Source organism: Equus caballus, chromosome 26 (assembly GCF_041296265.1).
Source record: "Equus caballus isolate H_3958 breed thoroughbred chromosome 26, TB-T2T, whole genome shotgun sequence".
NCBI classification, from domain to species: domain Eukaryota; kingdom Metazoa; phylum Chordata; class Mammalia; order Perissodactyla; family Equidae; genus Equus; species Equus caballus.
In genome coordinates, this window is record NC_091709.1 from 46521683 (window position 1) to 46589094 (window position 67412).

Consider the following 67412-nt stretch of genomic DNA (forward strand, 5'->3'; position numbering starts at 1 on the left):
AGTTTCAAAGGCAGGACAGTGGGGGATCAGAATTGACCACCCCAAAATATGTCTCTTTGGCATGAGGATTATTTTGGGCTGGTTACTTTTAAAAACTGCAGACATGGGAGAAGCTCTGAAAAGTAGAATTTACTTACCCTTTGTTAAGAGACATTTACATTTGTAAGGGAAAACTCCATCTGTAAAGTGTCTCCCTCTCCGTACCAGGAAGAAGGAGGGATGACCTTATCTCTAGAAACTCTTAATGTGGAAGGCAAGGACTTACATCTGCATAATAACCTTCCTCTTGTTTACTGTGCTCTTCTGGAAATCTCCCATAACTGACTCCCCCACCCCAACATCCTCCTTTGTCTTTAGCTGAAGATGGTATTTAAGATGAGAGCCTCCACCATTTTGGCAAGTTGCTCAGTTTTCCTGAGTCTCTCCCATGTATACATGTTATAAAGCTTTGTTTGATTTTCTCCTGTTATTCTGTCTCATGTGAATTTAATTCGTAGCCCAGCCCGAAGGACCCAGAGGGTAGAGGAGATGTCTTCCTCCCCTACAGTCCCTACTCCTGATGCACCTCGCTCAGGGGAGGGGCTCCATCAATCCCTCTGACTGATCCATTGACCATCCAAGGTGGAGGCCACTGTCCTGACCCAGGTCCCTACCCCTACACGCTACTGGGGGTGCAAGACTTTTCCAAGTGTCCAGCAAGTATTTACTGAAGTAACGAATAAATGAATGCTGCTTAGTTTTCCTCTTAATTCCACTGGGCTCTCAATCAACCAGCAGTCCCCTCTCAGTGAAACTGAGACAGGAAACAGCCTACTGAGACAAGGCCATCTGCGAGGCCCCTGACCTGACAAGATAAGGTGCCTAACCAATGGGCAAGCTAGGACAATCAGATAGAAGCCACCAAGATCCACACTCAGCAGCCTTCGGACTTTCCTGGGCTCACGCATCTGCCCTGGCACCCAAGAATCCACTGAAGGTGACCCTAGCCCTATTAGCAGTAAAAATCACACCCGGGGAGGTGGAGAGCTGGCATGCTAATGATACATGCCACACATGCAGTGGCGTGTGGAACAGCAGCGCAGGCGGCACCACAACCCCGCCTCTACAGCCATGACAGGCCCTCCTCCCAGCCTTTGCCTAATAAAAGCCCCATAGCCCTGCTCCCTAGGGAGCCGGTCACCTGCCCCTTTCCTTTCCCCACGGCTCCCTTGTGCCTCTCCTGGGCACAAGCTAATAAACGTTTACTTTTCTACTCCCGTTTGTGGTCTCTCTTGATTTCCATCCTGGGGGACAATAAGAACCCAGTGTGCCGGTAAGAGACCCTCGGCTGAAGCCTGAAGGCTGTCACCGTCACTGCGTGTCCTGAATGGTGGGAGCGCTCCCGCAACGAACTTCTTGAAAAACAAAGTTAAAACAGACGCGGGTCTAGAATTACAAATTCTGCCCAAGTGCGTGCTGGGTAAGCAGCGATCCGCCCAGGGATGTGTTTGTTTGTGCGCCCATCCCCGCCTCAGCCCTCCCTCGGGTCCGGTTACAACACGGTCTAGACATTGTCAATGTTTTTGAGAAGCTTTGCTACAGGTTGTATTCAACAGCACGTGGACGATTACGAAATGGACTCTCCACAAACGTGACGCCCTTGTTGCCCTGAACCGGTTCAGAAACTTAAACGGAAAAGCTGGGCCAAGGTCGCAGCTCCCCGCTGGGGGGCGAGGGGGACCCCGGGACAGCCGCGCAGGCACTTCCAGAGCGGGGCGCGCTGGGGCTGTCGCGCGGCCGCCCCCAACCTGCGGCCGGGGCAGCGGTGACCTCACACGTGGCGCCGGGGGCGGGGCGCGCGGCGCGGGGCGGGGACGGCGACAGCGGCGCGGAGCGGCGCGGCTCGGGCAGGGAGCGAGAGAGCGGCCCGTCTCGGCGGCGCCATGGCCACCGTGGACCTGGAGAAGCTGCGGATGTCGGGGGCCGGCAAGGCCATCGGCGTGCTCACCAGCGGCGGCGACGCGCAAGGTGGGCGGGTGCGCGGGGCCTGTCGCCGGGCGGGCGGGGGGCTGCTCCCTGTCCCGGTCGGGCCCCTCCGGGGGCGCCGGCCACCCCGCTGGTGGACCTGGGGGCGCGCGGCCGGCGGAGAGCCCTGGGCGCTGCGCCTTCCGTCCCCATCTCAGTCCGCGTCCTCGGACCCGCCCCGCGCGCTCCGGCCCCGGGCGTACGTGCCGCCCGCCACGGCCTCCGCTCCCCGCCCTCGCGCGCCCGCCGCCGGGGGTGTGTCTGCGCGGGGCGGTGGCCCGGCGACAGGCGCGCGGGCAGTGCTGGAGGGGGCACATGTCTGGAGGCGTGTTTCCTGGAGGCCACGCCGAGCGTAGGCTCCCCATGGTTGGGCAGGTCTCCGCAGGTCCCCAGAGCGAGGCTCTTCCTGGTTCCGACTTGGAGACACGGTGTTTCCTCCAATCCAGGGCCCTCTGAAGTTCGCGCCCCATCCCTTCCGCTGCATCCAGCTCCATCCGGCTGGCAGGGGTGGGGCGGCCGTGGCAGACCTACCCAGGACAGCCCCTCCTCTTTCCTCTAGTTTTGGAGCCCGGGTGGGGACAAGGGTGGGATGGAAGGTGCGCTGTCTGGGCGCTTGGGGAGTGTTCTTTAGCTCAGACCTGTTCCCACCCTCCTTGTACAGGGGCTGCCCAGGGTCCTGTAGCTGAGGTCCTGGCAGAGGGGGGAGAGTGCTCCACCTGGGGTCTATCCTGGCAGTTCCTCTCCTGACAGCCTGGTCCTGTCCTGCCTGCCTTTCCCGGCACCTCTGGCCCAGCATGACCAGCGTGGCACCTGTCATGCTCAGCCACACGGACACACCACACACCCTGAACCCCAGGAGAGACCTTAAGTAGACCAGGAAGCAGGGCTGGGAGAGGCAGCACCAGCACGCTCAGCTGCGCCGCTGGGCCTGGTCTGTCTCCTTCGAGATCAGAAAGTGCAGACACAGCTTCCTCCGCCTTAGGCCCCTGACCCCTCCCTGCTCAGAGCAGGGCAGAGGTAGGAGGAGGCTCTCACAGCCCGGGAGGACAGAAAGAGTCAGCTGCTGTCTGCATCCCACCATCCGCATCCCCACTGCACAGGTCCCTCCTGCAGATTCTGGCTGAGCGGTCTGGGCCTGGCCCGGCCAGCGGGCAGTGTGCCCTGATGCATGTCCTCGGCCCCGCCGTGGCTAGAGGACTTGCTGCCTGTTGCTGGGCAGTGGCAGCTCCCTAGAGCAGACCCAGTGGGCTAGGGCTGGGGCCAGCAGGCTTAGAGGGTGGTCTTGGCAAAGCATCATCCCGTGAGATTAGCCCATGGGAAAGGCCCGGTGCATGAGGACAGACACATCCTCAGAGGGCTGGACCCACCTTGCCAGAGAGGCACAGAGAGGCGTGTGGGGCCCCGACTCCCATGGCTCTTGCGGGCACAGGGGTTTCTACCCTAGTCTCCTGTGTGTGCCATGGAGACAACAGCACTGGGGGACAGGGAGCCGGGGGCAGGGAGGATAAATGGCATGCATTTAGGCATGGGTACAAAGCCCTGTGAGTGGCATGTTCCTTCCCTCCCCTGGCACAGACAGAGGACACGGGGTGAGTGGGGTTGGCTGAAAGGCCAGGGAGGAAGGGGCCCCAGTAGTGAGGGTGCTGCCAGCCTGGGGAGGCCAGCCGGCTGAGGGCAGAGCCTGTCTTAGCTGTGCTTCTCCACTTGGTGCCTCCCACCGAACAGGCAGCGTTTCCTGGACGCGGCTGGAGCGTGGCCACCAGTGCGCCTGCTGGCTGACTATTGGTCCCTCACCTCATGCCTTTCTCTGCAGGTGGCTTTGTGTCCCAGAACCCCTGGCAGCTCTGGCCTCACTCTGTGTGCTCTCTCCAACGTGTAGACGTCCTAACCGCGTAGATGTGGTAGCTGGTGGTTTTCTGGTTGGGGCTGTGAGAGAGGACTCCTCCACAAACTTGCCCAGTTTAGGGCTTGGGCCCGATGCCAGGAGGAAGATGCAGGGGCCAGCTGGTGCTCTGGGGAGAAGGGAGCCTTTCTGTTTTGCAAGTGTTGAAACCAGTCAGTGGGTGTGCGCCCTGGGCTGGCTCACCCTCTTGCCAGCATTTCTCCTGGGATCTGGCTCCAGGCGGCGGGTGCTCAGGTTGCCATGAGGGCCCTCTATGTCCTTCCAAATAAAGACTGACCTTGTAGGGACCTGACGGGGCCATGTGGGCCCTCCCATGTGGGCCCTCCTGAGTGGGCACTGGGCTGACAGCAGCCAGGAGAATGGGCACCCTCATGTGCACTTTCCTTCCAGATGCTCAAGTCTGCATTTGTTGGAAGGTGTGAAAACCAGGCAGCCTCACGGAGTGGAGGGCCAGCCCCAGGTCCTGGTTGGCCTTGACCAGCCGTGTGACTGACCCCAAGCACTTCCCTCAGGCCTCAGTTTCCCCTTCTGTAAATGGGGGGAAGGGACAAGACAGGCCACCTGGCAGGTTCCTTCCAGCCAGCCTGGAGTCCGTGTCCTCTGCGGGCTCGGGGCCTCCCTTCCTGTTGGCCGGGAGGGTCAGAGTTGAGGGAAGACAGTTGTCCAAGGGCATCAGAGCAGAGTACTTGGTGCAAAAGTAGCTAGACATTCATAACACAGCCCAGCTCGCCCACCATTTCCACCTCGGCTCCACCTGGGGCAGCCCCTCCCAGCCTTTTAAGTCGTGCCCACGGGTCTGCCTTCTCCCAGTGGATGGCCTGTATCTGCAGGTGAGGGTTTTGCTCCCAGCACCCCCCCCAACCCCCATCTTGTTGTGTCCCAGCCAGGCGCCGCGTCTACAGTCCACTGACAACGAAGTCTTGGTCTGCAGAGCTCAGTGTCACCGCATGGTCACCACTTTCTTGTCCAGTTTGTTTTTCCAAGGACTAGTTGTGAAGAAAAGCCATGTTAGGGACAAATGCATCGACCTCAGACATCCTTTTGGTCGCTTTGTCGGTTTCCTCCAACAGGGAGTCAGGGTCTGCAGTCTCCCTGGCCCAATGTGGGGGGGGGGCGGGTCTAGAGGTCGAGGGGTCGCGAGGTCGAGGGGTGCCTCCTCAGCTGGGAGACAAGCTGCTCTGCTGCCCGCCGCTCTCCTGGCTGGGTGGGGCTCTGGCTGCCGCCCGGGTTTGTTTTCAGAAAGACAAGCAGATTGAAGAGCAATTAAAAAGAGCCTCACGGCTTACGGTGAGGTTTGGGGAAATGCACACCCTCAGGCCACATTTCCATGGCAGCCAAACAGTCTTATTCCACAACTCTGGACTAACACGGTCCTCCCAGTACCCAAACCCTGACCCTGGGGTCTCTTTGCTCATCGGGGGCTCCGGACAAGCCCACCAGGCTGGCTAGTGAGACGGCTGTGACCCCAGGGCTGGACTGCCCGGCAGCACACGCAGCCAGGGCTGACCAGAGAGACCTCCGGGTTGGACAGTGGGCCTGGGTCCCTGGCCACTGCCCCCTCTACTCTCTCTCCTCGCCCGTCGGGAGCCGGTAGCCTCCCTCCTGCCTGCCAGAGGTGAGGCTGGGACCTTGAGCCTCCAGTGGGCCCAAAGTGGCCTTACCTAGCAAGGGCGGCCAGGGAGGAGGCCGGACGCCTCTGCCAGGACCTGGGGCTTGATGGGTGTGGGTGGGGGGAGAAAGCTCTGCTGCTGTCTGACCTCCCTCACCACCCCACCCTGGCGAGGGCAGGGAGGGCAGGGAACCTGCGGCCCACGGGCCCCTGACCTTGGGCAGCGGGACTTGCGACCTTCACGGCAGGCCCTTGGGGGGCAGCTCAGTTGTCTGGGGGTAGGGGGCTCTTTGGGCTCCTGTCCACTGACTTCAGCCTCCATAACCCCACCTTCACCCCTCGGGGCCGTGAGACATTTATGGTTTCTTTAGAAATGAGGTTCTGCTGGAGTCGAGTGTGTAAGCCGCGAGGGTTGCCAGCTCAGGTCTCTGCCGCCCTGATGTCTAGACACCCCTGGCCCTGGACACCAGGCAGCAGGAGCCTCAGCTGCCGGGTGGGGATGGGGCCTCTCACTGTGCCTGAGGAGGGGCTCCGGCAGGTCCCCTGTCCTCCCTCTGGGACCTCGGTTTCTCGTCTGGAGATTGGGGATAGGGGCGCACGCCCCGTCTGCATCTGCAGGAGCCCTGTGCCCTGCGCTGGGCTCTTCCGAGGTGCTCTGCAGCCCTTGGGGCATCTCTCAGACCTGCTCACACCCCTGGGCCCTGCCTGCCAGGCTGGAGACCCCGTGAGACTTGTGTAACCAGGGTAAAGGTCGAGAGTCCGCACGTTGGGGTTGCCTTGTGGAGCACATGCTGTGAGGGACCCCAGAAGCGATGGCACTCCTGTGGGATTGCCTGAGCAGAGGGCACTGCCCACCTCTCGCTCGGGGGACCGGAGCACAGCCCTCCTGGGGGCACGGCCACGCCTGGCGTTTACAGCGGCCTCCTCCAGGGACAGGCTTTCACAAGCTCGGGGACAGACCACAGGGAGCGTGTGTGTCCTCTGGGCTGGGACTGCTGGGAGGAAGGCGGGGGAGTAGGGGGTGGTCCTCTCTTGTGGTTCAGCCCCCAGCCCCCCGCATCCGGGGACGGGCCCCAGGCCAGGTGACCGTGGCCGTCTTTCTTCCTCTCTGGGGACTTGGGGACAGTCCCGCCTGCTCCTTTTGTTCTGAACCACTCATCTCTCTTGTGACCTGGGCTCTCAGGAAAGAGGGTTTGAGGCAGAACGCCGACAGCCATGGAGTTCCAGGCTCGGCAGGGGCCTCGCCCATCCCTGGCCGCTACCAGTATGGGGCTGGGCCACCCGGGGGGCCCGCCCTGGGGCTGCTGACCAGGGTGTTTGCCTGGGCCTGGAGGCCTGCTGCCTGGGTGAGGCCCTGTTCCACCCTCGGACAGCCACAGAGGCTGCTGCCCACACACTCATGGGGCCGCCCCCTCCCCTGCCCCCTGAATGTTCCAGGAAGCTACACTGCAGCAGCGTAGCTGCTAGGGACAGGGGCCGGGGCTGGGGGACAGGGAAGAGAGGTGACCCTCCTCCCCTGAGCCTGGTGGCTCCCATGTGCAGGCTGAAGGGCAGGAGTGTGAGTCCACTCAGTCGCCCTGCCTGAGGCCGCTGGACCTCCCAGCGCCCCAGGACCCTGGCCCTAGGGGCAGGCAGGGCTGTCCCCTGCTGGTTGGGGATGGAGAGGACACTGCCCTCCTCTCCTGTCTCATGGAGCCTGCCCTCGGGAGCGCCTGGGGTCCATAGCAGAGCATGACGGGTGGGCTTGGGGGTGCTGCCCTCAGTGTCCCCTCTGCCTTCTGTTTTCGTCTTGGGGCCAAGAGCCCACCTTGCTCAGATTCCCCTGGTCGGGATCTGCCCTGGGGGCCGGGGGGCGTGGGGCTCCACCGAGCAGCAGAGGCTGGTGGGGGGGACCACGGGAGTGCATGAGGCAGGAGATGATCTGGAACATTTGCACACTCTGGTCTCCAGGCTCAGGCTGATGAGGCCCAGGTGGGGATTTTCCTGGTGTAACTCTCGGGGGAGCTTGATTCCAAATACTTGGAAGCTGAAACGGCCTCCTGGGGTTCACCCTGTGCCTGACCTGGTGACCCAGGTGACCCAGCCTGGACCTCGCACTCCTGGCTCAGTCTCTGCTGAGATGCCGGGCAGGGTGGCCCGGGGTCCCGACATCTCTGCATCCCAACTGACAGTGTTGCCCTGACTCCTTGCAGGTATGAATGCCGCCGTCAGAGCTGTGACGCGCATGGGCATTTACGTGGGAGCCAAAGTCTTCCTCATCTATGAGGTAAGGCTCGGGGCAGATCCGTGGCCCCCACGCTGGCTGAACGGACTGTGTGCTCGGGTCAAGAGTGATGGGGAGGAGAGAAGTGAGGCTTGGGGGAGACAGAAAGGAGACCTGGTCCTGCCCCACAGTCTCGCTAGTCCTCATTCAATCCCGGAGGCCCAGGCTAGGGGTGGGGTGGCACGGAGGCTGCTCAGGACGAGGTGGGCGGGAGGGGGCCCGCCCTCCAGCCTGGGTACTCGTGGGTGCGCTGTGTCCCTTGAGAGTGGGGTGCTGCAGTGCTCCCCTGAGACCCGGGAACCCCAACCCCCGTCTTTCCAGCCTCGTCCTCCTCTGACCCCCAGCCCTCCTGCCCCATCTCCCAATCGTGTTTGAATCACCCACCAGCCTCCTGGGGCCAAAACACCAGAGGATTGTTCTATGTCGTTCTGGCGGGAGTTGATGCCCCCTTAGCCTCATACCTGCCCTCCCCCCACTCCCCTTTAAGATTTGGGGCTGACCCTCCAGGCTGGGTATTTCTCTCTCTCTCTCTCTCTCTCTCTCTCTCTCACACACACACACACACACACACACACACACACACACACACACGCCCACGCACACACTCTCTCTGGTGGGTACAGCATCCTGTGGTTTTCCGGCAGCATTGTGTTACGCACTGTGTTACTTTGTTTTTACTTTTTACATAGAATGTTTCGAAGCCTGGCCTGCTCTGCTCTCCCTGGGGCTTCCCTCCTCCACTGGTCCTGGCCCTTCGCCCTGGCTGTCCCTTCACCCAGGCCCCGGGGTAGGCCGGTCCACACCACCCCTGGCTGCACAGGGGAGGGGATCTGAATGAAAGGACTCCTCCTACCCGCAGGGCTCTGGACCCTCAGACCAGGCCTGGATGGCTGGGACCCTGCAAAGCCCTAGGTCATGTTTGGGAAGCAGATCTCCTCAAAGTCTCAGGAGCCAGGCAGGTGGGGCCTACACCCTGATAAGGGTCTAGAACCTTCTGGAGGACAGAGTGAGATTCTCCAGGGAGTGGCCTCGTTTCCTGGACAAGCAGTGTCCAGACGGGGAGGAGTGGGTCTAAGTCCCAGCCCCCTGAGATTGTGCATATGTGGCAGGTGTGTCCTTTCACCTCTGTAGGGGAGGAAGACATTTCCTCTACCCTCTCTGGGTTCTTCTGGCTGGAGAATGAATTAAATTCACATGAGACAGAATAACAGGAGAAAATTAATCAAAGCTTTAGAACATGTATACATGGGAGAGGCTCAGGCAAGCTGAGCAATTCACCAAAATGGCTGAAGCCCCCACCTTAAATATCATCTTCAGCTAACGACAAAGGAGGACGTTGGGGCTGGGGGAGTCAGTTACAGGAGGTTACCAGACAAGCACAGTAAACAGGAATAAAATTATGCAGATTTAAGTCCTTGCCTTCAGCATTGATAAGAGTTTCTAGAGATAAGGTCATCCCCCCTTCTTCCTGGTACAGAGAGGGAGACACCTTTGCAGATGGAGATTTCCTTTACAATGTAGATGTTTCTTAACAAAGCGTAAGTAAACTCTGCTTCTCAGAGCCTCCTTCCCACCTGCAGTTTTTAAAAGTAACCAGCCTAAAATAATCCTCATGCCAAAGAGACATATCTTGGGGTGGCCAACTCCCGTCCCCCACACCTCCTTGACCTTCGATTTCTTCTTCTGTTAAGTGGGGATACCTGTTCCTTCCTCCTGGGGATGTAAGGGCATGAGAGCTATGCAATGTTGTGAGTTGAAGCACTTTTCACAGCTGACACCGAGAGGGGCTCAGTGAATGGGACTGTTTTTATTCACCCAAGAGCCCAAACTGGATCTTTGGGCTCAGAGTGGACACAGGGAGAGTGGGCAGAAGTGTGCTGGGCCTGCGGCGAGTCCTGAGCCTGCCTGGGGGCCTGGCCCAGGGCGGGGAGAGGGGACGGGTGCCCAGGACCCTGCAGACCCCATGATGGGACAATAAGCATTGTTCCTCCTGAGGGGAGGAGGCAGAGCTGGGCTGGGCTCCAGCCCCAGGCAGGAGCAGTGGCTCATCTGCTGCCGCTTCACTGGAGGGGCTGGGAGGGCTGCACGGAGGAGGTGGCCTGGCTCGTCTGGGCATGATGGTGCCGTATCTTTCTACTACTTATAAATGCATGTGTCCTACACACAGACTATGTAAGAACTCCTGCTAATAAGGGGCAGGCCCCACGAGAGAAGAGATGGCAAGACACCAGGACAGGCACCTCTCGCAGAGGCTGTCCAGATGGCCCAGGGCTTATGCTGTAGGAAGACAGCACGTGGTCCACATGGAAGTTCAAGTTAGGGCCACCTGAGGGCTGACATTCCGCCCTCGGGCTCAGAGTAGCTCTGCCCAGTGCCGCGGGCTGTGCGCCTGGAAGCCCTGGCCACGTTGCCGGTGGGCAAGGAGGCAGCACAGGCACATCCAGGTGCCATGTGGTGATGCGGTGACAGCTGCTCAGTCCCCCAGCGACTCAGGGGTCCTCCCCCAGGAGACGTGTGCCTTCTCAGCAGCCTCACTTTAACATTTCCAAACATGAGCCCTCGCAGTGTCCACCAGCAGTGCACAGATCATGACTGTGGGGTGGCACAGTGGACGTGGGCGTAGCCATGACAGCACACAGTTCCGTGGGGCCTCGGGGATGCCAGGTTGAGGGAAAGGGGCCAGACACAGAGGGGACAGTGTGCTGTCATTTCTGCATCTAGTCGACGCCCTTAGGAGACAGGACAGTGGGTTCCTCAGGGAGGGGAGGGTCCTGGAAGGGCAGGGGACAGCTGGGCAGTGGGCTCGTTCTGATCTGGGAACAGTGACCTAGGTGTGGCCAGGAACCCTCGTCAGTCGGGCCCCTGCGAGGGGGACCCTGTGCTGAGGGAGTGACGCGCTATAGTTGATAGTCTGCATGCCCTGAAGAGGGTGTTCTGGAGGCCCAGCTGGGTGCCCCGGGCCCCTCCCCCGATAGCCCATGACCGCTGGCTGACCCCGCCTTCGTCGCCCATGGCGCTGGGTGGTCAGGGCCCTTGGGCCTGCTTCCTGCTGGTGGGGTTTGGGCTGAGGTTTGAAGTGCCCTGCCCCCCACGGCAGTGCTGTCCTGCTGCTGGGGCCCCCATCTCATGCCTGTCCCTTCTGGTTTCAGGGCTACGAGGGCCTCGTGGAAGGAGGAGAGAACATCAAGAAGGCCAACTGGCTTAGCGTTTCCAACATCATCCAGCTGGTAAGGCTTGTGGTGGGGAGGCCTCTTCCTGCCTGTGAGTGCACATGCACAGACACACACGGACACATAGATGTACACGCAGACACGCACAGAGAGACACACGCAGAGAGACACACAGAGAGACACAGAGACACACAGATGCACATGCAGACACACAGACACACATGGACACATAGATGCGCATGCAGACACACACGCAGAGAAACAGAGACACACACACACAGACACACACACATGCACATACCAGCCCACTGGGGCTCAGCTCCAGGCTGACCGTGTCGTCCTCCTGCCTTGGGGTCTTGGGGATGTGGTGGCCCCGGGACATCTTTGATACGATTGTTCATTCTCACTTTCTATATAGGGGTGTGTGGGCAGGAGAGGACACTTTGGAGAAGGCGTGCCACAGGCTCTGAGTGGCCTCTCCACACCTCCCCCGGCCGTCCCATTCTTCATCATCGCTCTGAGCCTCTAGTGCCCGAGGCCACGGGCGAGCCGGTGTCTCCCTCCAACTTGGGGTGGGTGGTGGGGGAGCACCTGCGGGGCCAAGGATCCCTGGAAGAGGTGGTCTGGGCCTGATCTCCAGGGGGAGACCTTTGTCCCCGACAGAGCTGGGGCCATCCTGCAGGTACTTGTCACCTGTTTATCCCCGGCCACCAGCTGATGCTGCTTATGCAAGCGGCCAGTTGTCCCCATGAGCCACACATGAGTCAGCGGGAGTAGTGGGTGGACTGGCCTGGACCCCAGTGCCCAGAGGCCTGCCCCAGGTCTCGTCCAGGTGGGGCCAACCCGTGTGTGCCGCCTGCCCCTCTTCCAGATCAGATGTCACCAACGGGCCTCGCTCTCCCAGGCGCCCGTGGGACAGAGCTAGTTTGTTGTCCCAGCCCTGGTCGGTCCAGTGGGGCTCAGACGAGCCTTGTTCTTGGGCTTCGTCAGCCCCCACCCCTGTGTCCTCCTGCTGGGGAGCAGAGCCCTCAAGCCCCCTGTCATGGAGTGGAGCTACGACCTGGACACCACTGTCCTCCACCCCAGATGTCCAGGGAGGGTGGCCTGTACGCCCCTGGCTAGATCTGGCCATTACTCTCTGACTCTGTGTTGAGGACGGCTGTGGCCTCTCTGTCCTGAGTGACCAGCCTAGGAAAGTGGCTTTGGGCCGAGTACTAAGCTGGGATGTGACACTGCATGAAAGGTGGGCAGGTGAAAGATGTGGGGAAGAGCTGGTGCTCGGGGAGGAATGAGGAGTGAGGAGCAGCAGGGGCAGAGGGCAGGAGGGGGCAGAGGGTGCGGCAGACGGGGCAGGAGGGGGCAGAAGGGGTGGCGGGGCAGAGGAGATGGAGGGGGCAGGGGTGCAGAGGGGGTGGGGGGGCCGGAGGGGGCAGAGGGGCAGAGCGGGCAGGATGGGGCAGAGAGGGCAGAGGGGGCAGTGGGGGCAGGAGAGGGCAGGAGGGGACAGAGGGTGTGGCAGACAGGGCAGGAGGGGGCAGAAGGGGTGGCGGGGCAGAGGAGACAGAGGGGGCAGGGGTGCAGAGGGGGTGGGGGGGCCAGAGGGGGCAGAGAGGGCAGAGGGGGCAGTGGGGGCAGGAGAGGGCAGGAGGGGACAGAGGGGCAGGATGGGCTCTGGGAGGAAAGGCCAGCTGGGTTGGGCATCTCTGGTTGCGTTTCCAGGAGGAGCCCTGGAGGCCCTCAGGCGGTTTGCAGGCGCAGAGGGAGGTGTGGGCTCTGCTTTGAGGGCAGTGCCGCCAGGCTGGTCCCTTTGAGCCTGGGGCCCATGCCCGTCCAGGCGGGTCTCAGGAGCAGCATGGTGGGGCCCGGGCACTTTGTTCTCAGGTCTGGCCGAGCACAGTGGGCCTGTGGGTGGGCTGTGGGCAGGGCCCTCGAGGGAGCCCAGGGCTGAAGCTGACCAGGGAGAGGCCACATGAACCCTGGTCTGAGCTGCCTGAGGTGTGACCCTCAGGGCTCAGGAGCTCCTGCATTGGTGCCTGCGTGTGTGTGTGTGTGTGTGTGTGTGTGTGTGTGTGTATGTTGCACTCTACAGATTTCAGGGCCTGCCCACTGCATTACCTTGTTTGAACTTTCTGAGCCTGACGGGTGGACGTCCTTCTCGTTGTACCTGGGAGGAGAACGGCCCAGGGAGGTGGGGACGCTGCCCAGGCTTCCAGAGAACTTGGGTCCACCGGTCCCCTCCTGCCCAGTGCCAGGGTCCCTCCAGTGCCTCCAAGGGGCCCTTCTGCCGCTCCGTTGGTCAAGTGTCCTGTGTCCTCCACGCAGGGTGGCACCATCATTGGCAGCGCCCGCTGCAAGGCCTTCACCACTCGGGAGGGACGCCTGGCGGCTGCCTACAACCTGGTCCAGCGTGGCATCACTAACCTGTGTGTCATCGGCGGGGACGGGAGCCTCACGGGCGCCAACGTCTTCCGCAGCGAGTGGGGCAGCCTGCTGGAGGAGCTGGTGAGGGAAGGTGGGTCAGCGGCCCGAGCCCAGCACCGAGCAGCTTGGGGCGGGGGCTGGCCCAGGGTGGGGATGCAGGGGCCCCTGCACCCACTTTGCCACTGCAGGGCAGTGGGAACATGCAGGGCGAGGGGAGCAGGTGAGACGCTGTGTGTTTGCTGGGCGGGAGGAGTGGGCCTGGCCCCCAGGACGACCCTGGACAGCTCAGGAGCCGTTGGTCCTGGTTTGGCCGGTAGTGAGGTCAGTGTTGGAGCTCGAGGCCTCTGGGGACCCAGCATCAGGGACCCCCAGGCAGTGCCTGGCCTCCGGGTGGCGGACAGCAGTTGCTGGTCTGACTCACCTCCATGGTGAAGACAAGTCTCTGTAACTGATTCCCAGACGTGGGTTGCAGACTCTGCCACAGTTTGCTGAAGCGTAAGAGTTAAAATTCGGTAACAAATCAGACGCGAAGTCCCGAGGCTGCTGGTGGGAAAGTGACGTCTTAGCTTCGTTAGTTCTGTGCCACTTGTGGGGTCCCAGAGATTAGGGGGTGTCCTCTCCAGGGCTCTCTCCTGGTCCGGGTGACCCGTCTACACTTGGCATCGATGGGGGACGGGGCCCTCTCTTCCCGTGTCATGGCCCCAAGGGAGCTGGGTTGGGCGGTGGGGCCTCAGCTGGGCGTCCTGCTCCTCGCCCAGGCAAGATCTCGGAGAGCACAGCTCAGACCTACTCGCACCTCAACATCGCTGGGCTGGTGGGCTCCATCGATAACGACTTCTGCGGCACCGACATGACCATCGGCACAGACTCAGCCCTGCACCGCATCATGGAGGTCATTGACGCCATCACCACCACCGCCCAGAGGTGAGTGAGGCCCGCAGCCTCTCAGGGCCTCCCGGGCCGCCAGGCGGGTGAGCTTGGGATCCTGTCTCCTGGCGAGGGGGTGAGGCCACTGCTCTGCAGGGGTCCTAGCTGTGCAGACCTCCTCTGTCAGGCCGCCCTCCGGCCCTGGGGTGATGGGTTCCCTGGTCCTCGGGCTACTGGCTACTGACAGCCAGGCCCAGGCGAGGTGAATGGCCTTCAGCCTTAGCAGCAGCAGATCCATGAAAACCAGCCTGAAGGCACAGAGGTGGCTTTCAGGGCAGAGACATGGCCGCCCTGGGTGAGAAAGGCTGCCTGTCCTTTGGCTGCTCCCGTGTCTGCCGTGTTGCCCAGGCACTCCCCTGGCAGAGGGGGGCTGTGGGCAGCGTGGCACGGCCCCTGTGGCTCCCGGGAGGCCGGGCCACAGAGCTCAACTCAGGGAGGCTGGGCACTGACACTTCCTCCCTGCTCTGTGTCACAGCCACCAGAGGACGTTCGTGCTGGAGGTGATGGGGCGGCACTGCGGGTAAGGGGGCTGCCCTGGTCGGCCCGGGGGCCCGGGGCTCCTGGGGAGCAGGAGTGGGGTGTGGTGCCCTGTTGTGCCTGGCCCATGGCGGGTGCTCATTTAATGCTGTCGGTGTGAGAGTGGGGTGTGGGGAGTCCTGACTCTGGGGCTGGATGCAGCTCAGAGCGGCACCTCCCTGTGACCCGGGGTCTGGGCCGTGGTGCTAGGTCGGGGTCCCACCTGCTGCAGCCCCTAACGCTCCCCTCCTCCAGGTACCTGGCCCTGGTGTCCGCCCTGGCCTCGGGGGCCGACTGGCTGTTCATCCCCGAGGCCCCCCCTGAGGACGGCTGGGAGAACTTCATGTGCGAGAGGCTTGGCGAGGTAGGTGGCTGAGGGTCCCCCCCAGAGTCCCTGCTGTGAGCCGCTTGGCCGGCACAGAGAGGCAGGCGAGGTAGGTGGCTGAGGGTCCCCCCCAGAGTCCCTGCTGTGAGCCGCTTGGCCGGCACAGAGAGGCAGGCGAGGTAGGCGGCTGAGGGTCCCCCCAGAGTCCCTGCTGTGAGCCGCTTGGCCGGCACAGAGAGGCAGGCGAGGTAGGCGGCTGAGGGTCTCCCCAGAGTCCCTGCTGTGAGCCGCTTGGCCGGCACAGAGAGGCAGGCGAGGTAGGCGGCTGAGGGTCTCCCCAGAGTCCCTGCTGTGAGCTGCTTGGCCGGCACAGAGAGGCAGGTGTCCCCCGGTTAGCCTCCCTGGGGTTGTGTGACCAGCTTTGGCTGATTCGTGATCACTCTGGTTCCACAAGCATCTGCAAGCGTCCCCCTGGGGGCGGCACCCAGCCAGGTGTGGGAGGGCTGGCTGCCATGGATACACCTGGGGGCCTGCCCCCTGGAGGGCAGAGGGGGACACTCAGGATGCTGCCGTGGGCTCAGCTCTCTGTGGTCAGTGCTGACACGGGACAAGGGGCAGGAGTGGGGACACAGTCAGGCTGGCCTCTTGGGGGCCATGACTGCTGAGGCTGAGCCGGGGGGAGGTGGCCTCGTGAAGATGGGTGGGTGAGGACATGGAGCAGTGGCCCCAGTAGAATAGCCCACAGTGGGTCAGGGAGGCCAGAGCCCATGGGGAGGAGCAGGGTGCCGAGATGGGGGTGACCGTCCCCTAGAATGCAGCTCTCTGTCCCTCAGGTCAGAGTCAGAGGGCTCTGGCACAAGACAGGCAGCCACTGCCCCAGGGGCCCCCAAGAGCTCCCAGCTAGGGCAGGTTTGCCCTCAGCCGGGCTGGGGCTCAGTGTGGACGGGAGGGCCGTGAAGCGGGGAGTGGGGTGCTGTGCTGGGAGAGAGGGGTGCCTTCCAGTCAGGGGGCTCGAGGGCTGAGGCAGGGGGGCCCAAGTTCACTTCAGGCCAGGTCGGGACCCTAACGGGCTGTGCCCACCCCGGCTGTCCTCCGTGCCCTGGCCCCAGTGGCAGGGTGAGTACAGAGGCCGCCCGGGGCTGGGCCTTTTGTTCTGGAGTCCGGGGAGGTCAGCGCCCAGGCCCTCTGTCTTCTGAGGGAGAGCCAGGCGGGCCTTCGGCTGGCTCTTGAGCATCCCTGTCCCCATGTGACTCAGTGGTGGCCTCACTCCCATCACAGCAGCTTTGCATCCCTGCCCAGGGCAGTGGAAGGGACTGAGGGTCATGACTGGCTTCTGGAACCTTCCCCAGTGGAGCCGAGGGCAGGGCCTAACAGAGTCCAGCGGGTGAGGCTGGCCAGAGGCCCACGTTCTCTCCTCGGATGGAGTCCTTGCCCCCTGGGGGGCTGGGGCTCCTGACTGGCGCTGGGCTCTGGTAGTGATGGTCCCACGCTGACCTCGGCCTTGGCTTACTCGCTGAGAACTTGGGGCTGGGCCTTCCTGGAAGTGGCCTGGACTCAGGGTCGCTGCACTCTGCTTCTTTCCTGCTCTGCGTGAGGCCCTCAGGTCCTTCCTGGGCTCCCCTCAGCCTCAGTTTCCCCACCTTTGAGGTGCAGGTGTCACCCTCTGCTCTGCCCACCTCCCAGGCTGTGGTGAGGGGGGTCCAGGCTCTTCTCCTCCGCCTGCAGACCCAATCTGGCTGTCTCACCTCACCTGCACCAGTGCCACCTCCTCCAGGCAGCCCTTCTCCCCTGGGTTCCCCTCCCACTGCACCCGGGCCTCGCAGGAGCTGCTCTGGCTGTGTCCCTCTCTGAGGCTTTTTGGGTGCTGCGGGGCAAACACAGTGCTTGTGGGTCGGAGTGAATCCCACAAATGTTTGTTGAAGAAATAGATGCATGAAAAGTACTTTCCTCAGAGAGCTCTGCGTTTGCAGTGATGGGTCCCGTCAAGGGCTGGTGTGGGGTGTCATGGGTCCCTGGGTGCCACCTCTGCTCCTCCCACAGCCTGGGGAGGGGAGGGGGAGTCCTCCGGAGGCGAAGCGTGTCCGGGAAGTCCTGGCTGGTGGCCAGCACTGTGAGGTCATCCCACTTTAAGGATGAGAAAACAGGCTCAGAGGGGACCTCAGCGTCCCAGGTTAGACCCTGGCAGGATTGACTCTGTGACTGCAGGACCTGCTGGGGGGCGTCCCTCTGCCTCTCCATCCCAGCTCCCGGCCCCTGAGTCCTGGGGAGGCTGCAGAACTACCGTCTTCCCGCCTTGACTGCTTCTCCCGGGAGCATCCTCACTCGCTTCCCGCCTGTAGCATCTGCCTGGTCCCTGGCCCTGAGGCCCCTTCCTCCCCGCTGCCCCCACTTCCCAGGCTGCAGGCAAAGAACCCTCCCCCAGGCCCCCTCTCCGCTCCCCCTCCCCAGGAAGGGCAGCCGGGTCCTGGTCAACCCACCTCAGTCTACTCCCTGCCCCTCCTCCTGTGGATTGTGCGTCCCATGGTGTGGACCCCGGGTCCGGGGCAGGTGTCTCCAGGCTGGCGGCTGAGCTCCGGGGTGTCTCTGATCTAGACTCGGAGCCGAGGGTCCCGACTAAACATCATCATCATCGCGGAGGGTGCCATCGACCGCCACGGGAAGCCCATCTCCTCCCGCTACGTGAAGGATGTGAGTGTGGGTGGGCAGGGCTGCAGGGGGCGGGTACCCCTTTATCTCCAGTTCTCTCTGGGGTCCCCATTTCCCTGGGTAGGAGGCTCCTGCAGGATACTTCCTTATCTCCAGTGACAGCCAGATGTGGGGTGGGCATGCCTAGGGGCTCCCCAGAAGCCCCGGCCCCAGAAGCTAAAGTGTGCCCCCCACTGGTTGGGAGCCTCCCACCCTCGGGGGTCCAGTCTTAATTCAGAACATGTCCCTTGCAGAGCCAGGCCTGCTCCCCATCCAGTGCCCCAATACCATCCCAATGTCAGGGCCCAGCCCCTGCCCGCCCCTCAGTGACAGGTGCCCAGCACCCACCCAGTGCTGGACCCACAGCCGAGCCACTGGCACTGTGGCGAGTCCTCCCTGTGACCTGCACCACTGACTGCGTTCTGCCCCAGGGCCCTGGCCCCGTCCTCCAGCGGGGCACAGCCCCGAACGCTTCGTGCCCCTCACTTTGGCTGCCCACCCTGTCATCGTGTCCCCAGACCAGCGCTGCCAGGAGCTGGCCCACCTGCTGATTCTCTGTGCTCGGTGGGCTCAGACCCGAGGGGGCTGGAGACCACAAGGAGCTCCTGCACCCAGGGCCATGGGCCTGGAGACGGCCGCTCACTCACACACACACAGGAACACACATCCACATGCTGACATAGGAGCACACACCCACACACGTGGAAACGCACATTCACACACTCATCTGGAAATAGATCCACACTCGAATGCAAACACTCCCCCCACAGAAACACATCCATACACACACATGCACAGACACGCCCCCCCACACTCACAGCTGTGGGCGTGAACCCTGGGCGGGCTCTGTGGGACTCTGAGGGGCTGGCATCCCTGAGGCAGGGCGGGGGCGGGGTGAGGACCAGGGTTGCGGGGCCGTGGGGTGGCGGGGCCATGGGGGTGGGCATCGAACCCAAGGAGCCCCCTGACTCTGTCCCTGTGAGCAGCTGGTGGTCCAGAGGCTGGGCTTCGACACGCGTGTGACGGTGCTGGGCCATGTGCAGAGGGGAGGGACCCCCTCGGCGTTCGACCGCATCCTGGTAGGTGGGGCGTTGCTCTGGCCCTGGGCGTGCGTGCGTGGTGTGCATGCGTGCGTGGGTGGGGGATCGTGGTGTGCGTGCCTGGGTGAGTGTGAGCATTTTCTCACTTCTGCCAGTGCTTGCAGATAAGCCCGAGGCGTGGGCCCTCATTTTTGTGGGGGTGGGAAACTTGGGCCTGGGGGCAAACGGAGGGCCCAGCCGTGCCCCTGCCTCCTGGCCAGCCCCGTCCCTGCCCCACGTGTTGTCAGCACAGGCTCCTGACCCTCCTCAGTGACGGCTTTTGGCAGGTGCCTGGGAAAGGATGGCGGAGTGAGCAGAGGGCAGGGCCTGGGCTCGGCCCCCTGGGGTGTGATGTCCGAGGCTGGCCCATGGCCCAGCACCACAGCTCTTACGTTGGGGGAAGGCCCGGCGCTGGCGGGGGAAGTGCTGGATTCTGGCCTGAGTGTGCCATCTTCGTCCTGATGACTACTGGGTCCCACCTTGTCCTCTGCAAAGTGGGAATCATGTTGCAGCCAAGTGGAGGCAGGGTCTGGGGGATAGGGAAGGCCCCACGGTGGGTAAAATGCCTGCACACGGGTTAGTCACCCTGGGGGGGGGGCGGCTAGAGACAGCAGGGCAGGTGGGACCTGTGCTCGGGCTACTGTGCTGGTGTGAGGCCAGGTGACCAGCTCGGGCCGTGGGGAGCTGCAGCTGCTGTGCTGCAATACTCCTTTCCTAGGATGCCTCAGTGCGTGATCTCCCCAGTCCTGTCACAGAGCAGGGGGACAGTGACCTCAGAGAGGGACCCTGCCGAGCTGGCCAGGTACCCCTACCTTACATGAGGCCTCAGGGGTGCACTCAGGGGAACCTCCTGAAGGGCTGGGAAATTGGGGCCAAGCATGAGCCCTCCACCAAGCCTGGGAGGCAGAGATGGGCTGTCAAGCGCCGGGATGGGTCTGGAGTCTCCCCGACTTGCAGAATAGGCTGGCCTGGAAGATTCGTGGATGCTGGTAGAAGAGACAAGATGCCTGGGTCAGAGACGCAGGACAGTTTATTACTCATGGCAGCATTTTGTGCTGGTTCCCATGCTCAGTTCCCACAGGGTGACACCTGCACACACAGCAGGTTGTGTTACAGGAGAGGAGCCTGAGCTCAGGCAACTCGAATCTTCCCTAATGAGCCCTCAGCACCGAGCCCATCTTCCAAGGCTGTTCCCAACACAAACCTGAGCGATTGGTGCCTCAGTCAGCGTGAGCATGTGCAGAAAGCCTCGGAGACCCGGGGAGCATGGTCTGTGGGCACAGCAGGAGGCATGGGACCTGCCCGCCATAGCTCATAGAGCAGAGCACCGTGACCATGGGCCTGGCTTTCTTGTGTACCTGTCTGTCCCTATTGGCTGTGCCAGGACCCCATTTGTGATTTGTCTCCCAGAAGGGCAATCCCTAAATGTTTTAGCTGGCCCAGCCCACTAGCCCACATTCATCATTTGCACACATACCAAGAAAACTGTGAATTAAGGAGCCCCAAGCGAGAAACCTTGGCATAGTGGAAAGAACCCTAGAAACCCAGTTCCAGCTCTCACCCTGCCCATCAGGCTGAGTGACCATGGGCACGTCGTGTCACTGCCACCTGCATCCTGTAGGGACCATGCCTTCTTGGCAGGGCTGTCTGAGACCCTGTGAAATGGTGCCTGGAAGGGCTGTTGTGAATGGTGGTCATATGATGGTCACCGTTCCTGGTGCCACTTATTCTAGAAGCTTCTGTTAGTGTGTGTGTGGGAGGTTCTGAAAGCTGACAGTTTGTGCATCTGTGAAGGAACGTTGGGTGCATAGTGTAGAGGCTGGCTCAGTGCAACCCCCAGAGCAGAAAAGGGCAGAGCAAGTGTGTGTGTGTTTGGGGGGGGGGCATGGGGTTAAGGGGTGGGCTGTACCTGCCTGAGCCCCACCCTGCCCCTCTCCCCTTTCAGAGCAGCAAGATGGGCATGGAGGCGGTGATGGCACTGCTGGAGGCCACGCCCGACACACCGGCCTGTGTGGTCAGCCTCTCGGGGAACCAGTCGGTGCGGCTGCCCCTCATGGAGTGTGTGCAGGTGGTGAGTACTGGGCCCGCCCTCCGAGGGAGGGGTCCCCTTCCTGCCAGAACTGTTCATCCTCCCAGGCCCCCTCAGGGCCCCAGCAGGCCCCTCTCCCCACCCCGTCTCCCCCGGGGTCCTCTGCTCCCCACGGTTGTTACATGGAGAAGGCAGCACGCATGTCTCCCCCTCCTGGCCTGGCTGTCTGGGTGTGTTGCTGCCCCCCAGCAGGCCCCAGCGGGTGTCCGGGACCTCTAGGCCTCCAGGGAGGCGGGGGAGTTGTGAGCATGTCCCCAAGGTGAGACCAGCCCCAAGAGAGGGTGGGAGCTGCAGGGAGCTGGGGGAGGTGAAGTCACCTAGCTGCCTGGAGCCAATGGCCTTAGACCGACCTTGCAAACTGGGCCAGGTGGGGCGTTTGGGGCTGGCAGAGTAGAAGAGGAGCAGGTGGCCAGAGCCACTGGGTAAAGTCAGGCAGACTGTGGGGGGAGATTTGGTGTGGCTGGAACAGGGACCATGGGGAGGGGGAGTGGAGGTGAAGGCAGAGAGGCTGGGTGTGGGGACGCTGGCCCCGCCCCTGCAGGTTTGGGGGCCCTGCAGCTGGGGGCAGAGCAGGGTCTGCTGGGGGAGGGCAGGTAGTTCGGGGCAGACTTAGCGTTGGCCATGGGTCTGAGGGCCAAGTCAGCTTCACCCTCTGTCGCCGAGGCCCTGGCTGGGCCCCCAGGGGCTGAGGAGGAGCGAGGCCCGGGGTGCCCCTGCTGGGGAGGGCCCGGTGGCTGGGTCAGGTGGGGCTCCGAGTCGGCGGCTAAGTGTGCGCCAGGCCGCCTCCTCCAGCCCGTGCTCTCCGTTTTCTTTAAGACAAAGGAGGTGCAGAAGGCCATGGATGAGAAGCGCTTCGACGAGGCCATCCAGCTCCGCGGCAGGTGAGGGCCTCTTGGGGCTGAGGTCGGGGCGCCGTCTGCTCAGTGCAGCCCGGGGCAGACTCCCACGTGGCTCACACACGGCTGTACCCCTGACACGCGGGGTGTGCACACCTGCAGATGGCGCCCACATGCTCTCCTGAGACCCTCCTTCCGAGTGTGCCCGGCTGAGCCCTGTGAAGTAGGGCAGGAAGGACAGGGTCTTAATGGTCCTGGGGCCAGGAAGCAGGAAGGCTGGGGGTGGACGTGGAGCCGCCATGCAGGGTGGGGGTGGGGGTGGGGGCACAGCACAGGTAGGGTTGGGGTGGGCACTGTGGGGCAGGGGGCGTCCACAGGAGTAGCAGTGAGGCAAGCCTGGGGACCCGGTGGGCTGGATCTGCCGATCTGGTTTCCACGGTTCCATGGCCGTGCTCCCCACCCACGCAGGCTGGACACGGGGCGCTCGCTTTGCTGAGAGGGGGTTGGGATCGCATGTTCCACGGGGGTCTTCCACGGCCCAGCGATGGCGCCCAGCTAGGGCTTGTGGCAACAGGAGGGGAGGTGGGCTGTGCCGGGCTGGGCTGCGGGCCGCGTGCTGTGCCGAGCTGTGTGGCGTGGGCTGTGGCCGCTGGGCTGTGTGATGCATGACCGGCTTCCGTTCCAGGAGCTTTGAGAACAACTGGAACATTTACAAGCTGCTTGCACACCAGAAGGTCTCCAAAGAGAAGGTGAGCTGGTGCGAGCGGCAGACCCACGGCTGTTGTCTCTGCAGCCGCCTCGCTCGGCCCCTGCCGCAGGGTTGCCTGTGGGGTCGGCCTGCCGCCCCTGCCCAGGAGGCGGGGAGCTCTGAGCGGCCCAGCTGGGCCGGGGACCCTGCCTCCTGTCTGGGGTCTGAGCTGTGAGCTGAGAGGGTCAGCTCGGCCTCTGCTTGAGCAGCAGGTCCTAGGCAGCCTGTGTCCGGGCCTGGACATTCCGCTGGCAGCTGCTTGTCAAACAGTCGAAGGAGGTTAAGTCAGGCCTGTCGATTTAACTCGGGAGGGGAGTGAGCCAACGTTCATGAAATGTTCCAACATAGCTAAAAACCTCAGGAAATGGGCTCTCTTCAGAAAAGGATGATAGCAGAACTCGTTTCTGAAATCCTGGAGGACAAGGAAAGGGTCCCATCAAGACAGTCGTGGACAGTGGGGTCCTGGCCCCCCACTGATCCCAGAAGGTAGTCAGGGATGGGCAACTCCCCTCATCCCCACCCCGGTGCAGCAGAGTGGTCTCCATGTGCCCCCTCTGAACCAGCTGGGGTTACCAGGACCCAGCAGAGCCACGCTGCCTGGCAGAGCCACTGGCCACATGTGGCCATGTTGTGCTTGGAACGTGGCTGCCCATGGTGAGTGCTGTACATGCCAAACACAGGCAGGGTTCCACGGACACTGAAGGGAAAACAGATGTGGACTAGCCTGCTAGGAATTTCTTACATTGATTCCAGGTTGAGGGCATAATATTTTGGTTAAGTCAATCCTAGTATTAAAAGGAGTGTCACCTGCTTCTTAGCCACTGGGAAATGTGGCTGCTGGAAAACTTACAATGACGGCAGTGGCCCCTTCTCTCTCTGTGCATCCGTGCTGATCGCCAGTGACTTTGCGGCACCAGCTGCCCTGACCCCAAGTGTGGGGTGACTGCTGAAGGCCTCCAGGCAGGCACTGACTGTGGCCCAAGCCGTGCTCGGCCGACAGTGTGTGAACTCTTGCTGCTGCCTTTGGCCGAGGACTTGGCAGTTTACGAGCCGAGCTTGCACCACAGCTCGTCGGGTCTTTGCCAGAAGCTGGTGGGGGCAGTAGGACAGATAGCTTCATTCCCAGGGAGCCCCTTGCTGGACAGTGTCCAGGCTGGCACGAGAACCTGGGCCCCTCTCTGGAAGCTGCTCTGGCTGAGCTGTCTGGGTCAGCTGGGCCTCCCCGCCCGGTGCTGACTCCTCTCTCCTCCCTTCCCTGTAGACCAACTTCTCCTTGGCCATCCTGAACGTGGGGGCCCCGGCGGCCGGCATGAACGCGGCCGTGCGCTCGGCCGTGCGCTGCGGCATTTCCCAAGGCCACACCGTGTACGTCGTGCATGACGGCTTTGAGGGCCTGGCCAAGGGTCAGGTAGGTGCGGCTGTGACAGAGGCCGGGCCGGGGACGGTGCTGCAGTGGCTGGGGCGTGCTCCTCTTCTGTTGGTTTATGACCCAGCCCTCGTCTGCTCACAAGCAGGGGCCACTGGACACAGGGAATGGCCTGTGAAAGCAGATCAGGGGCCCTGGGAGAGGGGAGCAGCTGTGGCCACGTTAGCTGCGCCAGCCAGGCCCCCAAACCCGACTCTGACCTGCAACGTGACGGTTAGCACCTGGCACGGCCTCTGTCCCCCTTGAGGAAGGGCTCTCCCTGACCACAGCTCTGTCACCTGAGGAGGAATGTGCCACTGCCTCTGGCCTGCCCCCTGAAGCTGCGTGTCTCTCCTGCAGGTGCAAGAAGTGGGCTGGCACGACGTGGCTGGCTGGCTGGGGCGTGGTGGCTCCATGCTGGGGACCAAGAGGTGAGTGGCTGGCCACCGTCCCAGGCCCCTTGGCCACTGTGGGCTGCTGGGGGTGGGAGAGCCAGAATGCATGCCACAGGAGAGACCAGCCCCTTGGCCTTGGCGACATCCCCCTTCTGGCTGGTGACCTGCCCAGAGCAGGCTTCTGACTCTCCTGCCTGGGGCTTCCTGGTTGAGAGCCCACCTGTGGCCACTGGTATCAAGGAGGCTGCTCAGTGGCCCCTCGCCTGCGGAGAGCATCCCCTTGGGCAGGAAGTGGAGCTCACAGCCAGGCTGGCAGGAGGCGAGTGGCCAGCGCCCTCCTTCCACCTCTAGACAGGAATTGCATCGCCACAGCCCAGGGCCTTCTCCCCCACGGCCAGCTGCAGTGTGGACGTGTGTCCTTCCAGCCTGGCGTTCTGTGTGGACGTGACATGTTCATCTGATTTATCTCCACCGCAGGACGCTGCCCAAGAGCTACATGGAGAAAATCGCAGACAGTGTCCGCGCCTACAACATCCACGCCCTGCTGGTCATCGGCGGCTTCGAGGTGAGGGGGCCGCCCAGGGAACCAACGGGCTGGGGGGCATGTGGAGGAGACCCGAGAGCATCTCCGCCTCGTCTGGGGCCCTTCTGGAAACCCCACGTGCCGGGAAGTGACTACAGGCCAGTGAAGACTGGCGGGTCCCCGAGGGGAAGTGTGGTGTCGGCTTTGGGAGGATTTTCACCTTCTCCTGAGGGTGGCACAGAGTTCAAATGAATGCTGGCAACCTGGTGCTGTTGGTGCTGGTCGGGGGGGTTGGGGGATGGGGGGGGAGGAGGAGGGGCAGCTCTGAGCCTCACCACTGGACAGGCGCATGTCCCAGGTGGGGTGGGGCGGGATAGCCTGGGGCAGGAGGCCCAGGTGGCCTCAGTCCCTCACTGTAGGGTGGCCGTCCACGGTGCAGCTCAGCAGAGTTCTGGCACTGCTGGCATGGCGCTTGTTCCTGGCCAGCCATCTTAAGTGACTAATGTCCCCTCTCGCCCTTTCCTGGGGAGCCTGAGCCCCCTGCAGACTGCATGGAGTGGAGTGGGGTCCAGGCAGGGAGGGTGGGCCTCCTTCCAGTCTTCCTTGGAGTCCAGTGTCCCTGGCCGACTGGGACGACATAGCTCCTGGGTCGTGGCCCTGGGAGTGGGAGTGGGTGGTCCCAACGCCCAGTCCTAGGCACACAGCCAGCCGCTGGGGAGTGGGCCAAGTGTTCCCAGCCCTGGAGCCCGCCTTCGCCTCCCCCGCCTCTCCCCGCAGCCCAGCCTCTCCTGCACGGCCCTGAGCCCCCTGCCCACCTGCCTGCCCACAGGCCTACGAGGGGGTGCTGCAGCTGGTGGAGGCCCGCGGGCGCTACGAGGAGCTGTGCATCGTCCTGTGCGTCATCCCGGCCACCATCAGCAACAACGTGCCGGGCACCGACTTCAGCCTGGGCTGTGACACTGCTGTCAATGCTGCCATGGAGGTAGGGCGCTGGGCCCCACCGCCCCACTTGGCAAGACTCAGGCAGGGATGGGGTGCCCGTGGCAAGCCCCCAGGAAGCGGGGCCTTGGGGGCAAAGCGCAGAGTGCTGAGCGCCCAGAGGGGCTGCTGCGGGTGCGACGGGGCGTCGTGCCTGCACTGAGGCCGCTGACTGCATCGGGAGTGGGCAGAACTTGGCTGCAGCACAAAGTCTTATGGACGGCAGGCAGGGGTGTGGCTCTGGGGTCGCTGGGACCCAAGGATAACAGCAGTCAGGGCTGGAGCTGACTTAGTTGTGCTAATGTAGTGGTGTGGATGTCAGGCCACGGATCTATCCAGTGAGGCAGCCATGTGTGGATGTGGGGGAAACTGAGGCCACTGGCTAGGACGTGGGAGGGTGGGTGCTCCAGAGAGCCTTCCAGTCATCGGAGCCATCCACCTCGGCACGGGCTTCCCTGGAGGTGGGGGCTCGATCCCTGGAGGGGTCCGAGCAGGGCTGGCCCTGGGACCTCCGCGGGGGCCTCCTCATTGCTCTCTCCACCCTCTGGACCCTTCCCACCGCCCATCTATGGCCCCACATGAGCCCAGCTTTCCCGAGGGTCCAGCACCTCCATGTGTCTGTGGGGGGGCTCTGAAGCTGGAAGGGGGTGTGTGGACCCCGAGCAGGTTCTGTGTGTTACTAGAGAAAGGAGGAAATATGAATGGAACCCACAAGAGACTAAAGGAAAGCCACTTCATCTCCCGACCCGGAGATCCTGTGATCTTGCGGGGTTTTCTCTGAACTCACCCCCTCCCCCATCTACACAGGCTGTGGGCTGCCCACGGCTCCTTCTGAACCTTCTGTGCCTCTGGCCAGCGCCAAATGCAGTCCTGTTTTCTTTGCTTCTGTGATGGGGAAGATGGTATTCTAACATGCAGCTCTGATTTCTGGGGAAGTCGAACATTTTTCTATACCTGTTTCTTATCTGTTTGCGGCTTTTTTGGAAATTATCTTTTCCCATCATGTACCATTTTTCTCTTGGTGAGGTTTTTTTTTTATTTATAAGTGCTTTTTACATATGTAGGATACTGATCCTTTGGCCAGCATTGCAGCTATGTCCTACACTTTGCTTTCTGTCTCTTTCTGGGGTTCAACCTCCTGGTTCAGACTCCGATAACCTGCTTATCTTGTTTTATTTCCTTTTTCTTAGTTGTTTGTTTAATGTTATAATTTCCTTTTCAAACTCTGAGCCATTCCGAGTTAGGATTATCATTACATTTCACATTGTCATTAGCATCTGCAGAGCACATTCCTTCACATGTCATCTGGTCCCTTGTTCACAATGACCCTACAGTGGCAGGAGAGTCCTCCCCTCTTTACGGATGAGGACATTAAAGCCCAGTGTAGCCCTGGGCAATGTCAGAGAGAGCCCCCAGCATGTCCCTGGCCTCCGCCCACTGGATGCTAGTGACTCCCCCATTGTCCCCGGGAGCAGAACCGCCTGGTTGAGGGCCCCTGATTCTGCGTGGCCCTGTGGAGAGCGCGGTGAGGGCTGCTGGTGCCTTGGGCACGCGGGGCGAGGCTTTCCCCAGCTCGTCCGATCCTCGGTCAGCTCTGGAGAGAGGCTTGGGTCCCTGCAGCTTAGCGGCTCCCCGTGGCCCCCCGGGAAGGGTCCTGACCACCCCTGGCCCCCCAGAGCTGTGACCGCATCAAGCAGTCGGCCTCGGGGACCAAGCGCCGCGTGTTCATCGTGGAGACCATGGGAGGCTACTGTGGCTACCTGGCCACTGTGACTGGCATCGCCGTGGGGGCCGACGCTGCCTACGTCTTCGAGGACCCTTTCAACATCCAAGACTTAAAGGTGAGCCCCCAGCCCTTCTCTGGCTGCAGACCCCCAGTGGGGCTGAGTGGGCCCCTCCTGAGGCCCACATGGGCTGGCCTGGGGCCCAGACCAAGGGGCAATAGCCCAACAGCCTGGGGGCTTGTGACCTGTGCACCCCCTCATCTGTGCACTCCCCCCACCCAGTGTCCGCATTGTGGCTTCCATGGCCTCCTGGCACCGTCCACCCCCAACCCGGCCTCACGGTCTAGCCCCCATCTCCCGGCACCCTCCCACCAGCTGCGTCCCCCATCACTCCAGGTCACACCAGCCCCACCTGTCGGTTAGTCTGGAATATTCCTTCCCAGACAGCCTTCCGGCTGCGGGTGGGTGCAGTGCTGGCTGCTGCCCCGACTGCGGCTCACCCGTGTTCCCTCGCCCCTGCAGGCCAACGTGGAGCACCTGACGGAGAAGATGAAGACGGACATCCAGAGGGGCCTGGTGCTCCGGTGAGGCTGCCGGCGGGCCTGGGTCCGGGCAGGGGGAGGTGTCTGCTCAGGCCATGGTGGGGGCTTCAAGACCCCCGCGCTGCAGGCCAGGCTGCCGAGGGGTAGAACAAGGTGGAGGCCGCCTCCCAAAGGGCAGGGTGGGGTCGGGCTTTCCCGAGGTGCTGCCCCTCCCCAGACCCAGCTGGGGGCCCGGCCCAGTGGGGCTCAGCATCCTGGCAAGTCCTGAGTGGCTATTCCTCTCCACAGAAACGAGAAGTGCCACGAATACTACACCACGGAGTTTCTGTACAACCTGTACTCCTCCGAGGGGAAGGGTGTCTTTGACTGCAGGACCAATGTCCTGGGCCACCTGCAGCAGGTATGGGTCCAGGAGCGTGGATTCTGGAAGGTGGCCCTCAGCCTCCATCTGTATCTGGGCTGACGGGACCCAGGAGGCCATGGCAGATGGGGACACCTCCCTGTGCACGTCCTCGTGGGGCACCTGGCCGCCTCCATCTCACCCCCAACCAGGGTGCTCATCAGCCTGTGGTGCAGGTGAGGAGACGGGCCTCACCGCCATGAAGGGGCAGGCCCGGGAGCCCTGTGGCTGCCTCCATCCCCTCACCTCCACCACCTTCTGGTGGCCCTGCAGGAAGCCTGTGCTGTGGGGGTTTCCCAGCCTGACGTGGGGCCATGTGTGTCCTGAAAGCTCCCCTCTCCCATGGGGTCCTTGCTCACTGGTGGTGGGACCTGCCTCCCAGACACAGGGGCCCATGGAGGCCACCCCCCTCGATGACAGCCCACTGCTCGGCCTCTGGAGGTGGCTTTTGGGCCAGATTTGGGGTAGAGAAAGGGGCCTTGGCTGAGTCGGAGGCAGGCAAAGGGAACAGACAGAAGTGCTTGGTGGTTGGAGGGGATGAGGTGTCAGAAGCTGCCCGGGAGGGTTCACCTGAGGTCATGGCAGAGCCAAGGTTGGGGGCCCCTGCCTCGGGCCGGTCTGCTCCTCTCGGCACCCAGGAGGTGGCCCCACCGCTGTGTTTTCAGGGTGGGGCTCCAACCCCCTTTGACCGGAACTATGGTACCAAGCTGGGGATGAAGGCCATGCTCTGGATGTCGGAGAAGCTGCAGGCAGTCTACCGCAAGGGTACGTTGGGGGAGGGAGGCCCGGACCGCCCCTGCCCTCCGCCAGGGCCTGGGTGTGAGGCTGCCGGCATGTGCCTGTGTCCACAGGTCGGGTGTTCGCCAACGCCCCCGACTCAGCCTGCGTGATCGGCCTGCGGAAGAAGGTGGTGGCATTCAGCCCTGTCACCGAGCTCAAGAAGGACACTGACTTTGAGTGAGTCCCTCCAAAGAGAGGGGTGGACTGACCAGGCCTAGATGTTCCAGGAGCCAGTGTGCCAGGAGGGCGGTGCGGCCACACTCGAGCCCTGGGGGCAGCACCATCCCTACACCCAGGGCTGACCCCCTGTCGCTGCTCCTCCCAAGAGGGCAGAGGGTGGGGTGGGGTCAGCCAGACTGGTCAGGTCTGAGAGTACGTGTCGCCGACTCCATCCCCCAGCGAGTCTGTGCTGAGCCCCTCCTGGTGCAGGCCCCGGAGGGACGGGGACCCCAGGTCCACCGCCATGCCCTGCTCGAGTGCAGCGGCTGGGGCCAGTGTCCAGGTGCCCCGAGGAGGGGTGTCCTGGGTGGAGGCTGCGGCCCGAGTTGCTGCCCTGACCCTGACCCCCGCCCGCTGCAGGCACCGCATGCCCCGGGAGCAGTGGTGGCTGAACCTGCGGCTCATGCTGAAGATGCTGGCGCACTACCGCATCAGCATGGCCGACTACGTGTCCGGGCAGCTGGAGCACGTCACCCGCCGCACGCTGAGCATGGAGAAGGGCTTCTGAAGCTGCGCCTGCCACCTCCGCTGGCCTCCCTCCCTGGGGCTGGGGCTGCTGCTGCTGGGAGCCTGCCGGCAGGTGGGGGGCACAGCCCTCTCAGCCCAGCTCTGTCCCTTGCTGTTCGCTGGGCTGTCCTCCGGGACAGAGCACCCTGGGCACCCACCTTCCAGCCCAGGGGACATGAGGGTGTCCATGTTTGGACACTGCTGCCCCTCTGCCTCGGCGCCCCGCGTGGCCCTGAGCCTCTCCCCATGCTGGGACCTCACCCTCACCAGCCCTTGGGGGGACCAGCGCCCAGTCTCTGTGCTGAGGGGGGCCATGCCCCCTGGGCCTCACTGTGACCCTGCTCCTGTGTACACTGGCCTCTGTGGCTGACAAAGCTTGTCACCTTTTCTAGAAATAAAATACCCTGACTGTGGTGTGCTGTCAGTCTCTGGGAAGCAGGGCCCATGGAACCTTCTAGGGAGGGGGATGGGCTGGTGGTCGGAAGCCTCCCACCTGCATGCATGGGTCTGGGGCCCTCCGCGGGCCCTGAGGTCTCAGGGACACACGCCCTCTGGGGCCACACTCACCTTCTAGGACCAACAGTCCCTCCCTGCTGATGGGGTGACCTGGGCCCCTCCCTGCTGTTTCCTGAGGGCTGACCTGAGCCCCCCGGCCTGTCTGAGGGGTGACAGGCCTAGCCTCCCTCAATCTTGAATGGATTTCTCAGCCAGGTTCCCAGGTCCCAAGTCTGACCTGGGACAGTTCCCTACGCTCAGCCTGGGCTGGGGTCTTGGAAGCAGAGCCAAGGTCCTGGGGGCAGGTGGCTGAACTGAGCGAGCACCCCGGGAGACACTGGTGAGGGTGGTCGAGGGCGGGAGGCAGCCAGAAACTTCATCGCTAGTGGGGGCCAGGGGCTGATCCACCAGAAGCTCCAGGGGTAGTGTAGACCCTTGGCTCTGCCATGTGGTGCTGGAACTGGGGTCCCCGAGGGGATGCCCTGAGCCTCGACCACATGGAGTCTGCACCTTGGCGGGACCCCGTGCGTGACTCCTGAGCGCGCCGTACCCTCCATGTCTGTTCCCACCGCAGTTACCTGGGCACTCATGCATCCAGGGCTGCTCCCAGCCCACACTCCTGCTCTGGCTCAGGAGGAGGTTCTGGGACCATGAGGTTTTGTGGGGATGTCCTGGCCGCAGGGGGCCCACAGGCTACACCAGGGGTCCCTGGGCAGGGAGTCTCCTGGTTGGACCCAGGCTGGCTGGGCGGCTCTAGGGACCAGGCTGGGCCCTCTGTCCCTCAGGCTGCCTCATGTCTCCCTAGACCTGGCAGGGAGCCTTGGTCACTTCACAGACAGTGGGCATGGTTGGGCTGGCCCTGTGCCGGGGCGGGGGGCATGCCAGCCTCACTGTGTTGGCTGGGGGCTCCTGGGTGTCCATTTCTGGAGTTGGAGCCCCTCCAATCTGCTCTGGCTGCTGTGCATGTGGGTGGTCCTGGGGCAGGACCAGGAGGGGACAATACCCCAAGGAGAGAGCCCCGAGGCTCTGAGCCCCTGTCCCAAGACCAGGGACAAGTTCCTGGGGCCCAGAAACCTGTGCATGTGTGTGCCTGCATATATGTGTGCAAGTACAGGTGTGCACGTGTGTGCGCATATATGCACGTGCAAGTACATGAATGTATGCGTGCATGTACACATACATCTGTGCATGTGTGTGCCTGTGTTCATATATGCATTATGTGCTGTGTGTGCGTGTACATTATGTGCCTGCATGTGTGACTGCACGCGAGTGTGCATGTGTGTGGCATGTGCCTGTGCACAGGAGTGGGGAGGCTGGAGCTCAGAGGTGGTGACCCCCTTGAAGGAGACCCTGGCTGGTGGCAGGGACGCCCTCCAGTGTACAGCCACGTGCTACTCTCTTCACCACACAGCCACTGCCCGCCCAGGTGCCAAGCTGGCCTAGGCGCTGCCCAGGGCTGCCTCTCCCTTGCCCTGTGCCCCTTGACCCGCTGCAGTATCAGGGTGAGGCCGCCCCAGGGCGCCCAATGCCCAGCCTGGGGAGGGGGACGGGAGGAGGCCGGGAGGCTAATTTTCCAGGTTCCCAATGGTTTTGTTTAAATTTAACATGCAGCATCTGGAGACGCTCGTAAAACAGGCCCTCAGCGGACGTTCCGGCCACAACGACAGGACCCGGCGCCCTGCTGGCTTCTGCCTCCACAGCACGTCCTCCTGGGCCGGCCGCTGGCTGTCCTGAAGCCACTCGCCCTCCCCGCAGGAGGAGGCCGTCTCCCAGCCTGGAGGGGCATCAGCGGGTGCCGTTGGCTGCCAGGCCCGCAGCCTGGGAGGCCGAGGCTGAGGCTGTGGCAGCTGCAGAGGGCCCCGGGGCCAGGTGCAGCCCGTTCATTGCTGCTCCCCGGCGAGGCCCTCGTCCTCCTCGCAGCCAACACCTCGGCTTCCCAAACAGAGGCCCAGCCGCCCTAGAGCTGGTCCCAGGTCAGGGAGTGGGCCTTGAACCCCAGACCCAACGGGCTATGCCGCCAGCTAACCCTCGAGGACACAGCTTCTGGGGCCCGTGTGACAGCTGACATGTGGGGGGGGCCTGTGTCCCCCGCAGGTGCTCGGCTGGTTGCCGGTGGGGTGAGGGCTGCACACACAGGGTGCTGACCAAGTGTGCCCCCACTGCGCCCTGCCCACGGGAGAGGGGCTTGCCATCGTGGAAGCAGAGCCTGCTCCAGGAGGCCCGGGCCCAGGGCAGGGTGGCTCGTGCAGGCACGAGACTCACCAGAGGCACGAGAACTTACTTCAGTATTTCTCACGTGTGTGTGTGCGCCACTGAACGTGACCCCAGGAGGCTGGGGCCAAATGCCCTGGCTTCTGTGTCTGACAATGGAGACACTGTGTGTGGAGTCTGCTCAGGAGTCATGGGCCAAAGAGCCCCAGTAAAGGCTCTGACAAGTCCTGCGGAAGACTCCACCACTATGTTAACCTGGACATGCATCACGTGGTCGAGAGGCGCTCTGTTGAGGGACTCCGTGGTGGCAATGCCCCTGTGGGTCCCACCATGCAGACCTAAGGGCCAGCAGGGGGCTCGTGCGTGGGGGTGGCCCAGGGGCCGGCAGCGGGCACAGCCCAGGAGGGAGCTGCTGGCAGGCGCAGGGCTCAGCTGTGGGCTGGAGTTCCTGCAGGACCTGCCCCCACAAGGAGACTGTCGGTTTCCTAGAAACCACCACAAACTTGGCAGCTTCAAACACCCCGGCTGTGACCTCTCCACGGCCCAGGAGTGTGACACGGCCTCCCGGGTCCTCTGCTGAGCCATAGCCATGACGGAGGTGTTCGGCGGGGTGTGGTCTCACAGGGACTCAGGCCCTCTCAAGCTGCGTGTTGGCAGAACTCAGGAGGAAGCAGGGGCGTCTGCTGCGCTGGTCCCCGAGCCCACGCCCTCCTTAGCCTGATCAGGTGATGCCTGTGCTGAGGCTCACTGATTAGGCCAGGCCCACCCAAACAATCTCCCTTTCGATAATCCAACATCAGCTGATTAGGGACCTTAACCACATCTGTGAAACCCCTTCACCTTGGCCATATAGTACAGTCTGTCCATCATATCACAGACCCTCCTTCTTCTTGGAGGTGGGGATCATGTGGGGCGTGCCCACTTGGAGCCCCCTGAGAACCCCACCCCCACAGACAACAAGCCCAGCCTCACTTGCAGGGAAGCATGTGCCCAGCAGGTTCTGAGAACAGGGTAGGGGTGTCAGGACAATGGCAGGCCCTGGGGAGCATGGCTGGGGAAAGAAGGGTGCTGGGGGTGCAGGAAGCGGGTGAACTGGGACCAGGCAGTGCTCTCTGGCTGGGGCAGGGTCCTGGGAGGGGCTGAGTGGGGTCCACTGTGCAGTGGGGAGCTGGGCAGGTGTCCACACAGTCCCGAATGTGGAGGTGGCAAGACCACCGGCCTCAGGAAGCAGCCCCTGCAGGGCTGGGGCCACCGGCTGGGACAGGTGGGGAAGACCTGAACCCAGAGCCAGCTCGCAACCCTGACAGCAACCCCTGAGGCCCAGGGCAGCCCTGGAGGGCCGCTCCCCCAAAGCCACCATCCCTGGTGTGCAGGAGGACGCGCCCCATGGGCAGGCTGCCCTGTCCCGAGCCTAGGCCCACAGGGACGCAGCCGGGGCGGGCTGGGGACGCAGGGACTTCAAATGCATCGTTTCTCTGTCCTATGGCTCCTGCATTCCATCTCACTCTGTGAAGACGAATTCCAGGCCTTGGAAAATATGGATATTTCTGTGAGCTTTCCAGGAAGGGAAGTCCATGAGTCAGTCTCACGGGGGCCATGGATCTCTGAGACGCACCTGGCGAAGCAGAAAGCCTGTGCCCGGCGGGTTTAATTACAGCGTTTTCCTACAGTCCTGCTGGTGGCAGGTGCTTGGCGGGGAGCTGGAGAGCCTTTCTGGAAAGTCACCTCAGAGGCTGGTGCCTCAGACATGACTTCAGGAGGAACCTTTCCGGGGGGCCTCAATGCAGGGCTGGGGGCAGGAGGGGAGGCCTCCGGACACCGTCCCAGGTGCCCAACAGCCCAGCCGGGGGACAGCAAGGCCCGACACGGGTGTGCTGCAGTCTGACAGTGCAGCGGGGTGCTCACTCATTGGGAGACCCGCCTGTCGGCCCGTGGGGACAGTGCAGTGACTGCCCTGGCTTTCCTACTGGGCGTTCTGAGCCAAGGGTCGACGCGGACAGCACACCATCAGCCTGGGTCAGATTCATAGGCTGGTCCCTTCCCGCCCTGCCCCGCCCGGCTGCCCTGCAGAGGGCAGGGCACTGGCTGCAAGGGCACATGGCACAAGGACCGTGGCGCCCGCCTCCGTTGCGTGCTGCCGTGATGGGCAGCTCTACCCTGACGCGGAAACAGTATTGCATCCTAACATGGAGGGTGATGGCCCTGCAGGAGCATCTGAGACCAGGCCCGGGCCCGGCTGCGTTATCCTGGCGGCCTGGCGCACACAAACACGCAGGCCCCTCGTAACAGTGAGGAAGACTCTTGGGACGGCAACAGCAGAGTGTTAACTGAGCGTACGGCCCCGTGTGCCTGTGTGGTCCCGGCCCTGGCTGAGTGCGCTGTTGGAGCACCAGGCTGCAGGCAGGCAGCACTAGGCACAGGTCCCCTTGCTGGGATGGCAGATGTCCAGCTCCGTATCTCACTCAGTGCGGCCACCGTGAGCATCCACTCCTAGCTGGACTGGGACTCTCCCTCAGTTGGAGAGAACTCGGCAATCGCCACGGTGGCATCGGCTCGGCAGACCTGGGCTGTTCCTACGCCCTGGCGGGGACCCCTCAGGACCCCAGGCTTCCCAGAGAAATGCTGGCACCCATGTAACCATTTATAGCACCCCTTGAGAATCACTGTTCTCTGAGAATGCCAGCAGCCAAGACCCCTTGCTCCTTCTCTAATTTCCCAACTGCTCTGACTCCAGGACCCCCCGGGGGAGCTGTGAGCATGCCAGGGGCCCCTCTGGGGACAGAGGCCTCCATGCGTGCTTCCCCGGAGGGTGTGCATTGAAGAGAGCCACCAGTGTCTCCTCTAAACATGGCAGCCCCGGCTCAAGGACAATGTGGAAGATCTCCCCACTCCTGCTCCTGCTGAAAACCGCCCCCAGGCAACAAGAGCAAAGGGCCCCATGAACGCGTCTTCCCAGAACTCAGCGCTCACCTCCCGACCCGTGGGGGGCGCGGGGGCAAGGGCCCAGGCTCCCGGGCTGTGGGGGCCTCGGGGCCCAGCCGCAGTGCTGCGGGATGAAGGGCCCCACCTGCCGCAGGAGACACCCTCCTCCACACGGGAGGCTCGGGGTGGACGGCGGCCACCTCCTGGTCTGGTCCTGCTTCGGCCTGGCCCGGTCAGCATCACACGTTGGGCCAGGACTCAGTTCTGGGAGTGGAAGCCCCTCAGCTTGTCCTGTCGGGTAGTGATGGAACTCGCACAGCAGCGCATCAGCCGCTGGCCCGGACGACCCGCTGGGTGGTGCCTACAACACAGTGGCCACTCTCGTTCCTGGGCAGCAGCTCCACGGTGAGGCACAGTGTGTCTGCCCACCTCTGGCTGCACTGACCAACGTTTCTGGCTGGGTGACATGCCCTCCTGGGGCTCAGTCCTCTCCCCTATAAACGGGGCTAACAGGACACACGCACATGGTGTAATGCCAACACTGGCTTTGCTCAAAAGCCCTGTTTTCAGAGGTACTTGGGAGAAGTTCAGAGCGGGGCCTGTGACGCACCCGTTAAAGACCCGAGGCCGTGGGTTCCAGGCTGGGGGATGTGCTGTCCTTGGTCCAGCTTGAGGGCTTCAAAAGGGCACCAAGTGAGCAGGTGGCTGGGGGCAGGACCTGGCGAGCTGGCGGAAGGCTCTGAGGGCGGCAGCTCACCCTGACTAGGGTCCAGTTCAACGGTCCCAATGAGGCACACCAGGTGACGAGGCAGGAGGGAAGTCAGCGTGAGCCCCCCCTGGTGGGAGGGGAAGGGACAGCATTCTTAATTTAACATAACCACGTCCAACTCGTTCTAACCGACACAACGCTTTATTGAGAGCGTCCGACATCCCATAATTACAAGAGAAGGAGCACACAGGCCCCGCAGCCACCCCGCCTGGATGCCCCCACGTGGCGACTCCTAGCTTCCCAGTGCTCAGCACTCACCCCCTGGTCCTGAAGAACTACAGAGCCCCCCACAGAGGAGCTGCCCGCCCTCAACCGGGCTTCGCCCAGCCGGTGCGCGGTGGCCTTCCTTCAAGAGCTGGGAACGGCCTGCAGCTCGAGTGCAGCTTCACCTTCAAGGAGGGCGCTGGTCTTCCAGCCGCTGGCGCTCCGTCACTGGTTTCTTGCCCGCCTTGTGGTTAAGTCACCCCTTCGATTTGTGTGGCTGTCACACAGCTGACACGTCCTCAGCTGGCACAGGGATGTGGTCATTCCCCCCAACAGGCAGCAAGGGGCGGACAGAACATCACTCTCTCCCTCTCCAGTCCCGTCATTTCGGCTCCAGTAGGAACAGACTTTTCTCTAATGGCTCGGGGCTCACACTCCTCCCCTTCCACGTGGAGGCATCCTCGGCTTTTGGGGGCACTAGTAAGGCCTGCCAAGGCTGGGCGTCACCGCCCACATCCCGTGCATCACGCAAGGCCTGAGACTCCTCCCAGAGGAAGAAAACATTTTACATGGTTTCCAGAAGGCTGCCCTTTCCGCCCGGCTGCTACACCTGTGGCCGCCCCTGATCCCCAAACAGAAGGGGCAGGCCTGTCTGTGCAAGGCCTCTCCTGCAGGGTCAGCACAAACCCTCGGCATGGCTTGGGGGCACTTACAAAGGGAGGAAGAAAAGAGGGGGTGTGGCCCTCCCAGCCCCCGCCATTCAGACACAACGTCCCGGGGCGGCAGGTGGCTGTGCGATTGCCAGTGCAAATCCGAGGGCAGCTTGTCTCTCTAAGGATGCCATCATTCTGGAAGTCTCTGGGGGGAAGAGAGGTCTATTCCATGACCGAGTCAAAGAACTGACATGGGAAAGCATGCATGAGCCACAGCTTTTACCTTTAAAAAGCATGTCAAGGCCACATCTGTCATTTAGGAAATGTCTGCTTCCAGATCAGATTCAGGAAAAATATTTATTAGGGAGAAAGGCCTGCAATGCCCACCTTCAGGAAGAGCCGGGTCAAGGCAGGCCCTCCTGATGGGCATTTGGGCCTGGGCCTGGGCTGTGGCCAGGGCCCCTCATGGTGGAGGGCACAGACACGGGGTCTGCCCGCCAGTGCCCAACACCCCTCCTGCCTTCGCCGGGTCACCGGTCCGCTCAGCTTCCCTGGGCAGGCTGAGGTGTCCTAAGGAAGCAGCCCTGTGGGCTGAGACTCAGCCCGGGGTGCAGCGGAGGCCGCGGCTGTGGCAGTGACCCCCACCTCCCAGGTGCTTGGGACTTCAGCACGGGCTCTTGCAAGGAGGGCCCGACTGCTCGGGGTCCCACTGACAGTCACTCCATGTCCTCCTGCAGCTCCTGCTTGTGCAGGGCCTGGAGCCGGCTGACCACGGTCTGGTGGACGGCCTCCAGCCCCTCGGCATCCAGCTCTCGCAGCAGCAGCAGGATGGCGGTCAGGACGTTGTTCTGGGGGCACAGAGAGTCACCGGCTAAGCACCATGCCTGCAAGGCCAGGAGGCACACCATGAGGTGACACACTGGGCCCTGGCTAGCATCACGTGCACATCATGGGTTACCGGCCTTCAGGAGGGGCGGGCCTTCCAGGCAACCAATGAGAGACCACACGGACGGAGACTTGGGCAGCCTGAAGCCACAGCCAGGCACTGGTGTGGCTCACTGCCTGCAGGGACTTCCCACACACAGACCCATCTCACGCTTACAGCACTGAGGCCCAGAGAGGCTGAGTAACTGGCCCTGGGTCACACAGCTGGTCAGTAGAGAGTGGGGATCAAAAGCAGGCTGAGAGGCCCAGGACGGTGCTCAGTAACACGTGCTAAGACACACACCTGGGAAATGGTGTGAGCCGGAGGCACTGCGATGTGAGATCTGCTCCGAGGCTCAGGGTCCACGCCCGCGCAGGGCCAGGGCCCTCCCTTCCTCTGAGTCCAGAGGCACATGCGCCTGCACCAGCAGCTGGGTGGTCTCTAGCCCGTGTTTGTGGGTGCAGTCTCAGTCTCCGGTCCACGGTCCTTGGGCTCTGCAGAGGCCCAGGCTTGGGGAGGGGGGTGTCCGGCCTCAGTGCCCTACAGGGACAGGCCTGCTCCTGGGGACTGGGTCTACATCCGGGCTCCTCCCGCAACGTGTCAGGGAAGTATGTGCATGGACCACGGAGCTGGCTCCTCATGGCCACCTTTCGGAGGAGGAAAGACCTGAGGGGACACTGACCTGCGGTGGGGAGGACGGGCCACAGGCCCGGCGACAGCTCCCTAGACTGGCCTTCAGTCTGCGGTCACATCTGTCTGCAGCTCTGGGGGACACTTTTCCCGGAGGGTGGGCTAGCCCTTTCCAAGGCCTGGGCCCCAGTGCCTCCACCTCTGTACTGCCCACAGGCTCTGCACGCGCTGCAGCCGGTCACTGAGTGGATGACTGAGCCCTAGCCCACGGTTTCAGGCGGCCCTCACCCTTTGACTGGGGGGCCCTGCCCATGTGAGCCCACATGGAGACCACAGCACGCTGATGGCTGTGGTCAGGCCAAGCTAGGCCCTGCAGGGCTGAAGACCGGCAGGCACCCTGGGAGCAGGGGCTGGGGGTCATGGGCCAAGCTAGCCATGGTGACTGGGTCCTCTGGGCCAATGACTGCCTCTGGCTCAGGGATGTGGGCAATTCCAGCTGATGAAACCAAGCCTGCGTGGGGGGCACACGGCAAAAAAACAGTTGTTTGCCGATAAGAGGACACACATGGGAAGAAATGTTCCCTGTCCTTCTGTTGGGTGTGAGCCTGGACCAGAGGAGCCAGCCCTGTGACCAGGGGAATGGGCCCAAGGACAAGCTAGAGGGACGTAGGTGGCAGACGGGAACCTGGAGAGGACCCACGTCTCCAACAATGTCACCCAGCTGCCCACATGACCTATTTCTTGTTGAGTCAACAACCTGTTATTCCTTACGGGGAAGCCTCCAGAACCATGGGGCCTGCTTTCTGGTCACTGCATGGTGACATGGCCCGCTCCCCCCGCCCCCTGCCCTGGCCAGGACAAGGAGGCCCACCTCTAACTGCAGGTGGGGTGCTGCTCCACAGCTGCAAACCTCTGCAGCCTCAGGTGCTGCATAGCAACCTATCCAACCCCAGGACAGACACGGGGCCCTTCATGCAGCTGGCCCTCGGCACAGCCCGCATGCTGGGAGGCCCAGCCGCACACGCCAGGCAGCCCTCCCCCCACCATTCTGTCACTTCCTATTAGCTCAGACCTGGAAACTGGCCGGTTTCCCACCTTCTGGGGCCTGGCTCTGTGAGTCCCTGTGGTGTCTCCAGCCCCCAGCCCCAAAAGTTCCCACATTGTGGGCAGAGGCAGCTATGGCCACCTCCAGCCAGGGCTGCCTCCATCACACTCACCCTGTTCCTGCGACTGCTCACGGCCTCCCTCTGTGAGAAGGATGGAAGCTGGTCCCTGGAAGGGGGCTTCAGGCTGAGCTGCCCCTGGATGCCACTGGTGGGAGGGGGATGACAATGGTGCATGAGGCCTGAGGAACTTAGGGCCTGTCAGCACCTTCACTGATGTCTACAGCGTGTGATCCCAGATCCCCCGAGCATGGGACTAAGAGACTCCTGACAATGGACCCCTGCCCCAGTACGCAGGGAAACTCCCACTACGTGACACTGCTCTGGAGGTGGGAGCACTGGGTGAGAGGGTAGGACTGTTGGAATCGTGGCTGCAGCACTTATTTCCCTGTGATCTTGTTGGGGGCAACCTCTCTGCACCCCAAGCTCCCCCAGGGCTGGGGGGCACTAAACACAAAAGACGTGTGCGAGAGCCCCTGCCACGGGGGGTGGATGCAACTGCCCCACACTGAGGCGGCATCCATGGACGTCCCCACTGCAGGAAACAAGGGGCCCTTCATCTGCCAAGTGGACGCGCAGCCTGGTGGCCCCCTGTGAACACGGTCTCCACAACCCCTCCTTGTTCAGTTCTGCTCAAAACGCCGTGACAGTCAGTGAGCTGCCCTCGGAGGCCACCCAAGCCGCACCTGAGGTGCCCTGCAGGTCGGGAGGGCCTTTCCTCGGGGCCCACACGCCACCCACTGCCCCCTCCCCGGCTCCCCGAGGCTGAAGGGCTCAGGTGGCCACGGCCACAGAGCTTTCCCTCCCGCCCACTAACCCACCCACCACGTCCCACCTCCAGGCCCCTCCCTGCGGAGGGCAGGGTGCGGGGTCGCACAAGCTCCTGTGTCCCGCGCCTCCTCTTGGACATGCCTCTGACATGAGGTTGGGGGCAACTGAGAGCCACAGACCAGGAAGAACCACCCTGAACAGTTCCCTCACTCCCCAGGGACGCGGCCCATGGGAAGGCCTGGTGAGTCCGAGGGAGGACCTGGGACGGGCCCCGCTGGCGCACCTGGCCTCCTCCTCGCCGTAGCTCAGCGGGTCCCCTTGCGTCTCGGCAGTGGCGTTCATGGTGGTCAGGGTGTAGGACAGCTCCGGCTGGCCGTTCCCTGTGCCCTCTCTGCCGGGGCCCGTGACCTCCTCTCCCTCCAGCAACGCTCGGGACAGCTCCTCCTCAGTCACAGCTTCGGGTGAAGGAGAGGGGGCAAAAGCATCAGAGTGGCCTCAGACGTGCCAGCCCCACTAACCGCGGCTCCGTCCTCGCTGCGCCATCAGCCCAGTCTGCTTTAGAAAAGAGGCATCTGTCTGTCCACCCGATGGCCTGCAGCCCGAGAGCAGGGACAGTCCCGCCACCATCACATCCCCTGCCCCGGCACTCGCTGGACACAGCAGATGGTCAGCAACTGCTTGTGAATCTGAACTTCAGCATTTGCCAAAGGCAAACACTCACAAAAAACCCTAAATTAAGACAAATTTTAAAAAGAAACAGAATACACTGTATTCATTCCATTTCACTCACATGACAATTTCTCTGAAGTTTATGTTTTTAACATTGCTCACCTAGGAGAAAATAATTGTGCACGTGACAAGGATTAGGAACCAGCACACAGGGAACACCAGCGCACTCACTGGCTGGAGAGGATGGACTGGAATGGGCTGGACCTCCCGGAGGCCAGAGCACAAACGGCCCATGGCAGGCTGCTCGCCTCAAGGAAATGCAGGGGACACAGGTGAAAACTGACCATCCACATGTCCAGCAGGAGGAGCGCATACCTCCAGTGGGAGGGCGAGGAGTGAGGGAGCACCCTGACCTGGGGGCGGGAGCGCAGGGACACTGCCACCTTGGGTCCCGTGGACCAGCAGTGATCCCACTTGGCCCGCCCGGACACTCTCGTGTGCTCCCCAGGGTGCGTGGATGAGTGCTGGAGTGGAGGGTACTTAACAGGGAAAAAGGAGAAGCAACAGCTTCAGGGATAAACAGTTGTCAGGTTCACCCAAGAGACGCTGCCCTGTGTGCAGGGGTGGGGGGGCTGTGCCCTGTCACCGAACGACAGTGACTTTGGAAGGAGCAGCACAAATCTGGGGACAGCTCCTGAGGAGACTACAGGGGGGTTGCCTCCGCGAGGTCTGTGGGGTCAGTTTGCAGAGGGCAGAGAGCCGGGTCGCGTGAGCTGTGGGGACGCCTACTCTGGTTGTCCAGCTTCTGCAGGTGCGGCAGGTTGCGCAGGACGGTCATGCGGTAGACGTGTGGGTTGGGGCCGCAGCACGGGTTCTCGGCCAGCCAGAGCACGCGCAGGCGCGGCAGGCCCTTCAGGTAGAAGAGCTCGGCCAGGCTGGGGATGCGGTTCTTGCGCAGGTAGAGCTCGCTCAGCTGCCGGCACTGGCTCACGGGCTCCAGTGTGGAGACGCCGTTGACACTGCACAGAGACGCCTGGTTAGCAGCGCCGCCCACGCCCCCACGCTGCCAGCACCCTCCGCACTGTGCGTCTCGTCTCAGTTGTGAATGTGGTAGAGAAAAACACTACCAGGTCTGCGCCCTCCTTAAACGTGTGTCAACATCGGCTGCAATGAGTCAGGCTCAACACGACCCCCCGAGAGCTCAGAGCAGCGAGCTTCAGGGTGGGGAGGCCCTCGGCTGGGAACGTTCTGGCCTCCCGCCCTGTTTAGTCCTCATGGGAGAAGGCATGTTTCACTCTCCTGGACCAGGGAAGAAACTGAGGTCTCCCAAGGGCTCCGGCACTGTGCCCCAGAGCAGGCAGTGCCAGAAAAGCCCACGGCGAGCGTAAGCAAGCTCCACGTTACACGGACCGGGCACCAAACTCCCGAAGCCCACGTTTAGAAAAGAAACCAAGCGTATGGGTTCAAAGTTCGTTCCAGAGAGTTGTGCACGCATCAGAGACAGAAAACCACCCGGGGTTGAGGCAGACAGCTGAGGGTCTAAACTGACCTGGGCAGACACCCACCCTCCTCCCCTCTCAGACAGACCGGGCCGCTCACACCCGCCCAGCTCAGGGTGGTGGCCTCCTTTGGCAGCAGAGCCCCAGCTGGCTGTGCCCAGCCAAAGTGCCACACGGGCCGGGCGCGTTCCTCCTCCACAGCTCTGTGGGACGCCACTGTTCCCTGCAGAGCTGGCAGCTGAGAGCCAGGCTACTCTGTGGGACCCTCCCAACGTGCTAGACCTATCTAGAACATTCTTTCCTGGAGGCTGCATTTGAGTTTGGCATGCACCTTGAAGGGACGCCACGATTCTTCCCTCAGGGACATCACAGTGAACACTCACTTGTTCACGCAGTTACTGGCGTGGAGTGCTGTGCTCAGTACGTGGGTTATTTCACTTAGCAGCTAGGTACAAGGTCGACACCACTTGCTCTTGAGCAAAACTCAGGCTTTGGAATCCTCAAGATCGAGGAGCTGCCCAGGCACAGGCAGTTGGTGCAAAGCGAGGATTTGACCCTGCAGCCTGGCCTGGAGGCCTCCTTCTTGACCACGGGGCTGACACTGCCTCTGCTAGGGGCTGAATGCTCGTGTCCTCCCCAGATCCCTATGTTGAATCGGAACCCCCAGTGCGGTGTTGGCAGGAAGGCCTTTGGAAGGCAAGCAGGTCATGGGGGTAGAGCCCTCATGAATGGGATTAGTGCCCTAAAAAAGGGACCTCAGAGAGTTGCCCGGCCTTTCCACCGTCAGAGGACATAGTGAGGAGACGGCCACCTGTGAACCAGGAAGAGGGCCCTCCCCAGACACCGAAACTGCTGGTACCCTCATCTCAGACTTCCAGCCCCCAGATCGCGAGAAAGGAGCGTCTGCTGTTTGAGGAATTCTGTCACAGCGGCTGGGACGGACTAGGACAGCCTTCCCACCCACAGGCACCAAGCCCAAAGGGAAATTACTTCACCCACAAAAGGACTGCCAGCCTGCACTCAGGCAGCAGTTCCCACAGGCGTGGCCCCACTAGTTTCAAGGCAGCCAACATGCAGACACCGTGCCCCCGAGCTCGGTCAACAACCCTGTGTGCCGTCCTTCCTCCGAGCTGTGCACACAAGGACCTGCAGCTCAGCGGCCCAGAATCGCCCAGACAGTGTGTGGCAGGGACGGGGTTGAAGCCACCCCTGACTCCGAGTTTCCTGCTGTTCTGGGGGAAGGAAAAGCCATCATTTGTCAGGTCAGGCTTCTGGGACACGGGCTCAAGTCCCAGCGTCACTGATATCCTGACGAGTAAGTGACGCACAGGCTGCCATGTGCACACCTGGCACACGCTCCGCCTTCCTGATTGCAGCCACTCCTCATGCCATGGGGCAGGTGCTGGTGTTACCTCTGTGCTACAGACAGGGAAACCGAGGCACAGAGGTCCAAGGCTTTCCCCAAGGTGGGAGAGCAGCACCAGGCCCAGTCCTTCATCTCATGAGAAGGCACGGCACCCACAGGATGGGCTCAGGCTGGGGCTAGGGGTGCTGTGAGCACAAGGTGGGCAGACAGGGGGTCCACAAAGTGACCGCAGAAGGCTCAAAGGAGAAGGAGCTGAGGGGCTGGTGAGGGACAAATGGTGGCCGGCCATGTGATCAGGAAGGTAAGTCACGGGGGTCTGCACGGGATCAAAGGCCTGGGATGGCCACACTCAGGAGTTCCGGAACCTTCTGAACTACCAAACAGGGAGAGTCTGCCTTCCTTGCAGGGTTTAAATGCCGTGGTTTTACACGGGAGGACCTGCAGAAAGCGCCCACCCCAGCATCTGGCAAGCAGTGGCTGTCCACAAGTGTGGGCTCCCTCCCGGGTCCAGACGGGCAGGAGGGAGGTCGGGAGCAGAAGGCGCTCCCCCCTCCCCACATCCCTCCAAACAGTTCCCAGCTGCCTGGAATCCCAGTGACAGTACTGGGTTCGTTCAAGGTTTCCTAAGTCTGTTAAAAGGCCAACAGCTCTGGAAGAGGTAACTATACTCAATGACAGATCAGGTGCTGCACAGAAACTGGCAGAGCTCCTGGCAGGGAGGGAACCAGGAGGGCAGAAAAGGCTGGGGTGCCGGGGCACACGCGGCCACTGTGAGGGCAGCTGCTCATCATTAAGAGGCTGCACGCACTGACTGGCGAGGGTGGGCAGGGACGCAGCAGGGCGTGCTCAGCCGGGAGCCCAGGGTGCCTCCAGAAAGGCGGGCAGAGCGCGAGGAGCACCAGGTTCTTCACTGGCCTTGGGCCGCCTTGGCCCTGAAGCGGCCCCCAGACTTTCCCTGGGAGTTTTCAGGTTATCGAACGCCACGCGGATCTGGGGAGGGATGTGAGGGTCCTCCTCCAAGCCCCAGTGACTTAGAGTGATGGCAGGGGTTTAGGTACCTGAGGGTGATCACTTCCAGGCTGGGCATTTCCCGGCAGATGGAGATCTAGGAAGGAAAAGGATTGATGAAAACAAACATATGGAGACAGAGATTAGATCAGTGGCTACCAGAGGGGCAGAGGGTGGGGAGGGCGAGAGGGGTAAAGGGGCACGTGTGTGTGTTGATGGACGGCAGCTAGACTTTTGGTGGTGAACATGAAGCAGTCTATACGTATAAGTCAAAACATGACATATGCCTGAGAATTATATAACGTTATAAACCGATGTGCCCTCAGAAAAAAAAAATAAGGAACGTGATTGCAAACATCACTGGGAACGGGCTCTGTGACGTCAGCTTTCTATCAGCCCAACAGAGAAACCAGCTGGGGGTGGAGTCTCCTCCACTTCAAGGGCCTTGGTGGAGTAGCCCCCTCACCTCGCCGGGCTCGCACACAATAGGCAAGAGCACGCTGTGCTCTGTGTCATGCTCCTCTCTCAGCCTAGACATTCCCTGGACCAGGAGGAGAAATGGGTGTGCTCTCTCCAAAACTTTAAAACAGCATCGTTACCACAAACCCTGCCAGCTGTTGAGACGGGGCATTCCTAATTTCAGATGCCCTCAAAGCACATCAGGTGAGGGGACCTCAGTGCCCCTATGCTGGACAGAGAACCTTCCTCTTGCTGTCCCTGACGTGCAAGGCAAGGATGGAAGCCCCTTCTTGCCAACACTGCTGGGCCAAAAGGGAGACAGGCTTGAAACCGGATCTCGGATCACGTTAACACTGTGGATGCAGTGGAAAGAGCAATGAGGGTGGCCCATAAAGGCATCCATCCTGTAAGACCCCAAATATCTGTGGGCCTGCCATACGCTGGCCTGGAGCCAGACGGGCCCCGGACCTCGCCTGACCTCAACCAGCTCAGTCTGGTCAGAACTCTTCGTACTCACAGCGGGTCTGTTTCGTGCTATGCCAGTGCTTTGGTTTCGGGGGTTTTTGCTGCTGAGTCAGCAGCACTTCAGCTATGGCAGGAGGTGGAATGAGCTTTTCTGGACAGCCCAGCTGCTCAGCATTTCCAACTTTGTTTTTAAGGAAAGCTGCAGTTCAAGTTACAAAACAAAAGGAAATAAGAAAGAAATAGCTGGCACACAGTCTGTGCAAGTTGGCGACATTGAGTCTAGGAGTGAGAGAGAGAGAAAAGGAAAGAAATCTATTCCCAGAGCCACAGCCCAGCTCAGTTCTGTGCACCGTCCCCCCACGAGGCCCCATCTGTTCCTGCCATGGGGGTGTGGGGGAGCATGATGCTGGATCTGACCGAGGGGAGCTGAAGTGAGGACCCTCCTCAGTGACAGGAAGTCCAGGAACCTATAGAAAAAGAGCCCAGCCAAGTGCACTTCTCTGTAAAGTAAAGCAAGCCCCCTGGGATTCCTCCCTTCGGACCCTCTCTCTCCTCTGTGAGACCTGCAGGACACAGGAGCCTTCCATCCACATGAGAACGTTCAAAGCAACTTCAGAATAAACTCGAGCATAGAGAGCATTTTTTTCATTAGTGGTTCTGCTTTACAAAGTACCAGATTAGGGGGTGAACTGAATGGGTGCCCTTCTGTCAGTTTAACACTTCTCTTGGGGAAGAGGCGACAACTTTTGGGATCAGAGAGCATTTGGAGATGATTGACATAATACTTACATCTGTGAGGCGGCTGCCCCTGGGGAAGAAAAGACACACATACTTTAATTTTGTTAAAGCTGAATACAAAAAGTTAAAAACAGAAATTCCAAAAATTAGAGACAGATGCCTACAAACTTTAATTGTAGACCAATGTCTATGATTTCAATGACAAAGTAAAAGAAAGCTTGCCCATGTTACTGATGAAAGTGTCAAACACTTCTTGGTTGATTTAGAACAAAACTATCTATGCGTGATGCTGGAGGGTTACTTCTCAGAGGAGCCGTAGAGGTTGCTCCGTTTGGAGGATCTGCGCATTCTCAAGGCTGTCACATTAGGATAATTTCCGTCACTAATATAAATAAACAAGGGAGTCTTTATAAGAGGCCAAATCGAAAGGCTAAACATGCAACTTATGAAACACACTTTAGAAAGCCTGAAATAGGGCGGTTGTTTCTCCCTGCCTAGAGAAAGCATGACGGCCCCATGCAGAACAAAGGAAGGCTTTATTGAAAACAAATGAGGGGATATTGTGGCCAAAATACCAGCTGTGCCAGAGCAAGAGCAAGGCTTAATGAACAGGCAGAGATCACTGCAGTCAATCGGCCAGCACTGGTAGGAGAAAGGTCTGCTCTCGGCTCCCCCGCCACGTCCCCCCCCAACCGTCCAGAGGCGCATGAAGCCTCACTCCGAGTCCCCAGGGAACCAGGCAGGTCTTTCATGAGTTTAGGAAGCACTTCGGCTCCTTCCTCGGCCCAGCTAGACCTGGCCACCCTGCCTTTGAGTCTGCACTGACCCCACAGCACCTATTACTGAATCATTACTTTAGAGTCAGTTCTCTCTCTTTCCCCGACAAATGGTATTGTAGAAATTAATAAAAGACACCTTAACTCAGTTGGAGTCAGGAAGGCCCATAGCGGGAGCTCCCACACCCATCACACACCCTCGATTACACCAAACAGGAAGCACCTTCCACGGGAAACACAGCTACTTTTCTACTGAAGGAAGCCTTCTTTCCTCACCAGGCAACAGTCCAGCCAATCAGAAACACTGCAGCTCAGCCAATGAGAAATGCCTCAGCCCAGCCAATGAGAAATGCCTCAGCCCAGCCAATAGAAATGCCACAGCTCAGCCAATGAGAAATGCCACAGCCCAGCCAATGAGAAATGCCTCAGCCCAGCCAATGAGAAATGCCACAGCCCAGCCAATGAGAAATGCCACAGCTCAGCCAATGAGAAATGCCACAGCCCAGCCAATGAGAAATGCCACAGCCCTGCCAATGAGAAATGCCACAGCTCAGCCAATGAGAAATGCCACAGCTCAGCCAATGAGAAGCACTGCAGCTCAGCCAATGAGAAGCCATTGCTGCCCTGAACTGCTACTTTCCACAAGTGGACTTTCCTTTAGGACAGCCCCTCCCGCTCCCCCTTTTTCTCTATAAAAGCAGCTCCCCTCCTTCCAGATTTGCCTGTGGTTCACTATAGCTTGCACATCACCAATTGCAATTCTTTTGGCTATTCTTGAATAAACCCATTTTGAGTAAAATAACAAGCAGATTTGCTTTTTAAGTTGACAGTATTAATCACCTTGATCTCCCACCTTATTTGGAGAGTTGGCTCCCAATGACTGGCAATGTCAGAAATCAGCCCCATCCACGGAAGGATCTATCTGCCCCACTAAGGCTATCTAGAAGTCTTGGGGGGAGGTCACCGGCCCAGGGAGGAGGTGCAAGGCAGGAGGGTCCTTGCCCCAGGGAGGAGGTGTCGGGAAGGGGGATCTCCACCCCAGGGAAGAGGTGTCAGGCAGAGGGGCCTTCGTCCCATGGAGAAGGTGCTGGGCAGGGGGTCCTCCCCCTAAAGAAGAGGTGTCAGGCGGGGGCCCTCGCTCCAGGGAAGAGGTGTCAGGCTGAGGGGTCTCCGCTCCAGGGAGAGGGTGTCAGGCAGGGGTCCCCACTCTTGGGAAGAGGTGTCAGGCAGAGGGGTCCTCGCCCCAGGGAGGGGGTGTCAGGCTGGGGTCCCCGCTCCAGGGAGGGGGTGTCAGGCGGGGGTCCCCGCTCCAGGGAAGAGGTGTCAGGCACAGGGGTCCCTGCCCCAGGGAGGGGGTGCCGGGCAGCGGGGACGACGCGTAGGACGGCCCCTCACCAGCAGTTGAGCTTCCGCACGCTGTGCAGCTCCGAGGCCTTGGCCCGGGACAGGACCATCTTCCGCGTCAGCTTCATGGCGGCTGCAGCTCACCCCAAACCCCTGCCCGGCAGCCAACCGCCCGCTACCCCTCAGGATATCTGCAAGGCTGCGGCGCGTCTCCAGGGGCGGAGCCCGCGTCGTCAGGGGCGGATCCTGCGAGCCCATTGGCCACTCGGTGAGGGGGCGGGACGGCGCGAGCGCAGTGGGGCCGCCTGGGCTTCCGCTCCGCGTGTTGGCTCCGCTCTTGCTCGCGCGGCCCGGCCCCTGGGCCGCGCGCCTGGTCCCGCGCATGCGCGGCGCCTGGATGCCCAGCCCTGACGCATTTCTGCTGAGACTCGGGTTGAAGACCGCCCGGAGCCCCGAACCCCGAGTCTAGGCCTCCAGCCCCGAACATCGAGCCCCGAGCTCGGAACGCTGGCCCCCCCCAGCTCCAACCCCAGACCCGAGCCCCATCCCTCAGCCCGCATCCCCCAGACCCGAGACTTCAGCCCGGAGCCCAGAGCATGGAGGTGATGGTCTCTGAACTGCCCCGAATCACGGGGGTTTAAACTGTTGAGATGGAAATCCAGGGCGGTCCTAGAGCTGGGTCGATTTCCTTGCTCCCTTCAGCGTTTAAGGAAGGGAGGCAGGTGCCAAAGATACGAGCCGGCGCTAACAGACCTCACGAGTGTTCAGACTTCTCAGAGATCAAAGGCTGCGTTCAGACAGACATCTGGGCTCTCAGACCTGTCAGAGGGGAGGGAACCAGACTTCAGGCAGCCTCCTCTGAGACTCCTCTCCTCTGGGCCCCTGTCCTGTCTTCGGCCTTTGGAGCCGGGTCTCAGCAAAGACCCTGCTAAGTCATCCCCCAGGCCTTGGTGTCTAACACCTCATTATCTGATGAAGTTCCCCATCCCCCAAGTGACATCTTGGCCTGCCTTTAGCAAGATCCCCTACCCTCCAAGTCTCTCGGTCATGTTCCATCCACTGGCCCCTCACTCGGCTCCTTGGCTGTACATCCCCAGCTGTCCTTGTATTAGGAGTTGAGCCCAATCTCTCTCCCCTATTACAATTGTCTTGAATAAGTTTTCCTTACCCTTTAAACAAGTGTCAGAATAGTTTCTTCTTTAACAGAGGGCAAAGGTTGCTTTCCCAGGATGTCACAGCAACATCGGAAGCCCAGGGCCTTGAGACTGGGGGAGGACCTGCCTGTACCAGGGACCAGTGGCATGACAAGGGAGTGTGATTCCGTGGGGGAGAGTGGAATTTTGCTGTGGGATCTACCATCCAACCCACCCCTGCCGTTTTTATCGTAAAGACAATGTAGGGGACTCGGATAAGAGAAAAACATTCCTGCAGCAGTTCAACAGTGGCTGCCGTTTTCTGTCTTTTGTCCCGTGTGCCGTATTTTGCTGGTCTGTGGGGTGCTCTGAGGGGCTTGCCCATCAGATGCTTGCCCCAAGCCCTCTCATCAATGCCTGCATGAGGTGGCCCAAAAGTGCCGTGCGACCTCCTCAGGGAACAAAGGACTTTGGCGTTCTTTGGAGAGGAGGGCAAGCTCACAAACATGCCAGTCAGAGCTGTCGAGTGGATGCCAGTAGTACTCCTGGGGTACCGGGTACCAGGGCTTGAGAGGGCTGCTCTCGTGTTGGAGGCCTGCAGTCACAGAGAACCATGGTTTTGGTGGTGGCCTGCACGGGCACTGTGGGCCCATGACATGGAGGAAATGTTCCAGGAGTAGGACTGCCGGGAGGCTGGGGAATGAGGAAGGGCGCTGTGCTGAGGGTGGCGATGGGTGGTTGTTGGGTTAGGGTCTCAGAGCAGTGTGTTCCAAGTTCTTAGCCACTAAGAGGCTGAGAATGATTTGACTAATGAGGCTTGAGCTGAGGGAGATGCAGACACTGAAGCTCAGCCCCACCAAGAGCAGTGGGAAGCTTCCAGAAGGTCCGGGCTGCATGAGCCTGCAGAGGGCCTCTGGCTGTCCCCAGTGAGGAGTCACATCAGGTGGACAGGGATGAGCAGGTGCTGCGGGAGCTGTGGAGGGCAGGCTGGGCCTACAGGAGCTGCAGAGTATCCAGAGACTGCCCAGGGTGTGGATAAGGATGCTGCTGGCAGGAGACAGGCGTCTCCAGGATCTGGTCCTGGGGGAGACTGAGCAGGCATGTGATGGCGTTGTACACTGTGAACGATGCCAGTAGGCAGGCTGCTGATGGGGAGAGGGCTTTCGGGTTGCTGGCCCTGCTTGTCCTGGGCTTGATCCCACCTGGCCAAGATGGCATCTCTGTCTTCTACTTGGACTGGGGTGGCCAGGTGAAGGGGACAGTCCAGGTGCGGGGGCGAGCTATGCCAAGGAGGGCTGTGGGATAGGCCCCAGCTCTCTAGCCTTGCCAGTCTGGTGCCTGCCCCTGACAGCACCCGAGGGGTGGGACCTCGCTGTGAGAGCGCTGCACCTGGAGTTTTGCGTAGGTGATGGGGGTGAAGGAAGAGAGGTGTGGAGACCCAGAAGCTCTGCCTGGAGCAGGTCAAGGAGCTCATAGCGAGGGCGTGTGCATTTCCCTGCACCAAGAAATCACTATGGAGTGGGGACCACTCCTCCCTGAGTCCAGCGGCCTGGGCGTCTGGCAGGAAAAATCTCAGCTGAAGGTGAGGCTGGGCTCCTGCCAGCCACCCACACAGAGGGAGGAGGAGGGGACAGGCCTGCTCATGGCTCTCCAGCCTCTGGGTGCTTCTGCAGCCCCGGCCACTTCCAGGTGGCTGAACGAGAGGGTGGTTGGGGTGTGAACTAGTTGAAGGTCCCGCTGATTCAGTTGACCTTGGTAAAGTGAGGATTCTTTGTGCCATAAATAGAAGTTCAGTGGTTTGGGTTGTGTCGTTGTGCCTTTTCCAGAACGCCCTTCCCTGTGTAGCTCCAGGGCGATACGACCCAAAGAGAAACTGGCATCGAGGCTCTGGAAGGTGGGGGAAGAGCAGTGGCCATCTCACCCGCAGGCCCCCCTGGTCAGAGAAGGGGAGACAGACGTAGAGGGCGGCGGGGTCTTCCCTGAGGCACGTCCTCTTCCCAAGCGGCAGCCAGCTCTTCTCCCCTCGCTGTCAACTCGCAGGGGCAGGAGCTCTGAAGGGGCCATGGCTGTCCACAGCCTCTCCACCAGCCCCTTGTGGGGCCGCCTCCGGAGCTGACATGTACATCTCCCCCACTCCCAGGCAAGCTCCCTCCTGTGGTCCTGCCTGCCTGCCTTGAGAGGGCTGCTTGGTGACCCCCACCTTCTCCAGCTTCTCCTTTTGGATTTCTGAGTCACCAGCTCCTCCTGCAATTGTGTAAAGTCAAATTTCTATAACATATTTTGTATTTCATAATACTCACGGGGTTTTGCTTCCACGCATGAAGACTGACACAGGCAGAAATGCAACCAAAACTAACTTAAACCAAAAATGAAACATTGGCTTGAGTACCTGAGAAGGCAGGGGTATCGGCTTCAAGTATGGCTTGATCCAGTGGCTCAGTCTTATTTTCAGGGCCAGGTATCCACCCATCCCCACCCTCCAACTGCACGTGTTCAGAGCTCTCCACCCTCTGCTCCAGGCCTAAATCTGAACTGCTTCAAGTCCAGCAGAAAGAATGCTTTTTCCCAATTACTCAGGTGCAAGTTTGGGGATTGGCCAGGCATCAGTCCTGTGCCACCTGAACACGTCTCTGTGGCTTGTTGCAACTCAACTGCTGGCCTGAGCCTTGTGCCCAGGTCTGGAGTTGGCCAGAGAACGGGAGGGAGGAGAGGTGACCCAGAGGGACATCTGAGGAGAAGGGGAAACCGCCCCCCCCACACCCTTTGTGTCCCTGCACAACTTCTTTTTTCTGGCAGAATCTCCCCTGTCCCATGGTCACTCTGGGGCTCTGTCCATGGATTTCCCACCGTGGTGGCATCCAGGAGTTGTCACTGTGGCCTTGGCCACAATAGGATGGTCTCTGCTCTCTCTCTTTTTTTAAAAAAATAATTTGATATCTCTAAAGGCCCTGCTGACTGAATCTGGTTCTAATCCAGCTGAGTCATGAGCTTCATTTCTGCCGATGCCCTGTCCCCAGACCCGTGTGTCCCCCAGGACTCCTGCAAGCAGCATTTCCCGCACGTGCAGCTGGGTGTCTCCTCCTTGCTGCCTCTTTGAAGCCCTCGGGACTGGAGAGAGGACAGGAGGGGCTTCTTTTGTGCCAGAAGGCCCTTGGGGGCGGCGGAATGTGGTCGTCTTGTGGGTCCTGGGCCCCAGTGCAGTCTTGGGGATGGCGCTGCTCTGGCACGGGCGACAGGGACCCAGGGAAGGGGTCTGCCCTCTTCCCTGCAGCCCTGACTGCTCAGCCCTCAGCCGGGGCTGCCTCAGAATCTCAGGGGAAGGTTTGGGCTGGAGGGTGACAGAGCAGAGGGCCCTGCAGGCCAGGAGGGAGGTTGGAGCCCTGCTCCACAGATGATGGCAAAAACTGGCACTAGCTAACAAGGTCACCCCCAGGGTGGACAGTGGACACTCCCCTCCTCCCATCCACTGGGTTTTCCTTTGAGGAATTGCCCCTCCCAGTGCCGAGGAAGCTGCTGTCCCTTGTCAGGGAGGAGCCAGGAAGGAGAATGGCAGCCTGGGGCCGCTGTGGCAGGCTGCTGCCATGGGGGAGCTTGGATACCGAGCCTGGGGCCCGCGTGGAAGGAGGGCAGTGGCTCCTGGTGACTGCGGTGGGCACTCTGGGCAGAGGGATGGGTCCTGGCCGGAGGGCCTGTCTAGACAGTCTCAGCTGAGACCCTCCTAGGAAAGTGCCCTCTGCCGGAGGGAGCTGCCCCCCGCCAAGGGCATCCCTTGGGCCAGTCACTGTTGGGAGGCACAAAGCCAGGAGCTTGTGGTTCTGGGTGGACAGCTCCTAGGGCCACCGGCCTCAGAGCCCACCTTGGGCTCAGCTGGGGCCTTGCCACCCAGCCCTGCTCCTCATCCTCTCCGTCCTAGGGCACAAGCAGGAGAGTGCCAGCTTCCAAGGGACATGCCTGGAGCTGCTGGTGGTCTTTCTTTCTTTTTTTTTTTTTAAAGATTTTTTTTTTTCCTTTTTTTTCTTCCCAAAGCCCCTCAGTACATAGTTATATATTCTTTGTTGTGGGTCCTTCTAGCTGTGGCATGTGGGATGCTGCCTCAGCATGGCTTGATGAGCAGTGCCATGTCCGCGCCCAGGATTCGAACCAACGAAACACTGGGCTGCCTGCTGCAGAGCACATGAACTTAACCACTCAGCCACGGGGCCAGCCCCTGCTGGTGGTCTGTCTTGAAGTGAGCAGAGCTCTGCTCTCTCCCCTTGGGCGGGCCCAACACTCTCTGTGGTTTACACCTGTTGGGCTGGGTAGGGGTTTCTGGTGCTCAGGACCAGGAATACTGCTTCCAGAACATCCTGCTGTCTGCACTCAGCCTGCTGTGGGAGGGACTCCCGCGGGGGCCCAGCTGGCAAAGGTGTGCTGACCACACATGGCACCTGTGCCCCCTGCAGCCCTGGGAAGGACCGGCCTCGCCCCAGGCTCCGCTTTGGCCTCCCCTTTCTCCATCTGCCCTCTCCTATTGATCTCATTCAGGCTACGCCAGCTGGTCTTTCCAACTGTATGAGCGAGCTGTGGCTGCGTAACAAACTGCTCAAACTCCGTGGCTGGGAACAACGACGCTGACTGTCTCACAGTTCCTGAGGGACCAGCGAGCAGCTGTGTGGGGTGACCCGGCTTGGGGGCTCTCATGAGGCTGTCAACCTAAAAACAAGAAGCCACTTCAAGAGGCAAAGCGTTTATTCGGGATCAAAGAATTACAGTTCGGGGTATATAGATTTAGGTAGAACACAAACAACATCCCGATTACGGGAGGTGGACTCAGGGCTTTTAGGGGGAAAAAGAGGAGGATGAAGTAAGTTGTGTGAGTTTCTTGGTGCTGACCAGCAAGGCTGGGCTTGTACTCATTGTCAGCACCAGCCCGGCACTGCCGTCACCAGGTGAAGTGCGCTTCTCTCATCCGTTCACACAGAACATTCTCCTTTCTGCTGACTTCTTGAAGGCTTGGTTTGGCCCAGTTCAAAGGTTCAGAAAAGGGGACACGCAGGCAGTTCCCCTGAAATGGCAGCTCCAGCTCCATTCTAAAATGGCTCCACTTACATCATGGTTCCCAAGGTCGGGCTGTGGGCCGGGGCTGCCATCTCTGATGAGCGAGTGGGGTCTTCCAAGCCCATTCATGGGGCTGTGGGCAGGAAGCTTCATTCTCACCATGCAGCCTCCCCAGAGTGAGTGATGGAGAGGGAGAGAGGGAGGGAGGGAGGGAGGGAGATAGAGATGGAGGGAGAGCGAGAGAGACGGAGAGGCAGAGGCGCTCCTCCACTCTGCGGGGAGGGAAGTGCACTGATGTTAGACCACACAGGGACCCACGGGCAGGCCGGAGAAAGGAGAAAGACTGGGAAAGCAAGACAAGGAGGTCTGGGGGGCACTGGGGGCGGGCCGCAGCGGGGAGATCCTCATGACCCACGTTAAGGCTCACCGGGCATCTGCCGAGGACAAGGCGCTGGACAGCTAGAGAGGGAAAGGACTCAGCCAGTTGATGTCCACTAGCCTCTGTCCTCAGACAGCCCAGGGCCGGCCGGTAGGTCAGGAAGGTTGTGGCGATGGTGCCTGGGATGGAGGCCACACACCACACCATCCCTCCAAGAGACAGGGCGAGATGCCTTCAGACAGAATGGACACAGTCTGGGTCTGGGCTGCCCTTCCTGCCCATCAGGGCTCAGAGTGGTCTCATCCACCATACAGGTCCCCAGGGAACAGGGCATCAGACCAAGGGACCCACTGCACAGGCCGAAGGCCCTGCCTGACACCACCCCCACCCACATCCAGCTCTGCTCTGTTGAATTCCTCATGATGACGCTGACTGCAGCCTGACGATGTTTATGTCACATCCTCCTTGTGACTGCAGGCCCGCTTCAGTCCTCCGAGGGGAACCACAGAGCACGCCTGTGGGAGAGGAGAGCAGCCTGCATTTCTCCATTTTATTCAGTGTCCTGAGAGATGGTTCAGGCTTGGGGGCATTTCCAGCTCGGTTCTCATCACTGTCGCCGCAGAAACGTGCCACCTGTTAGAGGAGCCTGGGCAGGCACGTCGCCCCTGGTGCTCCACAGGAGCTCCTCTTCTTAGCTGCAGTCTTTACACTCCTGGGCGGCACCATTGCTCCCATTTTCTTTTAAATTTCGTGGGCAGTCCTTTTAGATAAGAAGTTTCTGGAACGCAGATGATCTGTTGCTTTCAGAGATGAAGAGATGAAGGAAAACAATGTGTCCCCCAGAACGAAGCCCACTCCTCTTAGACCTCTCTCTAGACCAGGGGTCAGCAAACCACAGCTGAAACCACAGTTTCAGCTGCAAGGGCAGAGTTGAGCAGGTGGGACAGAGACCATGGGGCTGCAAAGCCAGGGACAGTTACCATCCAGCCCTAAACAGAAAAAGTCTCCCAGCCCCCACTGTGTGGGCCCTCCGCCTTCCCTGCTCCTCCCCGAGGAGCCAGCTGCCCTGCTTCTCCGTGCCTGTGTATAATTCATGACCAGAGCGTGCTGATGCTAGGCGGTCAGAGTGCCATCTTTTTCTCCTTGCTGCCAGAGCAAGGGGCTTTTAATCTTGGGCGTGATGTCCAGGCCCTAGCCTAACCCTAACCCTGCTCTGCATTTCCCTTCTCTGAACTTGAAACAACCCTCAATCATGAGCGGTACTTGCTATGTTTGTGCCTTCCGGTCAAATGTCTTTTTGTTTTTGTGGGAAGGATGTTTCATAACTGCTCTTGCAATAGAATCCTGGCAGACGGAACATGGCCTTCTTGTGAAATGTGTGGTTCTCCCCTCGAAGGGAAGGAGTCACGGGGGGACAATGTGGGCAGAGACGTTTTGTCAGAAGCCTGTTTTGTGAACTACTTCACCTTAAATGACGTTCCCACAGAGGCCCTGCGACGCCGGGAAACCAAAACCAGCCAGTCCTAGCCGGTCCACCAGACAGCTCTGCAGTCATCGCTGTCTCATGAAATATTCACCACCCCTCAGTAGGCTTATCATCAAGGAGACGGCTCTCGCGCCAGAAGGCACCCGAGGGAAGGAGCACTGGAGAAGGGTCTGCACACAGCTGCTGACACCCAGCTGCTGACACGGGTGGGTCTCCGCCACCACTGCCGGTTCACCAGGGTCCCAGCCTCGTCTCCGGGGTTGTGGCAGGGGTAGCAAGCCTCCGCCTGCAGCCAGCTCTCACCCAGCGCTAACTACCGCCGGCTCTGAGGCTGTAGCCATGGAGGGTGGAGGGCTGTGCCCCCTGCAGTGCGCCGTCCAGCGGGCCAGAGCCACTGTGTCAGTGGTCCCAGCTGCTGCCCTGTCTTTGATGCCTAGGTGCTGGCTGTGTTGGAGGAGAGGCTCCAGCTATCTCTGTTCTTATCACTGTCCTGAAGAAACGATTGCGTGCTGCCCCATACAAGGGACTCTCATGGGGTCTGACTCCTTCCCCATAGCAGCTAGAGACCTCCGGATGGTGGGATAGTGAGACGGGGACATCCTTCAGCCTGTGGACCCACAGCACTGCTGGCAGGCTCCTTTGTGGAGAGGCAGGGGCAGGTGAAGGCAGGGGGCCTTCCAGAGGAGAGGGCTCTGGGCAGGAGTCTGGACACTAGGTCATCGCTCCCAGGGGAGGAAAAGAGCAGGTGGCTGGTCAGCCAGGAGTTGGCTGGCAGCCCTGGGCCCCAGACTGGAGAGGCCACAGGACCGTCTTCACTCCTCTGGATGCCCAGGGGGCCCAGGAGTAGTCTCCGGGCGAGGAAGGAGAGGACAGAGCCCTTTGTGGGGTGAGAGAATTGGGCTGCTGGTTTGGACCTTTGGGGAAAGCCGGTCAGCTTCTCAGGAGTCAGAATGCAGTCGCTGCCAGTCCTCCAGCCAGGAGGACTGAGAAGGGCAGTTCCACCAGGGTTGAGTTTAGATGGCTGTGCATCCGGTGGCCAGCACCTGCTGCGGGATGTGCTGTGTGGGTGAAGCTTTCTGGCTCCTCCTGCCCCCTTGGGTCCTGCCTTACTGGGAATGGTCTCTTGGCTTTGGGTCGGCCAGGAAGACGGAAGTGAGGGCGGCTGCAGGAGTCTGCGAAAGGGCTCCCGAGGCCTGGATGGGAAGTGGCTCACCCAGCCCCAGGGCCACGTGGCTCTGGCGCCCCCCTCTCCCCCGACTCCCGCTGACACGCTCCGTCCTCTTCCCTGCCCCTGCCTGGCAGGTGCGGTAGGGCTTTGAGGACATCGCCGCCATCGCGCATTTAAACGCTGAGAAACTTGCCACTAGCCCCTCAGGAGGCAAACACCCGTGTGAGTGCTGGGTCGGGGGTCTCCGGGGAGGATGCACCTCGCAGGTCGGGGGTTTCGGGGAGGTCCGGCTCGTGCAGGTTGGTCCTTGGCTCTCTCGGCGGGCGCGGGATGCAGAGGGCTGGCTCTGCGGGGCCGAGTGACGCAGAGCGCGCTGCGGGCGACGCGGACTGTGCGGGGTGCGGGGTGCGGGGCGCACGCTCGGCTGGAGATGCGGCGGTCCCACGGGGCCAGGGCGGCCGTCCTGCGCAGCGGCGCGAGGGACGCAGGTACGCGCCCGGGTGATGGACAACACCGGGGTGCGGCGACCAGGTAGCGGGACTGGCGCTGGGGCGGAGGCGCGGGCCGGGGGAGGCTGCGCCAGGGTCCAGGGGCGCGGGCTGGGGGAGGATGGGTGCGCAGCCCCGGGGTGAGTGCGCGGCGGGGCGCGGAGACCTAGACGCTGGCCGGGGTGCTGGTGCCGGCGCGAGCGCGCGAGCTGCGGCGCCGCTGGAGCGCGGGGCCGAGGCAGGCCAGCGGCTCACGGCGTGGGCCCGGGCGCAGGCGGGGACGCGGGCACGGGCTGGGCTGCCGGGTGCGGGGGCGCGGAGACCGAGGCTGCGGCACCACCTGGGCTATGACACGGGGCGCAGGGGCGCGGGCGCTGCGACAGAGCCTGGGTTCCGTCTGCCCGGGGACGCTGTGCCCCGACTTGGCGAAATAGAGACTTAGCCCATCTCAGACTCCCGCTCTGAACCCGGTTCAAGACCACAGGGCCACTTCTGTCCGCTGGTCGTTCCTTTGCACCTCCTTTGCATCCAACTATTTATTGTCTCAAAAGTCCTTTCACAGCCAGGACTTCACAGGGTGCTGGACCTCAGCAGAGGCAGGGAGCAGCTGCACGGTTTAGAGAGAGAGGCAGAGAGGGCAGTGCATGTCAGGCCGCTGCTGGCCAGTGTGTCTATGGCCAGCCCCCCAAATAAAGTCCAGTGTGTCTACGGCTAGCCCCCCATATAAAGCCTACTGTGCCCACAGCCAGCCCCCTGGTGTAAAGTCTGTTGTTTTATTTCCTGGTGAATCTTTTCAGCTGGGGCAGGTGGAGTACAAGGAGGAGCCCCGGTCCTTGTGAGTCCCATGGTCCTGGGCCCACATGGCAGCTGTAAAAAGCTGTGTCCAGGAGTTTTATTTTCTGTGGCCTTGGTGTCTATTCTGGACGGTGGGGGTGGTTTACACCAGGGAGGCATTCTTTCAGCTGTGCCCCTGGAACACAGCAACCTGGGAGTGAGGCGCAGCCTGTCTGCAGAAGCTGCTGGAGGCTGAAACCGAGGGGCATGGCCAGCCCCTCCCCCGTGCACCTGTGCTTGCTTCCTGTGGGCCCAACAGGACCTCCCTCCTACTGCGGATTGCTCAGTGCAGAGCCCAGATTTGGACATTCGCCCCGCATCGGCCTTGGCCCTGTTCAGGCCCACACCCTCTATGGCAACAGCCACAGGTTCTCATGAGGTGCCCTGGGCCAGACGACATTTGTAGGTGTGCATTTTGTATGACTGTGTATTTAGGCCTGTGTGCTGTCAAATTCTTTCTTTCTTTCTATCTATCTATCTATCTATCTCTCTCTCTATTATCTATCTAGCTATCTGTCATCTACTTTCTTGGAAGTCAATTACTTTTGAAGCTTTCTCAACACACACCTGTGCCATTTGCTTATGGAGAATCTTAGCTATGAACCAGGGTGGCCAAAATTGCTTTTAGGTGATGTGTGAAGAAAGGGACTGATGATGCGATTCTGGGGAGAAGGACCCCAGAGGTTAAATGGGGGACTTTATAAGGTCATTGTCAGCCCTGGGTTTCTAGACTCTTCCATGGCCCAGACGGGTGGACAGGGGCAGGTGCGAGGAGGAGCAGGAGGAGGAGAGGGAGGGTCTGGCCAGCGTCTCCCACACAGCTGGGCATGGGGACGGTTACCGTGTGGCTCCAGCCCTGCCTTGCCCGGTCTGACGGGGTGGCGGGCGGAGGGAGTGGCGTTTGACACATTTCCCAGGAGGCTGTTGGCAGGTGGGACTGGAGGAAATGTGCACAGGACCCTGATGGGTGCTCTGAGATGGCAGCTGTCCGAAAACTGGGTACGTGAGCAAGAGCACTTCAGAGTTTCTTAAGACAAAGTCCTTTACGGCACATACTGCTGTCTGCCACTCGGCCCATTTCACTCCCACCATCCTGTCGCCCTTGTCCTGTGCAGGGCCGAGCCCTGGAGACGGTGACAGGAGCCGCCTCTAGTCCAGAGCCCCTCACAGGCCAGCTGTCTGACTGTGAGCTTTTGGGAGCCTCAGTTTCCGCTTCTGTCAACTGGGAACACTGCTTGCCATCTGCTTCCTTTGGAAGCTGGCTGTGAGGCCAGGTGAGCTGCTGTTCAGGACGCAGGTGGCCCAATAAGGGCCGCACAGGTATAAGGCGTGGCCTCCACCATGAATGCTGTGCAGGGAGGCCCCTGGGTGGGGCCACTGGGCCGGCACTGGTCACTGGTGTGTCTCAGCCTGTTCGGGCTGCTCTAGCAGAATACTGTAGACGGGATGGCTGAAGCAACAGAACTTTATTTCTCACAGTTCTGCAGGCTGGAAGTCCGAGATCTGCGTGTAGCACAGGTGGTGAGGGGCGCCTTCTGGGCTGCAGGCTTCTCCTTGTCTCCTCACACAGTAGAAGGGGTCCCTTTTATCAGGGCGTTAATCTCATTCATGAGGGCTCTGCCCTCATGACCTAATCGCTTCCCAAAGGCGCTGCTCCTGATACCTCACTTTCGGGGTTAGATTTCGACATAGGAACTTTAAGGGAACACATTCAGACCATAGCATCCTGGCCCTGGCCCCTCAAAGTCTATGTCCTTATCACTTGCAAAATACATTCCTTTCATCCCGGCAGTCCCAAAGTCTTAACCCATTCCAGCACCAACTCTGAAGTCTTGTATCCTTTTGGGGTTCCTGGATGTGGCTGGGCACACGCCAGAGTGGCAGGGGTGGGGACTGAGCCCTTCACAGTGATGGAGGTTGTTACCGTTATGAACGGGTGCCCTGGGGCCCCGGGGATGTGGGTGTCCTTCAGGACTGCCCAGGGGTCCGGCGGGGGGCCAGAGCTCGGGTAGCCAGGGAAATGTGCAGACCGACAAACGGATAGGGCTCCACATGAGGAAACGTGCTGGGTCCTCTCAGGACACCTGCCTCATTTCCCCTCTGATCTATTTCAGCAGCCCCTGGGGCGTGTTTCCAGAACCCTCAGCCTCGCAAGGTGGAGAAAAGCCTGCCCTGAAGGAGGCGAGAGACGGGAAGCTGGAGTGGGGATGTCGGGATGGAGCCCTCGACCCCCTGGAAAGCTGGCTCCAAGCAGAAGGAGGGCTTTGGGGGTCAGCCCAGGAGGGTCGCTGACCTGGGCGCGGGCCCCAATCTGCAGCGAAGCGACAGCAGTCTCCCCAAGAACAGGAGGTCCCAGTACCTCCTAGGCAACTGTGAAAAGGTGGGCTTCTGGGGGTCAGCGGGGGCCCGTCGGCCGGCTCCACCAGAGCCCTGTGGGGCACAGTGACCACCAGGGAGGGGCGCATTTCCTGCCCGGGCAGAGACTCAGCTGGCCTGGGGGCTCCAGCCCAGAAAGGCCCTTAAGGAGAGGAGAATTGGGGAGCATGGTTCGGCCAGGCCTGTGCCCCCTCAGGACTGCACGATCACTTCCTCCGATTGGAAAAGCCGGGAACCATGACAGTTCTGGGCCAGACTCCTGGAAAGCGTTGCTCCAACCTCCTTGTGCAGTGATCTCACTTCCTTGACTGGGAATGCCCTTAGCACCATCTGAAGCCCTGGGCTAACTTCGCGGAAAGGCCCGGAGAAGCCTGTTGAAAGAGCACGCTGGACTTTCGTAGTCCCCTGGTCAGGTGGGCGGGAGGGCGCTTCAGCCTGCCGTCCCGCCAGGATGAAGGCAGAGCCTCATCTGCCACTGTTCTGCCACCCCAAGTTGTTCCCGAGGAAGGCAGTGTTGACAGATAAACTGTAAAGTGCTGTGCAGTTTCAAATTGGGCCCAAGAGGAGGTGATCGCACCTGTTCACTCCTCTGTCCTGACTCCACACCTGAGGCCTTTGGTGAGGGTAATTTAACCCTTGGCATGGCCGGGGAGGGCTCGGGCCTCGCTTCTCTGAAAAAAGACCCTCGAAGCTTGTCAGGGAACATCAGTGTGTCTAAGAGAAGCCTAGGATGTGCTCATTTGAAAGTGTAGATTTGATGCCCAAGGATCTCAAAGTACCCTTTTTTGCCCTCAGCAAAAAAATCTGAGTTCCTGGATTCCTGAAAACATCAAGAAGAAAGAATGCATGTACTTTGTGGAGAGCTCCAAGCTGTCTGATGCTGGGTGAGTGGCCCTTTCTCTGTTCCCAGGCAGAGAAGCTGAGCAGAGGCAGACCGGCCCACCTCGGCAGGGGGACAGTCCCATATCCACGTAGGCCTAGGGTGCTCAGAGCATTTCTATTTACCCCACAAACCGTGTTCATTCGTGTCTGCATTTCCCCAACACCCACACCCTAGTCTGTGCTGTGCCACACTTGGGCCACGCTCTTCCTCACTTGTACTCCTTCTTTGTCACCTGGTGAACTCCTACTTATCCTTCAAGGCCTGTTGCAGATGCTGCCTCTGCTATGGAGCCCTGCTTGACCACACCCCAAGAGGTCACCTCTCCCTCCCACCACACTCTGTATATTTCTCTCTCTCTCTTTTTTTCTTTTTTGAGGAAGACTGGCCCTGAGCTAACATCCGTGCCTATCTTCCTCTACTTTATATGTGGGATGCTTGCCACAGCATGGCTTGCCAAGCGGTGCCATGTCCACACCTGGGATCTGAACTGGCGAACCCGGGGCCACCAAAGCAGAACGTGCGCACATAGCCACTGTGCCACCGGGCTGGCCCCTGTATATTTCTCGTTTATACCAGTTGTCGATTGTGCTGTAATTGTGTGGCTTTGTGGTTCTGCCTCTTGCCAGTTCTGAGCTCTGACCTGCTGACAAACAGTTAACATCCACTTATATTTGTTGAATGACATAGGGGAAGATAGAAGCGGATTACGGTATGGAGTGAGAGGTGAACAGTCACCGATGATCACGTCGTTTCTGGGGTCCTGTAATGTGCCCAGGTGTTATTACTAAAAGTGCCCCATGGATGTTTTGGGGTTCACACCTCTGGCATGGCTCTGCTTCAGATAAGACCCCTTATTCCTCACTGAGCGGTCATAGGAGTGACCTTGAGCTGAGAAGGTCGCCACCGTGCTCCAGCTGACAGCTTCACGGCTAGTGACCTCTCGTATTCTTGGTGCGTAATCAGAGTTTCGGGTTCACACCGCTTATTCTGACAATATACAGAGAGTACTTTGTAATGAGGTCTCCAGCTTTCATTATTTTTAAATGGGTTTATGAAAACAGCCTCAGAGGGAACTTGTGATACATAACTTCCTGTGTAGGAATCTGGTTTCGAAAACATTTTGTAGACTATTGCGGTAATCTGGTTTCTGTTTGTAGGGGTTCGGGGCGCCATTGATCTAGGCCCCGACCCCTTCTTTCCTCTGAATGCTAAACCAGTGGAGAAATGTTGGCGGGGGTCAGCGAGGGTTGGGGGATCCAGATCTTCCTTCTTTAGTATTTCCGTCCCGCTTTGGAGAAATAGTGCTCAGGATGCGTTTGGTTCTGAAAACTTCCAGAAGCACCTGTATTAGGATCAGGTTTAAGGAGAGGAGCTGCCCCAGGGAGATAGCAGATGGAATGGCTAGTTCATTCTGGTGTTATGACGGCTCCTTCAGGTTGCAGGAAGGGACCCAGATTGGAGAGAATGGAGCTCTCATTTCTCCCACAGGATGCTAGCCGTGGTGTTCCCGTTTATGCCCATCTAGGCCAAGAGCTCAGGAGCAGATTCTCTGATTGTTTAATTTCTGGGTCAGCGCTCTCAGCACATTTCCTGCGCTGTGTCCAGCTAGGGAACACACACAGATTCAAGATCTAATCTCACCCGAGGGCGATGGTTCAAGAGGAGAGGGAAAGGAGGAAGCTTATTATGGGCTGGCTGTTAGAAACTTAAGAGAAAATTTGGGGCAGCCTTGAGCCAAAATACGAGAGCTCGGGTCCCTGTCCTGGTGACCCCCTCCCCCACCCTGGCTCCAGCGCTCTCATCCATAGATTGAGGGGGCCACGCAAGGTGTTCCCTAAGACCCCCGCAGGTCTGAGAGTGCCTTGAGTCTCATTAGGGGTCTCAGAGGATGGGATGGTCAGTGGGCGTGCCTCGAGTCCATCATGGCATGGGCAGTCCTGGGAGACCCTGTGTGAGCAGTGGAGACTGGGGCTAGCCAGGGACCTGCTTCACGAGTAGGGAAGGACAGCCTGAGAGGAGCCCAGGAGCTCTTGGGTATCAGTAGGCAGTGGGTCTTTTCACTGATCCCTCGTCCATGCATGGTTAGTTAATTTGCACTAATTTGATAAATTATTTCCCATCCCAACCTCATTTGACCTTCACAGAGTTTTGCAGGGTTGGGGGCAGTGAAAGCATTATTTTTCCCATTTACTGACTGAGAACTTGAGAGTCAGAAGCATCTGAGGTCACACTTGCTGGGTGGCAGAGAAACTTGTCCTCTTTCTTCTGGTCCAGGAGTCTGTCGCCTGTACCATCTGGCTCAGCTTTCCTCTGGTTTTAGACTTTTTTTGGGGTCTCATCTGCATCTGGTCGTCTGGGTCATTTATTACCAGCAAAAAGTAGGAATCTAAAACATCTGTAGATTTCCAGTCAAATAAGGAGTGACGAACACACTTATCTCCTCTGTCTCCTGAAACCCCAGTATATAGTAGTAAAGGAATAAAGAGATTTCAACCCCTGAAGACGAAGAAAATAAGAGAGGAGGTAAGAGTTGAAAGAGCCGTCAATGCATTCTTGCTGGGGAAAAGCAGAAAACACAGGGGCAGCTCCCGGAGGCTGGAGTTCTGGAGCACGACCATGGGCATCCAGCTAGGGGACCGTGTGCATCCTGCTGGCCCGTGGCTGAGAGTTTCTTCTTTGAGCCTGCACTGTGTGGGGTTTTTAATCCTTTTATTTTGAAATAATTATAAACTTACAGGAGGTTGTGAAGATACTACAGAGAGATTCCATGGTCCCACCACAGGTTACACACTTGCGTCTACCCCGCCATCCCTGACCCCTGGCGACCATTCATCTGTTCTCCGTCTCTACAATTTTTTCATTTCTAGAATGTCACATAAATGGAATCATACACTATGTGATCGTCTGACTGGCTTTTTTTTCACTCGGCGTAAGGCCGTTGAGATCCGTCTGAGTTGCTGTGTAGACAGTTGGCTCCTCTTGGTTGCTGTGTGGTCCTTCGCTTTCAACGGGCCTATATCGTTATATTTGAAGTGAGGTTTTTGTATACACCAATAATCGGGTCTGATTTTTTTTATGCACTCTGCCAATCTCTGCTTTTCAACTAGTCTATTCAGACATTACATTTAATGGGATTATTGATATGTTGGGACTTGAGTCTGCCATGTTCTTTTTGGTTCTCAGTTTGCTCTGTATTTCTTTTCCTGCCTTTCTGTAGGTTACTTGAATAATTTTTAGAGTTCCATTTTGATTTATCCACACTATTTTTGAGAGTATCTCTTTGTAGAGCTTTGTTTATTCGTTGCTCCAGGTTTATATTATATATTCACAGTTTATCACAATCTACTGATATCTGCTCATCTGCTGGTATGTCTTAGTCTCCTGGTGTTGACCAGTTTGAGTGAAGCATAGAAACATTACCTCCTTTCACATCCCTTACTCATCCCCATTTATAATATAATTGCTTAAAATATTTCCTCCACATGCATTGAGCACCATGTTAGATAGTGTTGTAACTTTGGCTCAACCCAACCATCAAACATAATTCAGAAAATTCCAGAGAAGGAAAAGGTATTCTATTTACCCGTATTTTTTCTCTTTCCGTTATTCTTTGTTCCTTTCTGATAATCCAATATTCCTTCTTTTATCATCTCATTTCTGTTTAGAGAACTTCCTTTAGCCATGCTTGTAGGGTAGCTCTGCTGGTGACAGATTCCCTTAGTTTTCTTTCGTCTGAGAATGTCTTGACTTCCCTTTCATATGTGAATGACATTTTTGCTGATATAGAATTCTGGGCTGGTAGTTTTTGTCTTTCAGTATTTGAAAAATGTTGCGCTATTTCTTCCTGGTTTCTGATGAGAAGTCAGTTGTTGTATGAATTGTTTTCCTCCAACTGGCAAAGTGTCATTTCCGTCTTGCTGTTTTCAAGATTTTTCCTTTGTCTTTAGTTTTTGGAAGTTTGACCATTACACGTTTGACCATTACAGGTGTGCATCTCCTTTGGGCTTATCCTGTTTAGTGTTCACTCATATTCTTGAATCTGTAGATTTGTGTCTTTTTTTTTCAAATACGAGAAATTTTGGCCATTCTTTTTTCTTTTTTGCTGTTGTCGGTAGTATTGTTTTTTTAAAATTTCACTTTCTAATTGTTTCTTCTATATAGAATGAAGTTGATTTATGTTTGTTGACCTTGTGTCCTACAAACTTGTTAGACTTACTTGTCAATTCTTGTAGTTTTTTTGTAGATTCCTTAGGATTTTCGACACACACAATTATGTTATCTGTGCATAAAGATGGTTTTACTTCTTTTCCTATCTATTTGCCTTTTCTCTATCTCTCTTTCTTCCTTGCTTATTTCATTAGCCAGGGCCTCTAGCACCCTGCTGAATAGCAGTGGTGAGGGTGGACGTCCTTGTCTTGTCCTCGGTCTCCAGGATAAAGCATTCAACCTTTCATCATTGAGTATGCTGTTACCAGCAGGACTTTCATAGATGCTTTTTATCAGGTTGGGGAAT

General features: G+C 60.0%; 3 protein-coding genes across 18 annotated transcripts in view; 2 read left to right on the plus strand and 1 right to left on the minus strand.

The window, feature by feature from the left end:
• The first annotated feature begins 1667 nt into the window (after positions 1–1667).
• Positions 1668–30461, plus strand: PFKL (phosphofructokinase, liver type). Of its 2 annotated transcripts, none has more exons than XM_023630274.2 (22): positions 1668–2007; positions 7709–7782; positions 10929–11006; positions 13272–13461; positions 14129–14294; positions 14773–14817; positions 15069–15177; positions 17731–17826; positions 18810–18902; positions 20848–20973; positions 21808–21872; positions 22513–22576; positions 23837–23983; positions 24341–24411; positions 24853–24940; positions 25728–25880; positions 27553–27717; positions 28123–28184; positions 28431–28542; positions 29208–29307; positions 29394–29499; positions 29902–30461. In XM_023630274.2, the coding sequence occupies exons 1-22, from the start codon at positions 1923–1925 to the stop codon at positions 30047–30049; spliced, it is 2343 nt and encodes a 780-aa protein (XP_023486042.1). In that variant the 5' UTR covers positions 1668–1922; the 3' UTR covers positions 30050–30461. The 2 variants fall into 2 exon arrangements, 1 of the variants encoding a protein (XP_023486042.1); XR_011432952.1 differs by having other exon boundaries at positions 1834–2007; positions 28431–28718.
• A 6102-nt stretch (positions 30462–36563) lies between these two features.
• CFAP410 (cilia and flagella associated protein 410) lies at positions 36564–49473 on the minus strand. Of its 4 annotated transcripts, none has more exons than XM_001490381.5 (7): positions 49167–49473; positions 47047–47065; positions 45384–45430; positions 42250–42479; positions 41075–41246; positions 40075–40168; positions 36564–38150 (listed from the first exon to the last, which is right to left on the minus strand). In XM_001490381.5, the coding sequence occupies exons 1-7, from the start codon at positions 49241–49243 to the stop codon at positions 38019–38021; spliced, it is 771 nt and encodes a 256-aa protein (XP_001490431.2). In that variant the 5' UTR covers positions 49244–49473; the 3' UTR covers positions 36564–38018. The 4 variants fall into 4 exon arrangements, with proteins under 4 accessions (XP_001490431.2, XP_014591904.2, XP_070108805.1 ...); XM_014736418.3 differs by having other exon boundaries at positions 36564–38186; positions 49167–49342; XM_070252704.1 differs by lacking the exon at positions 49167–49473 and adding an exon at positions 47911–48068.
• A 7634-nt stretch (positions 49474–57107) lies between these two features.
• The window catches only part of TRPM2 (transient receptor potential cation channel subfamily M member 2), a 59944-nt gene continuing 49639 nt past the window's right edge, over positions 57108–67412 (plus strand). For 4 of the 12 annotated variants that reach the window (XR_011433023.1, XR_011433025.1, XR_011433026.1 and 1 more), the window contains exons 1-3: positions 58321–58540; positions 61755–62020; positions 62812–62900. Coding sequence is in view for 7 of the 12 variants with exons in the window: in XM_023630278.2 (XP_023486046.1) it covers positions 61856–62020; positions 62812–62900 (254 nt within the window). In the remaining 5 variants the exon portion in view is untranslated. Of the gene's footprint in view, positions 57357–58017; positions 58037–58290; positions 58541–58683; positions 58850–61754; positions 62021–62811; positions 62901–67412 lie in introns of those variants that run through there. The other 8 variants (XR_011433027.1, XM_023630277.2, XM_023630280.2 and 5 more) reach the window with 6 other exon arrangements.

What these genes read in the sequence shown, in the direction of transcription:
- PFKL (XM_023630274.2), top strand. Translation starts at nt 1,923, where the DNA reads ATGGCCACCGTGGACCTGGAGAAGCTGCGGATGTCGGGGGCCGGCAAG. An exon ending in ATCACCACCACCGCCCAGAG is followed by an intron (nt 14,295 to 14,772) that starts GTGAGTGAGGCC and finishes TCTGTGTCACAG; the next exon opens with CCACCAGAGGACGTTCGTGC. An exon ending in TGGTCATCGGCGGCTTCGAG is followed by an intron (nt 24,941 to 25,727) that starts GTGAGGGGGCCG and finishes GCCTGCCCACAG; the next exon opens with GCCTACGAGGGGGTGCTGCA.
- CFAP410 (XM_014736418.3), bottom strand. Translation starts at nt 49,243, where the DNA reads ATGAAGCTGACGCGGAAGATGGTCCTGTCCCGGGCCAAGGCCTCGGAG. An exon ending in TACGGCGAGGAGGAGGCCAG is followed by an intron (nt 40,169 to 41,074) that starts GTGCGCCAGCGG and finishes CCCTCCCACCAG; the next exon opens with TGGCATCCAGGGGCAGCTCA. An exon ending in TGAGCAGTCGCAGGAACAGG is followed by an intron (nt 38,187 to 40,074) that starts GTGAGTGTGATG and finishes CTGGCCTTGCAG; the next exon opens with GCATGGTGCTTAGCCGGTGA.